The sequence below is a fragment of the Staurois parvus genome, unplaced genomic scaffold (genome assembly GCF_062004578.1).
Source record: "Staurois parvus isolate SC_StPar_1 unplaced genomic scaffold, SC_StPar_1.0 ptg000372l, whole genome shotgun sequence".
NCBI classification, from domain to species: domain Eukaryota; kingdom Metazoa; phylum Chordata; class Amphibia; order Anura; family Ranidae; genus Staurois; species Staurois parvus.
In genome coordinates this window covers 1,021,562-1,093,650 of record NW_028318168.1, presented here as the reverse complement: position 1 = coordinate 1,093,650, position 72,089 = coordinate 1,021,562, and positions in this window count along the sequence as shown.

The following is a 72,089-nucleotide window of genomic DNA, read 5'->3' as shown; positions in this document are numbered from 1 at the left end:
AGGCTTTCAAATGGCATTTTTCCTCATATAAGTTCTTCCCTTCCTATCACAGTTTCAGAGGCCCTAAAATGCCAGGATAGTACAAACAACCCCCCAAATGACACTTTTTTGGAAAGTAGACACCCCAAGGAATTTGATAAGAGGCATGATGAGCATTTAGCAGATATAATTTTTGTTTTCTTTCTTCATTTTCCAAAAAGTTGTGGCAACAAATGAGATCTGCAAAATACGTACCATGCATCTTATGACATCTTGGAAGGTCTACTATAGTGGCATTTCAGGGCCAACATAAGAAGTTTGTGCCACACATCACCCACTCTCCTAACTACTTGAAGACCAAGCCTTTTCTGACACTTATTGTTTATATGAAAAAAATTTTTTTTTGCTATAAAATGACTTTTAACCCCCAAACATTATATACATTGCTAAAAAAAATAAAGGAATTCTTTGAAAACACATCAGATCTCAATGGGGAAAAATATCATACTGGATATCTATACTGATATGGACTGGGTAATGTGGTAGGAATGAAAGGATGCCCCATCGTTTGATGGAAATGAAAATTTCAACTTACAGAGGACTGAATTCAAAGATACCCCGAAAATCAAAGTGAAAAAAATATGCAGCAGGCTAGTCCATTTTGCTGAAATTTTAGTATAGTTCTGTTCATGATCAATATATTACATATATCCGTACAAACACTATACCAGTAATGGTGGTAATCAGCGACCTATAGCGTGAGTGTTCAGACAATCTAATGCTAGTTGACCCTGGCTGGGAGGGGAGCTTACAGACCCTGATGCTATCTGATGTTGCTAGTGGCAATAATATAGTGATCAGTGAAAAATTCTACATTCTGACACTGTATTAATGTCACTGGCTTGGTGACGTGGTATTCAAAAGGTTAATAGGGGCAATCAAAGGGTTAAATGTGCTAATATAACTTGTGCTTGTAAAATGTAGTACTTTTACTCAGTGTGTTCTCTTTTCTCTTCCTGGACTGGCATAGGAGGCAATGGGGGGCACACGCATGCGTACGCACAACGGAAAATAGATAGCAATGTAAGGGCATTGCATTAAGGTAAAAATATATTTTTCTCCTCTGTCCTCTCCCACCCTGTGTAAAGGGGAAGAGAAGGGAGAAGAGATCAGTGCTGTGCACAGCTGCATCTCTTGCCCTCTCGCTTCCTCTTCACACAGGAACTTGGAACAGCAGCAGGAGTCATTGACTCTTGCCGCTGTCAATCAAATGTAGTGAAGAAGAAGTAGGGGGCGAGGCTAAGTCCTGATGCATGTGTCTATAGAGCATGGTTCCATAGACACACAGGCTGGGAGCGAGCATCCAGCGTGTGCCCCCATAGCAAACGGTTTGCTATGGAGACACACAAAGAAGAGGAGGAGCCAGCATCGCCAGTGGGGGACCCGAGAAGAGGAGGATCAGCCGCTCTGTGCAATACCACTGCACAGAGCAGGTGAGTATACCATGTTTGTTATTTTAATTAAAACAAAAATTCTGCCTTTAGTAACACTCTAACATCCAATCCTTAGTCATCCTGTTAGGAAGCCTCCTCCAATGAAATCCGTTTTCTCCTTCTACCCAGTTTTCTCTTCATATGCCCTATGATGTTCATCTAGAATGGATCACAAGATGAAAAGAGAAAAGGACAGAGTTGAAGCTGTTCGTGGGAGGCTGAGAGTCCATCTTCCTGTGTCAGTCAGTGCTCAGAGTAGGGCAGACAAGGAATTAGCATCTGAAGGCTCGGTAGTCAGAACTTTCTACAGGCAGACAAAATGGGGTTTAGTTACTAAAGCTGGAGAGTCCAAAATCAGACTCCCTTCTTCATAGAAACCAATCAGCTTCTAACCTCAGCTTGTTCAATGAAGCTTTGGCAATGAAACCTGGAAGCTGATTGGTTTCTATGCAGAAGGGAGTCTGATTTTGGACTCTCCAGCTTTAGTAAATAAACCCCAATGTGTTAATGTAGCTGAAAGGGTTAATAGTTAACTAACTTTTGCTTTGTGCCTACTAACTGGTTTATTTTATTCAAGATGTTCCATTGACATTTAAATGCTGTTGTTTATGCACCCATTTTTCCTTGAGAAATTGCAGAAGTTTTTATTCTGTTGCATTTTGTTACATATTTCCTTACAGCAGCTAATGTTCACCAGACAGCAATATTAACTTTCACATTATGGATGCTACAGTCTTGCCTGCAAATTGCCCTGGGAATTGTTAGGACACTGACTGCTGGTATTATCTGAACAAGTGTATTGGAATTGTCGCTCAGTGTGCAGTAAGCCAAATTTTTATTTATTTTTTTACATACAGACAAAAAACAGAAACCACAAGGGCTGGTTCACATCATGCCCACAAAGGATTCACACAGGATGTGCTGTGGATTCCTGTGCAATTCATACCGCATGCAAAAACATACTCCATTTGCCATCTGACGCCCCAAACACAAGTCACAGTGTGTTTGCCCACACCAGATCTCATGGTACAAAAGTAACATGTGATCTGATTGCAGTGCATTTTAAAAAGTAGCACATAAACTACTTGTGGGGTGGTGCAATTTCAGTCCATTCAAAATGAATGGGCCAAGATCGCGCTGCATGGAACTGCATGTGAATTGCACAGGAGCTGCAGTGTTCCTGTGCATATTGCATGCAGTTTCTGGTGTGAACTGATACTGAACTAATGGAGTGAGATTAAATGATGATGAAAAGAGAAAATGAAAGAGAGAGAGAAGGGTAGAGAGAGAAATTGAAAGAAAAAAAAGAGAGATGAGGGAGAGAGTGAAGGAAAGAGAGAATGAGATAGAAGTAAAGTTTGATAATTTAAGAGAAAGAGAAAGCAAGAGAGAAGAAGTAGAGAGTAAGAAGGAAAGAGAGAGAAAAAATACAAAAGAGAGAAAGGAGGAAAGAGAGAGGAGGAGAGAGGGAGAAAAGGAAAGATAATGAGAGAGAAAAGGAAAGAGAAAAAAAGAGAAGAGAAAAGAGAGTTTAACGATTTCACTGGGGGAGATGTCATTAACCAAAGGTTGTAATACAGTTGCAAGAAAAAGTATGTGAACCCCTTGGGATTACGTGGAGTTTTGCATGAATTGGGTATAAAACGTGCTCTGAACGTCATCTAAGTCACAACAATAGAAGAACACAGTCTGCTGAACATAATACTACACAAACATTAGATGTTGCCATGGTTTAATTGCACATAACATGTAAAGATTCACAGTGCATGGAGGAAAAAGTATGTGAGGCCCTAGCTTAATGACTTCTCCCAGAGCTAATTGGAGCCAGGAGTGAGCCAACCTTGACTCCAATCAGTGTGATGATATTGGATGTGTTGCTGACAGCTGTCCTGCCCTTAAAAAACACACACCTGTTTTGGGTTTACTGGTTTCAAGAAGCACTGTCTGATGTGAACCATCCCTCGCAGAAAAGAGCTCTCAGAAGACCTACGATCAAGAATTGCTGACTTGCATGAACCTGGAAAGGGTTACAAAAGTATCTCCAAAAGCCTTGATGTTCATGTGTCCACGGTAAGACAGACTGTCTACAAATGGAGAAAGTTTAGCACTCTTGCTACTCTCCCTAGGCGTGGTCGTCCTGTTAAAATGACTGCAAGAGCACAGCGCAGAATGCTTCATGAGGTAAAGAAGAATCCCAGAGTGTCAGCTAAAGACCTACAGAAATCTCTGGCACAAGCTAACATTTTTGTTGAAACATCTACAATAAGGAAAACATTAAACAAGAATGGAGTACATGGGAGGACACTACAGAGGAAGCCATTGCTGTCCAAAAAGAATATTGCAGCACGTTTGAAGTTTGCAAAAGAGCACCTGGATGTTCCACAGCACTACTGGCAAAATATACTGGGGACAGATGAAACCAAGATTGAGTTGTTTGGGAAGAACACACAACACTATGTGTGGAGAAAAAAAAGGCACAGCACATTAACATCAAAACCTCATCCCCACTGTAAAACATGGCGGAGGGAGCATCATGGTTTGGGGCTGCTTTGCTGCCTCAGGGCCTGGACGGATTGTTGTCATTGATGGGAAAATGAATTCCAGAGTTTATCAAGACATTTTGCAGGAAAACGTACGACCATCTGTCCGCCAACTGAAGCTCCGCAGAGGATGGGTGATGCAACAGGACAATGACCCAAAGCATACAAGTAATTCAACAAAACAATGGCTGCAACAGCACAGAATACGCCTTCTGGAGTGGCCCAGTCAGAGTCCTGACCTCAACCCGATTGAAATGCTGTGGCATGACCTTAAGAGAGCGATTCACACCAGACATCCCAAGAATATTGCTACACTGAAACAGTTTTGTGAAGAGGAGTGGTCCAAAATTACTCCAGATTGTTTTGCAGGTCTGATCTGCAACTACAGGGAACGTTTGGTTGAGGTTATTGCTGCCAAAGGAGGGTCAACCAGTTATTCAGCCCAAAGGTTCACATACTTTTTCCTCCCTGCACTGTGAATGTTTACATGTTATGTGCAATTAAACCATGGCAACATCTAATGTTTGTGTAGTATTATGTTCAGCAGACTGTGTTCTTCTATTGCTGTGACTTAGATGACGTTCAGAGCACATTTTATGCCCAATTCATGCAAAACTCCACGTAATCCCAAGGGGTTCACATACTTTTTCTTGCAACTGTATATTCATGCAAGTGTTTTTAGATTATACACTGGGATACATTGAGATTTTGCATACTTTAAAAGGGTGCCGCGACTGAAAAACAGTTGAAAGCCACTGAGATAAAGGCTGTGTTCACACTAGATCGGACAGCTCTCTGAACACCCCACCTGCCTTGCAACTGTCCACACCTGGCTGTGGTAGGGGCAGTGTGGTGTGCAATTCAATGCATCATACAGCTCCTCCTTTTTTTTTTGTTTTGGACAAACTTTATTTAAGGTGTACAAATACACACTTCTTTCATGGGGCTATACAGCAGTGTGACACACTGCTGTACAGTGCCATGCAATTCTGTTCAGTGTGCTTTGATAAAATGCAACATGTCTGCATTTTATTGCAGCACTCTGTAGTACAGCTCCAGGCTGTGTTGCAGTGTGAATAGGACACACAGGAAATAATTGTTTTCTGTGGTACTTGAGATCACAGTCATTGAAACTGTGATCTCAACATGCAGTAAAACGTCTGAGACTACACAATGCGTGAATTATCCTTTACACTGTTTCACTGGGGAAAAGCACTTGCATATGGGATTCAGTAAACTCAAGAGGGCCCGGGCTGGGGTGTGCTTACAAGTATTCAAAATAATTGGAGAGGTATGCCAAAATGTGGACAGTGTATCCAAAATCTTTTGAATTACATTCTCAATATGTAAATAAAGATCTGAAATAACTTGGAGTATCTTGACATGTGGTGGGAGTATCTTGACGTGCGGTGGAAGCTGCGCGTGGTAGTGGGGGGCCTCAGGTCAACTTTCCATGAAAGAAAACCTTTCTTGAGAGAAACATGAAAGCTGCCATAGTTAGTCTCTCTTTACAAAAATGCTTACTACCTAACATCATATATGAATCTTTCTGCTGCCTGACTACAAGTTTTACTTGGTGTAGGACACACTACTGTACATATCCCATAATTGGTGGTGTTTATGTTACATCAAGGTAGTTTCTTGATGCTAATGTGTGCTTTGCCTTCTACTTCATAAATAAACACCTTCTAATTATGCATGAAAACCTCACAAACTCATTATGTAAATGGATTATATAGCAATCAAGTTGACCTTCTTCTTTTAATCATTTGCATCACTGACGTTGTTTTTTATTGTTGTTTGAGGTCAGTGACTTTAAAATGCTGACATGAAAGGGTCATCATAACAGCCTGGTAACTAGCAATTTCAGAAGGAAATTAGCAATGTCAGCCCCCTATTTCTCTCATAACAGGTTTACTTTAATGGCTGTGAATGTTTAAAACCTAATTCTGGATTCAAGTTGTCCTCCTTTCTTCACTGGAGACCCCTTCCATGTGTATGTATTGTTTTTATTTTTGTATTTACCATTTCCCAAAGTATTCCGACTTATTATGTAATGTTCAAAGTCTGGCCATTCCTAGATGATGAAGAAAGCAGTGTTGTGTAATGACCAGGGGCGGACTGACCATTTGGAAACTCAGGCACTGCCCGAGGGCCCGGGGTCAGTAGGGGGCCCCATGAGATGCCCCTGGTACTGTTTTCATAGGCTTTTTTGCGTTTGGGCAAGGACACAGGGGCCCCATGATCCCCTATTGCCCAGGGGCCCCATGAGTTGTCAGTCCGCCCCTGGTAATGACACTGTGATTTTACCTGCTGTCTTTATCTTTGTAATTGACTTAAGGATGCCATTGGGATGCCCGTTCAGGGGAAGAGTCCATGAAATCCTGCACTCAGAGGATGTATTCAGCCTTCCGATTTAAATGACCTGGATAGAAGTCAGAGAACCACTTGATGCAAAAAGAACAGTGTGTGTGTGTGTGTGTGTGTGTGTGTGTGTGTGTGTGTGTGTGTGTGTGTGTTTGGAGGGAGGTTCTAGATGTGAGTATTTTTTTTACACATCCAGATAGACCTTTTTTTAAAAAAAAAAAATAGCCCAGCCTTGGGCTTTATTTGTGGGATTAATATGTATCTTGTAGGATTTCTGCTTTCCTAATAATGATAGTTCTCGTCTATACTAAGTTTTTTTTATTTATTAAAATACAACTATTACATTTAAATTTGTAGTTTGATGTATTTTACTTTTGAAGGTTCTAGATTAACTGTATTATTAAAAAATATATTCAACTTCATCAAATTCACTACTTTTCAAATAGTTTGTTTTCTCTAGATGATCAAATTTTTTTTTAATACTTTTTCAAAGAAATCCAATAGTGAAAGCAGTTAAACAAAATCATAGAGTCTGTACACAGCTAAAGGCTAAACGAAAAGATTTACAGGCATTTTTTTGTGAGACATAAGAGGTCAGAAAGTGACATTGATAAATCAGATGTAGGAGTGTAAGGATAAAATGGAGAGCTGGAAATAGAGTAGATCATTTTGCACAAGACAGAAATAAGCGATGAAATAAAGTGGAAGAAAATTCTGCTTTGAGTTGCTTTGTGGATTAGCTGAATAAATTCACTATTATGTTTGTGATAACTATTAATTAATATTTTTTAAGCAGGAATACTATTTAGGAGTTCTAGTTATCCTTAATATTTAAAGCAGTATTTAATTGTCAACAACTGTGCAATTTTTAAATCTCTACTTTTCAATCTTTAACTCATTGCTTAGTTATTTTTCACAAACATCTGTACATTTTTTCAACTAAAGGAGAAGAGTTTTTTATGAAGAGCAAACTGTTTACTATAAAAGACTACTTGAATTTACAGTCAGATCTTTTTTAGAATAGCCATAAACATACAGAACTGGCAAAATGTGGCATAGTTATATTGAAATATGCATCCATTATATCATTGGTATTTCTATCCAGGTACACTTCACGTCACAGATGTTCCTGTTTTTGCTGCACACTTCAGTAAGCTATCAATTGATCTACTTCAAGAGAAATTTTAGCCATCACACAATTTTACACAGTTTAAAGCTGATACTGTAGCCAACCCAATAAAGTTAATTCTATTCTTATGATGTCCAAATATGCTGTAAAATTTATTTATTTTAGGCTACATACATTCCCCGGTGCAGGGAACCAGGAGAATGACTGTGGATGTTGTTTCCAAAAGCCCCTGTGAGATAGAACAGTATAGCTACTAGCACACCACCATCTCCCATCCACAGCTTGGAAGTAGCCAGTTCCTAAATTGAAACTGAAACCAACAAAAAGGTAAAAAATTAAGACACAAATTACAGTTTCAGATGAAAGTGCTAGTCCAGCTACATTACATTGCAACAACTTCAAGACTTAAAGAAAAATACCACTTTATTAAAAAATTGATCTATTATATATAATTGCTAAAAAAGGTTGTGTATGTATAATTTGGTGGTAATAAAATTAAATTTCTAGGTCAGTGATACTCAGTTAGTTTGGCATTCTCTGAGTCATTGAGCAGTCCTCAGGTATTCAATAAGAACAAGTACGATCATTCCTCTGCCACTCTGGCCTTTGTCACCATCATTTCTCTTTCCCCAATGTCATAATTCTTCTCAGATGAGTACCACTTCTGTCAGAAAAAGACAGCTGAGTGCTTTCCTTGGTAACTTATTGGTAGGAAAGATTAGCGCCTTCCACTATTTATTGTATACACACAGAACAAAAGGCACAATTGGATCCAATTGCTGCAGAATACCAATTGCTGCAGAATAGGTGCAGAAATTAACAAGGATTTTCAGCCTTTCAAAAATGGACTGAGCTTTTGGCAGCCATAAGAATAAGATATATGAGCTCTTAAGTTATGTTAAGGGAGCTACTATGGCGGAGAAGTTCCATATGGATTTGCAGTAGAAGTTGGCAAACTCCAAGAATTGTTGAATGTCCCTCTTGTTGGTGAGAGCCAGCCACTCTAGGATTGGGCAGACGTTCTTGGGATGCATAGCAATATCCTTGGTGAAAAAAAATTAGATTGAGGAATTTAATGGTGCTCTTTTTGGGCTTGGCATAAAATGTGTGTGTACGGAAGCACCTCAAGACCTTTTTAATGCGAATATTGTTCTCTTTTAGGGAGGGGGAGAAAATCAAGATAGTGTCCATGTATATGACCATATAAACATCGAGAAAATCTCTGGAAATTAATTTATGAAATGTTGAAATGGTGCTAGAGCATCACCAGGTACTCAAAGTGACTGAACTTGGTGCAAAAGGCTGTCTTCCACTCATTCCCATCCTGGTTTCTTTAAAATAATCTTAGTGAACCTGAGCTTTAGGAAAAAGTAAAGAACCAGTTGGTCGAATAGATATTATTTAACCACTTGCTAGCTGTACATTGTATATAAAATGGCCAAATGGATGACATCTTTTTTTTACATAGTGTCACCAGAACAGCCAGATATTGTACCTATCACTAGCCATCCAGTACAGTGTCACTGTCAGGAGCCGCCACGATCCACAGCTCTGCGCAGGCGCACTGTGCCTGTGCACGCTAGTGTACGGGCACTAGGTCCTGGCTGGCAGCGGCGGAGACAGAACCCGCGCATGCGCACTCGGGGACGTGGGTGCGTGCCTGGCACCAATGACAGCGCAGGGCGCGATATTTAAATCGCTGACAGGTATTGCCATTTGGTCTCCCTGTGTTCCTGATCCTGTTACCGTGATTCTTGCTGATTTGGATTGTTCTTGACCTTGCTGTTCTCTCCTGCTCTGACCCCTGACGCACTGCTCCCACGGCTACCGACTCGGCTTGTCTGACCACGCTCTTGCTCATCCATCCATCCACCTTGCCCTGGCATATCCGCCTCTTCACATCAGGCTCTCACCCTGCAGGAACCTCTGGCGGATTCCTCTACCACGGGTAGGTGTACTCAGGAGCCGCGACCTGGTCTCGGTTCACTCCAAGTCCATCCCCACCATCAGGGGCCCTGGTGAACAAGCGGACCGGGACTTAGACTCCACGCTCTGGGGAAACCTGACCAGTGGGCTGCTATAGGTACCGCCAGGCGGTTCCTTGCAGTACCAAACGGCCATGACAGAGTTTGGAAGAGGACCCTCCCCATTGGAAGACATATGCCAGTACCTGGCGGCCCCTGACCCAAGCCGTCAAGACGCTGCAAGATGGATATACCCATCTGAAAAGCAGCATCCAGACGCTGACTGCACCTGTCACCACCTCCCAGGGCCCGGCCTCCCCTGCCCCATCCGCGGAATCTCCAGGACCATCCACGGGAGGTTAAGGCTGCACTGCCTACTTCTGAACCCCGCGTTCCACTACCAGAACGCTTCCGCGGGGACTGAGCACGTTTCAGGGCCTTCCGGAACGCATGCCTCCTCTATTTCAACCTGCAGCCACGCACATTTTCCACGGAGTCAGTCAAGGTGGGATTCATAATATCCCTGCTCCAGGATGAACCCAAGATTGGGCCCACCAATTGATGGAGAATCGCGATCCCCACCTAGAAACAGTAACAGACTTTTTTGAGGCAATGGCCATACTTTATGATGACCCGCAGCGGGCAGCCTCTGCAGAGTCAGCCCTATACTCCCTTAGACAGGGCCGCCGGGCAGCGGAGGAATATGCGTCAGAATTCAGACCGTGGAACGACGACGCCCTATGCCACCAATTCCGCGTAGGGCTCTCCGAAGCTCTTAAGGACGAGCTAGCCCGAGTAGGTCTACCCGAGTCCTTGGAGGATCTTATTTCATTGGCCATTCAGATAGCCCGCAGGCTGCGGGAACGCAGGTTTGAAAGAACCAGCCAGGGTCAGAGAACAACATGGGCACCCTTCCGGGGAGCAGTCCAACCTATGCTAGAGGGGAACCGGACTCCAGAACCTGTGGATACCCACGAGCCCATGCAGCTGGGACTGGCTCAGCCGTCTCTATCGTCTGAGGAACGCCAGAGGAGACAGTCCAAAAACCTCTGCCTGTACTGTGGAGAAGCCGGTCACATGGTGCGTTCCTGTCCGCTGAAAGCGAGTAAGTCTGCCTCTATTTTTTCTTCTATATCTGCTGAAAATATTAAACAGTCCAGTTACTTAGCCATACCTATTTCCTTCCAGCTCCCAGGAAGAACCGTGGAGGTGACGGCTATAATTGATTCTGGAGCATGCAGTTGCTTCGTGGACTTTGCCCATCAGCAGCAAATTCCCCTCCAGACTAGAGAACAGGGCCTTAACATATTTTTGACCGACGGATCACGAATTAAGTCGGGGTTGGTAGATCAGGAGACTCCCCCTATTTCGACTATGGTAGCGGGTCATGATCGGGAGTTCCTCCAACTAGACGCTATAGCGTCTCCTCTTTTCCCAGTCATCCTGGGGCTTCCTTGGTTGCGGGCCCATAACCCCCAGATTGATTGGGTAACCGGTTCCATTCAGTTCCTCTCCCCATATTGTCAGGAACTCTGCCACGCATCGGGCCCTGCAGCTCCCCAATTCCTCCTATGCTTGGATGGAGACTCCAATCTAAGACAGGTTGTCCCTTCGGCCTACCACAGTTTCCTGGATGTCTTCAGCAAACGGGGGGCAGATGTCCTGCCTCCACACCGAACATATGACTGCCCCATTGACCTTCTACCTGGCTCAGAGATTCCGTTCGGTCAAATTTTTCCCCTGTTCGAGTTAGAATTAGGGGTTCTCAAGGAGTACATCGACGAGAACCTCCAAAAGGGGTTCATCCGCCCCTCCACTTCTCAGCAGGGGCCAGAATCTTCTTTGTAGAAAAGAAGGATAAGTCCCTGAGACCCTGCATTGATTATCGTTAGCTAAACAAGGTCACGATAAAAAAAAATCGCTATCCACTGCCCCTGGTCCCAGAACTCTTCCAGAGACTGAAATACGCAGCCATTTTTACAAAACTAGATTTAGGGGTGCATATAATCTGGTCTGTATAAGGGAGGGGGACGAGTGGAAAACAGAATTTCGTACTCGATTTGGCCATTTCAAGTAATTGGTCATGCCATTCGGACTCTGCAATGCCCCGGCCACGTTCCAACATTTCATTAATGATGTATTCAGAGACTATCTTGATATTTTCGTGGTTGTCTATTTGGACGACATATTAATATTCTCTCCCTCACTTGAAGCTCATAGGGGTCATATGACAAGTGTGTTGGAACGATTACGCCAACACAGTCTGTATGCCAAAGCTGACAAGTGCAGCTTCGAGCAGCACAGTATTGCATTCCTGGGGCTGATCATCTCCACCACGGGGGTCGCGATGGATCCTCAGAAGGTCTCGGCGATCTTGAACTGGCCAGTACCCACGGATAAGAAAGTCATTCAACGCTTTATTGGGTTTGCTAACTTTTATAGAAAGTTTATCAGGAACTTCTCTGGTCTGGTCTCCCCCATTACCCAGTTGGCCAAACAAGGGGTCCGCTTCAAATGGACGCCCAAGGCTCAGGCAGCATTCGAGTCTCTAAAAAACGTATTTACTACCGCTCCCATCCTCAGTCATCCTGATTCCTCTCTGCCTACCTATGCCAACCCTACCTGGGGTGTCCCTCCAGAGCAAGGGAGGACTCGTATGGAAGGAAGGACTAATCGTGGTACCAGAAGAGGTCTGAACATTGGTCCTCGGACACTGCCACGATCATCCGATGGCAGGTCATTCCGGGCTGGCGAAGACGCTCGAATTGCTCCAGCGCACGTTCTGGTGGCCAAGCATGATCAAGGATTGTGAACTCTACATTAAGTCCTGCGCCATTTGTCAAAGGAACAAACCGTCCAGGTGCAAGGCCTGGGGTCTGCTACGTCCACTACCTATACCCGATTGACTGTGGCAAATGATTGCGATCGACTTTATAGTCGAGCTTCCTCCGTCCCAGGGCCACACCGTGATCTTTGTGATCGTGGACCGTTTGTCAAAAATGGCCCACTTTCTACCCTTGAAGAACACGCCATCAGCTCTTGAAACTGCGCAAATCTTCATACGAGAAGTAGTGAGGCTGCACGGAGTCCCTGAAGACATCGTCTCGGATCGAGGAGTCCAGTTTACTTCTAAGTTCTGGAGGGCATTATATGAGGCATTGGGTATCAGATTGTCTCTCTCCTCCGCTTACCACCCACAGACTAATGGGCAGACAGAGAGGACAAACCAAACACTGGAACAGTACTTGAGATGCTACACGTCCTTCCTGCAGGATGATTGGCTGGCACTCCTACCACTGGCAGAATTTGCCTACAATAATGCAAACCATTCAGCCACGGGCCAATCTCCGTTCCTTGCGAACTATGGGTTCCATCCCACATTCCTGCCCGATCTGGTTGCCGAACGTTCAGTACCTGCCACTCAAAGCACGCTCAATTTTTTTTCTACCAATAACAAGGTGCTTCAGGAAGCTATTTCAAGAGCCCAAGAAGACAACAAAAAAACCTTCGATAGGAAGCGAAGGGGAGAACTAGTGTTGCAACCTGGGGATCAGGTCTGGTTGGCAACAACAAACTTGAAAATGTCTTGTCCATCGAAGAAACTGGGACCAAAGTTTGTGGGTCCATTCCGAGTGAAGCGAATGATTAACAAAGTGGAGTATGAACTGGTTCTTCCAGAGACTTTCAAAATCCACCCAGTTTTTCATGTATCACTTCTGAAGCCAGCTGTGCCAGACCCCTTCCCGGATCGGGAGTCCAGACCTCCAGAGGCTATAACCATTGAGGAGCAGGAGGAATTTGAGGTGGAAGCAATCCTGAACTGCCGGAAAAGGGGGGGGCAGACTCCGTTCTTGATCAAATGGAAGGGTTATGGTCCAAAGGAAAACTCATGGGAACTGGTCCAAAATGCTCATGCCCCCAGGCTTATCCGGGAGTTCTATCGTAGTCACCCACGGTGGAGAGTTCAGTTGGGCACCCGGAGGTTGCCCGTAGGGAGGGGGCAATGTCAGGAGCAGCCACGATCCGCAGCTCGGCGCAGGCGCACTGTGCCCGTTCACGCTAGTGTACGGGCACTAGGTCCTGGCTGGCCACGGCGGAGACAGAACCCGCGCATGCACACTCGGAGACGCGGGTGCACGCTTGGCACCAATGACAGCGCAGGGCGCGATATTTAAATCGCCCTGCGCTGACAGGTATTGCAGTTTGGTCTCCCTGTGTTCCTGATCCTGTTACCGTGATTCTTGCTGACTCGGATTGTTCTTGACCTTGCTGTTCTCTCCTGTTCTGACCCCTGGCTTGCCTGACCTCCCTCCTGGATGCCCCCTTGTGGATCTGATCTTCTGTTGCTTACCTGGCATGTGACCCGACCATTCTCTGCCCTCAGCTTTGTACCTCACTACTCCCATGGCTACCGACTCGGCTTGTCTGACCACGCTCTTGCTCATTCATCCACCTTGCTCTGGCATATCCGCCTCTTCACATCAGGCTCTCACCCTGCAGGAACCTCTGGCAGATTCCTCTACCATGGGTAGGTGTACTCAGGAGCCGCGACCTGGTCTCGGTTCGCTCCAAGTTCATCCCCACCATCAGGGGCCCTGGTGAACAAGCGTACCGGGACTTAGACTCCGCGCTCTGGGGAAACCTGACCAGTGGGCTGCTAGAGGTACTGCCAGGCGGTTCCTTACAGTCACTATGGTGATGCTGAACAAGGGTGGCTAGTGATTAGGAATATTGGCTGGCTGCTCTGATTACACTGTATGCCAGTTCAGTCAGCCAGTGTCCCTGTTTACTAGCCACACCGGTACAGTGTAATCATACCACTGCAGCTAGCCAGTGTCCTTGGTTGCTAGACACCTCTGTACAGTATCACCATACTAGTACAGCCATACAGTGTCCCTGATCACTGTAACACCAGTACTGAGTTGCCAGATTAGTGCAGAATGTCCCTGATTGCCACTAAACCAGTACAGGGTCACCAGACTAGTATAGCCAGAAATAGTGTCAGTGATCACTGCAACATGAGTACAATGTCACTAGACCAGTGAAGCCACCCCATTACAGTGTCACCAAAAGCAGTGCAGCCAGCAATAGTGTTTCTGATCACTGCTACACTAGTTCCAGTGTCACCATACTATTGTAAGCAAACACCAATGCCAGTGATCTAGACAAATACATCCAGCAACTACATTTCTGATCGCTAACACACCAGCCCCAGTGTCACCAGATCAGTGTAAGTCATAAACAGTGTTCCAGATCACTAACCACACCTCTCCCAGTGTTGTCAGACCAGTTCAAGCCAGCAACAATGTTCCTGATCACTAGCCACACCAGTGCCAGTGTCAGAGCAAGTGCAGCCATCAACAGTGTCCCTGATTGCCGCCACATCAGTATAATATCATCAGAGCTGGTGTAGCCAGAAACAATGTTTATCACTGTCACATCAGTGCAGTCTCATCTCTGCCTGCTGTCTAAGAACTGGTAACCTGCAATACACTACATTTTAGTTCTTGGGGATACATTTTATTCAAGCAGCACCCTGAAAAATCTACATTTTGTTTTAAATTAGTCCTGAAAATTACAATGCTTTCCTTGTACTCAGGCGTTTCCGTACAGTAAGCCTGACAGCAGTTTATCTGCACTGAACTGTGAAATCATCTAAGGAGCTGCTGCCTCCAACTGCTTCTTGAATATTCTTCCACCAGCCATCATGGGGGCAGCTTTGCCATTGGGAAAATAAGCATTGCTCCTTTACCAAGATGGCCACCACACAAAGTAGCAGTGCAAAAAATCTTAGTGGCATGCAGATCATGTGTGCACAGCTTTCATTTAGAATGATTTAATCATGTATACAGTAGAATATCTTTAATAATATTTAAAAAATCATTACACTAGAAAGGCTTCTCTGCATTTGCCCTTTCTCCCAATGTGCATGCAAAGGAAAATTTACCTGCAGGAGTGATGAGAATATTGCACAATCCTAAGAATCAGGAGATTGGTGCAAAAATAGGGGTCTGGGTCTTAGGAAAGCCAAGCATGAACTGATTTAAAGGAGAAGTTTTTGGTGTTGGAAAAACAAACATACTGTACATACTCATGTCTAGTGTTAAGTGTGATGCTGCAGATGAGCCCCGCCAGCTCTACGATCAAGAACAGAGTGATCACACGACCGCTAATCGCTCAGTTCTCAGTCCTCTCAGAATGGAGAGTGGTGACTGTCATCAGGCTAGAGAGGGTTGGGTGCAGCTTTCTTCAACTCTCAGCTGCGTGCTGAGAGCTGGAGCCAGCTGTCAATCAGGCAACTGGGTGGGTCCTGACAATATGGTCAGGATCCTTCCAAAGCCAGGAGCTGTTCTGTGAAGTCAGCTAATAGCAGAATGTATCCCTCTAAAAGCTGACTTTGGGCCACAGGAGCATAAAAGTTAGTGCACTCCTGTGACCCACATTTGCATAGCACAAACGGTGAAGAATGTAGGAAGAAACCTAAGCTGTGCTAGTATATAAAACAGTTAATTTCTATAGTTTTCTTATCTTGCACTTTGAATACTATGATGAATCGACATAAATAAAATATTAAGAATTAATTTTAACTAACTAAACCAATATAATTTGAACATGACCAAAGAAATCAGGTGGGATTGTAGTTCCTTAGAACTCTTCAGAAGTCTGAGTCAGAGGACCTTAAAGGCACAATGTTTAATCATTAATAAATATAAGATTCAATTCAAAGCAGTTGAGAATGCTAGATTAGAAATACTAAGACAGAAAAACAGCTCAAGGCATTTCCAAAAGCTTAGTGGCACTTGTTTTTATGTTCATATTGCAAATAAGATCAATTTAAAAAAAAAGTAAAATACTGTTAACTTATTTTCAGACCCAAAAACTAAAGTTTATATTTTGAGATCTTTCTTGTAAGTGTCTGTGTTTAAATACATGGAATTATGAGTAGAGATGAGCGAATCGAACATGACGAAGTGGAATTTGTTCCGAAGATTTGGAAAAATTCTATTCGCGACGAATCCGAAGATTAGCAAACTTCAGATGCACGAATCGAATTTTCCCAAAAATGGCGGCGACATGTGTGGCGACAGGAGAAAATGGACAGAGAAGATGGGGCGGGGATCTCTGGGAAGGCGCGCAGACAAGGCGCGCTGACCCATAATGCATTCATGAGTCATGAATCATGACATGTGATCGCATTAGCCAATCAGCAGCCAGCCAGCACTGTGTAATGGTGGAGCTATAAATCGCGGCCATCTTAGAATTCTCCATTAGCCTCCGGTCATTCAAGAGAGACAGACCTGTCTGTATTAAGGGACAGAGTTAGGGCCACAGAGACTTTAGGGCCACAGAATCGTTACTCAGGGACACAGAATCGTTACTCAGGGACACAGAATCGTTACTCAGGGACACAGAATCGTTACTCAGGGACACAGCTATCAAAGAATCGAAAATTTAAAGTGACATACACCCTTTTTTTTTTTGGTGGCTGTCGTGCACAGTTGGTGCTGCAGTTTGCCGATTGTGCAAAATAAACTGACTTTCTGCTTCACAACCACTATTGTACGTTCAAAGAGTTAGATCCATTTACACGCCGGGTGGCGGTAATATTTTTTGGGTGATTAGTGCATTCCAGTGACAGAAACGTACAGTTTCCAGCCAACAGCAAGCTGCAATTGACCGATTGTGTACAATAAACTGACTTTCTGCTTCACAACCACTATTGTACGTTCAAAGAGTTAAATCCATTTACACGCCGGCTGGTGGTAATATTTTTTGAGTGATTAGTGCATTCCAGTGACCTAAACGTACAGTTTCCAGCCAACGGCAAGCTGCAATTGACCGATTGTGCTAAATAAACTGACTTTCTGCTTCACAACCACTATTGTACGTTCAAAGAGTTAAATCCGGTTTTATTTTTGGGGTGCTTATTGAATTAAAGAGTATGTCAGACAACACGCAGAGGAGTGGCAGAGGAGGCAATGTTTCAGGAGCGAGCAGACGTGGCAGCAGAGGAAGGGGTCGAGGCAGCACTAGTCGCAGCCAGAGGCCAGTGCTCCCGGTGTCATCCAGCGGTCGTGTCTCCACCGACAACCCTGCCGTCATCGATTGGTTGACTCGGTCGTCCTCCTCTTCCCAGGTCACCTCTGACACCTACAGCCAACGGTCGGTGGGTACGTCAGACACAACCGTTAGATGGCATGGCCCGGGAGCAAGCCCACTGAAATCACGTGTCCTCGACCTGCCCCTGTCCTTTGGTGTTCCCTCACCAAGCGAAGTATCGCATGCTGTGGGCTCAGCCCCACTGTACAGTGAGGAAGAGCTAACAGAGGGCGGTCAGGAACGGGGGGAGACATCCGCCTCTTCAGCAGCCAGGCGAAGAAGTACTGGCGAGGAGAGTGGCTCGGTAGCCGGTCTAGAGACAGGTCTGTCTCCTGACCCACACGCAGCCGAGGGGGCTATTAGTGACGCGGAGACCCTAATTGATGATGATGAGGCTGATCGCACTTGGCAGCCTCGTCGTCATCAGGCTATTGCTTCCGCATCATCAGGAGAAGAGGGTGCCAGCTTGCCAGCGAGCAAAACAGTCGGTGGGTTGCCCAGGAGGCAGCAGGGTCGCAGCAGTGTCAGTGGAGGCAAACGGCCACGGAGTAGAGCACCAGCTCCACTGTAGCCTACCACCACGGCCAGTAGTGGTGCCGGTGTGCACGGAGGAAGTAGCAGTCAGCCAGTGAGGAGTAGCGGGGGCAAAGTTTCCTACTCGGCGGTGTGGCAATTTTTCGTCAAGCCGCCCAAGGAAGTAAACGTAGCCGTATGTCGACTATGTGGCCAGAAAGTCAAGCGTGGCCAGGGGGCCAATGTTGGGACTACAGCGTTGCGTCAGCATATGCAGCGTCGCCATTTGGTGGCCTGGGAAAACCATGATAAAGATACGGCGGTTCTGCCTGCCCCAGCCCCCGCTCCATCACCCGCTCCGTTACTTGCTCCGTCACCCAACGTCAATCGCCCTCTATCAGCCAGTCAAGGCTCCAACACCTCTGCTGAGGGGAGTTGTCGCTCGTTGGCATCTTCCGCTCGTTCAGATGCTCCTTCTCCTGCTACTCCTCTTCACGGATTCCGTCAGCAGTCTTTCTTGGAATCCGTTTCCAAGAGACAACAGTTTGCGAGCACGCACCCGACGGTGCAGAAGCTGAACGTCCTCCTGTCCAAGTTGCTGGTGCTGCAGTCCCTCCCTTTCCAAGTGGTGGACTCAGCACCTTTCCGAGAAATGATGGCTTGTGCCGAGCCGCGGTGGAGAGTGCCAAGCCGGCATTTCTTCGCCAAAAAGGCAGTGCCAGCCCTGCATTCACATGTAGAAGAGATGGTGGGCCAGTCTTTGAGCATGTCGGTCTCTGCCAAAGTGCACGGCAGCGCCGACGTGTGGAGCTGTAACTACGGTCAGGGACAGTACATGTCATTTACGGCCCACTGGGTGAACGTGGTGCCGTCACAGCCGCACCAGCAACTTGGACAGGTCACGCCGCTTTTGCCTCCATGTTTGCACGTCCTTGGTCCAGCAAAGATGTCCGCCTCTACCACCTCTTCTTCCGCCGTGTCCTCAGCCGCCACCCCCGTGCCAAGTCCCATTACCCGACCGGCATATCACATGTGCAGGGCGCAACGGTGTCACGCTGTGCTGCACCTGGTATGCCTTGGCGAACGTAGTCACACAGGGGAGGAACTTCTGAGTGTAATGAACAGAGAAATCGACAGATGGCTGTCTCCGCGCAAACTGAAAATCGGAACCATGTTGACCGACAACGGAAAGAACATGGTGTCTGCTCTGCGTCAAGGAAGGTTGTGCCATGCGCCATGCATGGCTCACGTGTTCAATCTGGTTGTCAAGCGGTTCCTAAAATCCACCATCCCACTGCAAGACATCCTTAAAATGTCACGTAAACTTTGCATGCATTTCAGCCATTCCTACACCGCAAAGCACACCCTCCTTGAGCTGCAGCGGCAGAACGGAATTCCACAGCATCGCCTGATCTGCGACGTTGCAACAAGGTGGAATTCAACCCTACATATGTTAGACCGCCTTTACGAACAGCGAAAGGCCATCACCGATTTCCTGATGTTACAAGCGGATAAAGGTACTCCCCTGTGTAACTTCGATGTCAGCCATTGGCAGCTCATGCGTGACACCTGCCGCTTGCTCAGGCCCTTTGAGGAGGCCACGCTATTCGTGAGTCGGCAGGACTATGGGATGAACGATGTCATTCCTCTGTTGCACGTCCTGGAACAAATGCTGTTAACAATGGCTGGTCAGGGTGCGGTAGACGTGGCGCACAGATCTCAACGCCACATGACCCCTGTGGGGGCAGGACAGGAAGAAGAGGAGGAGGTAGAGGAGGACATTGGTGCTCAGGAATTATTGAGTGAAATGGGTGGTTTTTCCACTCAGCGGACAGGAGTGGAGGAGCAGGAGCATCTGGTAGAGGAGGAGGAGGAGACAGAGGACCCAGACGCACCGTGGCAGTATGCTGGGGAGATGGAGGCAGGAAGTCCCTCGCATACCTTGGCACAAATGGCCCATAGCATGCTCGGTTGCTTGCGTAGCGACAGCCGAATAATAACCATCAGACAGAGGGATGACTTTTGGCTGTCCACCTTGTTGGACCCTCGCTACCGTTCAAAAATGGTGGCCTTTTTCACACCAGCAGGGGAGGGGTGGGGTGGTAGGAGCAGTGGCAGCTCCACCAGCAGCGGCTGCCTCAGTCTGCAGTCGATGATGAGTAGCTTTCTTCACCAGCGCAGTGAGGAAACTACTAACCAGCCGCAGCAGCAGCAGCATCAGGTGGACCTGGAGCAGGACCTCAAACAACAGGCTTGGGCCTACTTGGACAGCACCCTGCCAACCGAGGTAGACAATCCCCTTGACTACTGGGCAACGAAACTTGACCTTTGGCCCCAACTAGCTGAATTTGCCCTTGAAAGGCTGTCATGCCCGGCCAGTAGCATGGCATCGGAGCGCGTGTTTAGTGCGGCAGGAGGTATTGTAACTCCGGAGGACACGACTGTCCACCCAAAGTGTGGAGAGACTCACGTTTGTGAAAATGAATCAGGCATGGATTAGTCTGGATTTCAAACCACCAGTTCCTGACACAACTGACCTAATAACCTAGCCGTTCAGGCCGCTCCCTGAACACCTCGGGAATTGCTTTGTATATCTGTCGCCTTAGAGGCTGCTGTCTGAACAGCTCATGAATTGCTTTCTATATGTGTCGTCTTTGAGGCCGCTGGCTGGACAGCTGATGAATTGATTTGTATATATGTACTTATTGTCCACTGTCCGGACAGCCCATGAATTACTTTTTGTATATAGCCTTCCAAACCACTCTCAGAATAAGTCATGATATTCATGCTGTGTATAGCCTTATAGGCCAATGGTCAATCAAGTCATGATTGTTATAGTGTGTATAGCCTTATAGGCCGCTGTCTTTACAACTTTATAATTCCATGCAGTATATAGCCCTATCGGCCACTTTCTGGCATCCAGTTGCTGTAGCCCCCATCACCACACTGTGCCACGGGCCCCTGTACCTCCTTCTCATACTGCTGCCAGATCCATCCTCTGCCATGTGCGTCTTTGTCGTCTGCTCACGCTGCTGGGTTCCAGTTTTAAACCTAGGCCTGTGTATGGCTTCCGAATACTGCTGCCTCCACCGCCACCCTGCGCCATGTGCCTCTGTCGTCTGCTCACGCTGCGGACGGCTTCCGCTTTTTAACCGAGGCCTGTGTTTGGCTTCCGAATACTGCTGCATCCACCGCCACCCTGTGCCATGTGTCTCTGTCGTCTGCTCACGCTGCTGACGGCTTCCGCTTTTTAACCTAGGCCTGTGTATGGCTTCCGAATACTGCTGCCTCCACCGCCACCCTGCGCCATGTGCCTCTGTCGTCTGCTCACGCTGCTGACGGCTTCCGCTTTTTAAACTAGTCCTGTGTATGTCTTCCGAATACTGCTGCCTCCACCGCCACCCTGCGCCATGTGCCACTTTCAGGTCTTCTTACACTGTTGGTGGGTTCCATTTTGTGATAGGGTGCTGTATGGCCTTCCATTGCTGCTGCCTCCACCGCCACCCTGCGCCATGTGCCTCTGTCGTCTGCTCACGCTGCTGACGGCTTCCGCTTTTTAACCGAGGCCTGTGTTTGGTTTCCGAATACTGCTGCATCCACCGCCACCCTGCGCCATGTGTCTCTGTCGTCTGCTCACGCTGCTGACGGCTTCCGCTTTTTAACCTAGGCCTGTGTATGGCCTTCAATTGAAGCTGCTTCTGCTCCGCCACTCCGCCATTGGACTCTTGATAGTCGTCTCCCCACACTGCTGCTGGGGGGACTTTTTAACATAGGCCTCTGTATGGCCTTCAATTTTAGCTGCTTACGCTCCGCCACTCTGCCATGGGCCCCTGTACCGCCTCCTCATGCTGCTGCCAGGCCCGTAATCTGCCATGGGCCCCCGTACCGACTCCTCATGCTGCTGCCAGGCCCGTAATCTGTCATGGGCCCCTGTACCGCTTCCTCATGCTGCTGCCAGGTCCAGAGTGTGTCATGGGTCCCTGTACGGCCTCCCATTGCTGCTGTCTCCATCGCCACACTCTGCCATGTGCCACTTTCAGGTCTCCTCACACTGCTGGTGGGTTCCATTTTGTCATAGGGTGCTGTATGGCCTCCCATTGCTGCTGCCTCCACCGCCACACTGTGGCTCCACACTCTGGTTTTGGCCCCGTGACTGCCCAAATGAGTGAAGTGTGCGGTGATTCTAAGATCGACGGCACTCATCTGCATGTCATACTGACTGACAGTATTATTTCTCTTCCCCAGCAGACTCCAAGGGCATTTAAATTAAAGGTACAGTGTTCTGCACTAATATAAAGGCTCTCCGAAGCCTAGAAACACCCTTTTTATAAGTTAAATTCGCAGCGAATATATTCGGCACGAAGCGAATTTAATCGGCGAATTCGGCGAATCAGCCGAACCAAATTTTTGAATAATTCGCTCATCTCTAATTATGAGCTTTGCAAACATTTTACATGATAGGTATTGAAAAATTGTATGAATACAAAACTCTTAGAAACTGCAAAATTTAGTGAGGCAGATTCCTATAGGTATTGGTATAATGATGTTTTTCTCATTATGCTATTGGCAAACAGTAGGTTGAAAACAAAGCTTCAACAATAACCATTTTTAAAAATAATATTGTGCAAGGCTTTCTAAAACAAAGTTTAAATAGTTTTAAGATTAATCATAAAAATATAATATATAACCTCTAATATACAGTATACCTAGCCTCCAGACAATAGACCCAAGTCTATGAACTTTTCTTAACTTTTAGTAATCCAGCTTAGTAATGCAATAAATATAATGCTTAAGTGTGTGTGTTTGAGATATCTATACTCCAAATTAATTAGTGTATAAGTTCATCCATGCTGTATGCCGTAAAAATAGTTCAGGAGCATTACAGGAAAGATTCAGAGCTATTGTCGTCCAAAATTGTTTTTGGAGTTTAAACCTTCCCTTACTCTATCCAAAACAAGAAAATAGCTTTACATACACATTAACCTTTAAAATCTCCAGAAACACATTCTAATTTCAGCTTCTATATTGACTTCAATGCATTTTGCATACAGTATATGCAGAATTTTACTGAGATGATGAAAAAGAAAGCTCAGTTTTATTCATTCTTAGTTGCCACTTTTCATATATTTTCAATTAAGTTATCCCTATGCTGTAAGCCCATGTCTCAAAACATGTGTTAATATCTCTCGACTTCTTATCATTCAGAAAGCTGCATGCCACTATAGACACATCTTTCATTAAATCATTTTTTTCTGATCAATAGTTTTTTATTGTATAGAAAAACCAGAGTATACAAAGTAAAAAAAAAAATGTTACAACTTGTTCACATGTAGTAACACAGGTGAAGGCAAAGATATTACAGTAGAGTTCTAAGCTGGGAGGCATTCACAAATAGCTTACATAACAGCCATGCAGCTTGGCTGGCTAGGAAGGCTAGAGGTAATGAATGTCCACCTCCTTCCTGAACCATAACACGCCACATGCTCCCAACATTAGGAATGCATCTGGTCCTCATGTTGATGTGGACAAGGTCCTCAACCTGACAACCCTGGCCTGGTTAATGTAGAGGTCTGCAAGGGGCAACTTACTGGAATCTGGAAGTGTCCTTTAACCCCCCTGGCAGTATTCCTGAGTGTAGCTTGAGGATGACTTTCAGTACCAGAAGCGGTAACCCGAGCTACACTCGGGATTACACTACAACATTGCTCTGGGATCCCTCGAGCACTTACCTTGTCCTGCGGTCCCACGATGTCCCCCCTGCAGCATCCCCAGCCATGTCCTCTGGTCAATGCCTTTTCTGGGTTCCATTCCCTGTGAGCGTCGGGACGTACGGGGGGCAGAACCGGCGGGGATTTCAAAAAACTTTACATTCACTCAATACACTAAAATCTGATAGTAAAACATTACTGTATCAAACCATTTCAAATACATTTTGTCCCTAGTGCGTTGTCCAGTGCCCTGCCTGCATTTTTACCATTCTTTCTGCCTGGAAACAGAAATGTCCATGGCGTCCCTTTAGGTCAAAAGCAGTTTTAGACCAGCTAGAGAACAGAGATAGTAAATCAGAACCACTTGGAGAATTGAGCGATAATGATTCATGGAGAAATTTGTCATCAGCCACTGAAAACGATTTTGCGACTGAGCTCAGTGATGTGCAAACTTGGCGCTCCATTTCAAATTTCAGTGTTTTTGGTTTGATTACATTATTAAAATTAAATTTATTATTATTATAATATTATTTTTTATAATTATTTATTATATTATAATTTATGATTTCATGTTTTAAGTTTTATCATACCCGGGATGTTTACTAGACTCTTGTTCGGACAGATTTCAGTGAGTTATTCCTAAGAATTACAGGCCTACAATAAGAAAACAACATATTTCCATTGAAAACAATGTACTGCTTTGAGTACAGAAATACTGACATAATTAAACTGCCAGGGAGGTTAATATAAGAGGCCCTAGATATGTGAATGAGTGAAGTTACATAATAAACCTTGTTAAACATTCACTAAAAAATGTAATTAGTAAATAACACTCACATTATTTTATTAAAAAAAGAAATCCCTTACAAAAAACAAATCCCATAATGTAAATCCAAAGTCAATCACGTTGACCAATGTTATAGATTCATCATCAGTCAAGATGAGTGACCTCCACCATGGAAAACTTCTTCCATCGCTACTTACTTTGCCTCCAAATATATGACATCCAGTTACAGCAGCTGAAGGTTTGGATGGGCAGACAAACTGGTTAAATCATGCCAATTAGTTTGACTGTACAGCAAACTGCGAACAGCTTTGGTTTGGATCAAACTCAAGGTTCAAAGGAAGCTGATGTTTAGTGTTCAACACTTTTTCATTTTGTTTTAATATGTTAGTGGCTAACTGGAGAATACACATGAACTACAATAAATTTTGGTCCTTAGTGCGAGTTTGATCAGCCCACTGCAATTAATTCCAGCCCCTTTGACAAAACTGATATATAATAAGTAAAACGTATTAAATAAATAATTAATACTATTAATTAATATATAGCTAATACTAAGATAATAAGTTGATTTCATTTAGCATAGTGGATAAATGGTTAGCACTTCCGCCTGGCAGCACTAGGGTCGTTGGTTTGGATCTCAACCACGGCACCACCTTCCTGGAGTTTACATGTTCACCCTGTAACTGCGTGGGCACTCTGGTTTCCTCCCACACTCCAAAGACATGCTGGCAGGTTAATTGGATCCTGTCTAAATTGGCCCTAGTATGTGTATGTATGAATGTGAGTTAGGGACCTTAGATTGTACACCCCTTGAGGGTTAGGGACTGATGTGAATGTATAATATATATGTAAATTGACAGCGCTATATAAGTACTTCAAATAAAAAAATAAGTATACTAAAATTGTATTTCTCTTGCTCTTGTTGATGTTATTTAGTTAAAGAATGCGCATTTTAAAGTCTAGTGACACAGCAGCTCACTAAGTTTATGTGACATTTAGTGAGTGTATTCTTTGAAAATACATGATTACCTTTGGGAATCTTGTTGATATTTACAAATTAATTAGTGTTTTGACATGGTAAATGCTCCAAAAGAATTTCTTTCTGATATCCACTTAGCATGAAATACATACATCAGTCTAAAAAAATAACAGTGGATGAAATTGCAAGTTAAAGTGGTTCTAAAGGCTGAAAGGTTTTTATAAATTTATGCATTCTATGTATAAAGGTAAAAAGCCTTCAGTGTGCAGCTCCCCCCTCAGCCGTTCCTGAGCCCAGTCCTGAACCAGGGATGTGCACAAAAGAGAGCAGTGGTGGCGCAGAACAGTAAAGCAGTTTGCTCTGGGGGCAAACAGGGAGGAGGAGCTAGGAAGCTAGGAGCATGAGCGGGAGACCTGGGAAGAAGAGGATTGCAGCTGCTCTGTGCAAAACCGTTGCGCAGAGCAGGTAAGTGTGACTTTTTTTTTTTGAATGTCTTAACTTTTAATATCACTTTGAGTAACTGTCAATGATAGGAATAAAAATCCTACATTTGCATGCTTTAGATTTTAGAACATTTCTTTAATAGTGTAACAGTGTTTTTGGTAGCAATAACCTGATTTGCTAAAGGCTTAGTAACTCTGTCAGTTAAATTTCAGTGATGTTATAAATAAATCTACTCAGATACATGTTCCCAGCCAGCCTGCTAATATGCGGCCAAAAATATACTCAATTTTAAATGTTGCTTTTGAGGCACACAGAAGTAAGGCTTCTAAAATAAATAACACCTTTTACAATGGCTTGAAGAAATATTTATGTTGAATATATTGTACATTTCTAATTTATAAAAATGTAGGCTTATAAATATGTCATTAGATTAATTAGTAAAAGAAATATATAATATCAGCTCACACTTTCTGATTTACTCATGCTAACTTTTTTCTTATAAAACAACTACCTGCAGTATGATATTAATATATTTTTTAATAATAAGCCGTTAATGATTCTCATATATATGTAAAAAAAAAGGATAATATTGTATGACATTTTGATTTGTCGGCATATGGATTCCTTGAAATTACTAGTAATAGATACTAGTAGTGCTACAGTAAATAATAAACAATAGCATAACAAAATCTAGAAGATATACAGGGCATCTGTTTATTAAGACTAACAAATTGGCTCATATAACAAAAAAATGGAGTAAATCAACTAATGTGTGTCGAGGTGGCAGCCCCGCCAACAAACTACAGTTGCAAGAAAAAGTATGTGAACCCCTTGGGATTACGTGGAGTTTTGCATGAATTGGGCATAAAATGTGCTCTGAACGTCATCTAAGTCACAACAATAGAAGAACACAGTCTGCTGAACATAATACTACACAAACATTAGATGTTGCCATGGTTTAATTGCACATAACATGTAAACATTCACAGTGCAGGGAGGAAAAAGTATGTGAACCTTTGAACTTAATAACTGGTTGACCCTCCTTTGGCAGCAATAACCTCAACCAAACGTTTCCTGTAGTTGCAGATCAGACCTGCACAACGATCTGGAGTAATTTTGGACCACTCCTCTTCACAAAACTGTTTCAGTGTAGCAATATTCTTGGGATGTCTGGTGTGAATCGCTCTCTTAAGGTCATGCCACAGCATTTCAATCGGGTTGCGGTCAGGACTCTGACTGGGCCACTCCAGAAGGGGTATTCTGTGCTGCTGCAGCCATTGTTTTGTTGAATTACTTGTATGCTTTGGGTCATTGTCCTGTTGCATCACCCATCCTCTGCAGAGCTTCAGTTGGCGGACAGATGGTCGTACGTTTTCCTGCAAAATGTCTTGATAAACTCTGGAATTCATTTTCCCATCAATGACAACAATCCGTCCAGGCCCTGAGGCAGCAAAGCAGCCCCAAACCATGATGCTCCCTCCGCCATGTTTCACAGTGGGGATGAGGTTTTGATGTTGGTGTGCTGTGCCTTTTTTTCTCCACACATAGTGTTGTGTGTTCTTCCCAAACAACTCAATCTTGGTTTCATCTGTCCACAGTATATTTTGCCAGTAGTGCTGTGGAACATCCAGGTGCTCTTTTGCAAACTTCAAACGTGCTGCAATATTCTTTTTGGACAGCAATGGCTTCCTCCGTGGTGTCCTTCCATGTACTCCATTCTTGTTTAGTGTTTTCCTTATTGTAGATGTGTCAACAAAAATGTTAGCATGTGCCAGAGATTTCTGTAGGTCTTTAGCTGACACTCTGGGATTCTTCTTTACCTCATGCAGCATTCTGCACTGTGCTCTTGCAGTCATTTTTACAGGACGACCACGCCTAGGGAGAGTAGCAACAGTGCTAAACTTTCTCCATTTGTAGACAGTCTGTCTTACCGTGGACACATGAACATCAAGGCTTTTGGAGATACTTTTGTAACCCTTTCCAGCTTCTTGCAAGTCAACAATTCTTGATCGTAGGTCTTCTGAGAGCTCTTTTCTGTGAGGCATGGTTCACATCAGACAGTGCTTCTTGAAACCAGTAAACCCAAAACAGGTGTGTGTTTTTTAAGGGCAGAACAGCTGTCAGCAACACATCCAATATCATCACACTATTTTTAGTCAAGGTTGGCTCACTCCTGGCTCCAATTAGCTCTGGGAGAAGTCATTAAGCTAGGGCCTCACATACTTTTTCCTCTCTGCACTGTGAATGTTTACATGTTATGTGCAATTAAACCATGGCAACATCTAATGTTTGTGTAGTATTATGTTCAGCAGACTGTGTTCTTCTATTGTTGTGACTTAGATGACGTTCAGAGCACATTTTATGCCCAATTCATGCAAAACTCCACGTAATCCCAAGGGGTTCACATACTTTTTCTTGCAACTGTATCTACCTATGCTTGAAAGAGTACCCGATTGAGATACCCAAGAAGTGTTGGCCAGCAGCCAGTTCACAGTAAAGTAGGAACCATAGAGTAGATGAGACCTAGGAGTAGGATTAGAAGTAAGTAAGTAGATGGACCCAGGTGAGAGCAGGTGAAGTTGGATTCCCCAGAGTGCAGAGTCTAAGAGTCAGCCAGTATTCACCTGTGCTCCTGATGGTGGAGATGGATTTTACTGTGTGCTGATGGCATCTTGTAACCCCCCAGGTTCATCCTACTCAAGATCAGGGACTCTGGGACAAGAAGTTATGAGAAAGTACTGTAGGTCTGCAAAAGAAAGGTACACTGCAGTGACAATCCAGAGGATGGAACTGGTTGCACAAACAGTAGGAAAGCTCCAGGCCAGAAGTCAGGTCCAGCAGTTGACACAAGGAACGTTAAGCAAAGACAAGGATCAGGGAAGGTCACCAACTTGGATAGCCATAAACAAAGCAAGCAAGTCAGTACACAGAAATAAATGGAGGAAAGTGGGCTTAATAGCAGGGCTTGGCAGTTAGCTTGGCTGTGTTGCTCAGTCAGTGGGGTGATAGCTGCACTGAATTTAAAAAGACAAGCAAAGAGGAAGAAGCCTTTCTGACTGGCTGCAACCTGACAGATAAGAAAGATGCTAACCTGACCACAACAGCTTAAATGTTAGAGCTGTGGAACTACAAGTAATATATATTGGTTTGCCTGCAGACCTGTGGAACCACAAGTAACAGCTTGCCTGCTGGTCTGTGGAACCACATCTAGTGCAGACCCCTGAGAGGTCCGGCTGATTTACTCCAGGTTGTCTTTCCATTTGTATTCACGAGCATCCAAGCACACAGTAGCACGAATAATCTCACAACTCATAACCAGGTAATGAGTGTCTTTTTAAGATTTATTACTTGCTGGACTTGGTTAGGGTGCAGGGAAGCTTTGGGAAACACAAGTACTTCTGAGATCCCCAACTGGGAAAATCCCACTCTAGCAACACTGATACAGGCAATAGGAGCTAAACAGCAGACAGTCACTAGCATTCCACTTCCAGGCCTCTATTCACTGTGCCTCCAGATGCTTGGATTCCTCCTGTCCAATATTGGATAGACACTTCTACTGTAAATCTCCAGACCAGATCCTCAGTGCACTCCCTGGGCTCAAACTGCTTCCATAATAAATAGGCCTCCAGCAGACACTGAGCTGGGACCACAGTGAAGTCTGCAACAGATCCCCCAGCTCTCACTAAGCTGAGACCTGCGAGAATTCTCTGAAACAGTCCCCCAGCTCCCACTGAGCTGGGACCTCAGCAAATTCTCTACAACAGGCTTCATCTCACCCGCTCAAAGGGCAGCAGCTTGTAAGACTGGGATCCTCTCCTCTAGGACAAGAATTGTGTTGCTCCAGGTCTCAGATTATTTATGGTCTTTATTTTCATCTTCTGGGCACACCTCCTCAGAGACTGGCTAGAGTTCCATTAATATTAAAGCTCAGGGTCTTCTTCCAGCCCATTACAATCTAGAACCTACTAGAAGGAGTTGAGTATGCAGCCTATGAAACCCAGAAAAGCCAAAAATAATTACATATTGCTCTAATGTTTACAAAGGAGCCAAAAAGACCACATTTACATCTTTCTAGCAATCTATTCCAGGAGGGTGCTACACAGATGTAAAAGATCAACAGCAAATTTTACTACTGATCTGTGACAGAATGGCTTGAACAGGAGCAACTTTGTATTGTTTAATGGTTAAATGCATGTTCCTCTCCGTTTTCATTCAACAAAAAATAATTATTAAGCAGAAATCCTATTCTTTCCTTTGGGGATATTTCACATCTATCTACTGCAGTTTAGTGTTTCTCAAAAAGAAAACTATAGATGTGAGTGTGTTACCAGACATGCTACGGTGCACATGGAAGTGTAAATCCAGTCTGAGTTCTGACCTCAGTACTACTGATATGTTCTACTGGTATGGTCAGAAGCAAGGAATTCTAACAATATCCAAAATGCTGCATATATGAAACTAACCAGTATACAGAAATGAGGCAAAAAAATCTTCAAATAGATGCTTAGGTCTAATCAGCAGTTACAGAATGATGTCGATTAGTGACGTTCAATAAGACTATATTAGATATTAAGAGAAAAGGGTCCACCGTATGACATGTTAGAAAAAACTGTTAAGATGATTGCAACATTTTTCATCACTAGTCAGGATTCAATAATCATTTGAAGGATAAGTTCACCTTTAAAAGAAACAATAAATGCACATCTTTTGCAGGCAAAAAAATGTGCATTTATTATTTTTTTTACTCTGAGCCTGCAAAGCATTGCACTCACTAGATCGCAGGTGCCATGCAGGACTCCTGCAGATTTGTTAGTGTATCTGCTTGTACCTCGTATGGGCAGGCAGATACATACTGACAGGAAGAGAGATTGAACTACCACATCGATCAACAGCGCCATGGTAGTTCATTGAGAACTACAAGCCGACAGCCGCAAAGGCTGTTGGTACTTGTAGTTTCCCATTCACAGAACTCTGTGAATGAATGATGCAGCCAGGCGGGCAAGGCCCAGTTGCATGTTTTTTAAAATAGTGACAGCTAGCGGGGGAGAAGATCCCGCTCTAACTTTCAATTGATGCAGAGAAGTGGCGACTGCAGGAGTGGGAACATGTTACATGTTCCACCCTAAAAACGGGTGGAACATTTAACATGTTCCCAAAGGTGAACTTAGCCTTTAATCTCTTCCTGTCCCCCATTGCATATAGATGGTGGACAGGAAGCTTTGCCAATACAGGCTAACAAAACTTTACATCAGCCTGCATTGTTGGCTCCTGTGTGGCTCACAGAACATGCACCCGGGAGCCCGGTGATTGGTGTGTCGCCAGGACACAGAGGATCACATTACAGCTGTGTCTGGGAGATCACATTGTGTTTTACCATGTAATTGCTGTGACTAATCACAGCACTCACATTGTAAACACTAGAAAGTGAAAGCTGCAGGTTGTGAGCATGCAGCATGTACACTCACAAACTGCTCTGCCCGCCACCCGAGTGTCCCTAATTACTGCCCATAGTAATCAATAATAAACAAAAGAGCCAGCCCTGTCACCTGTCCCCGTGCACACAATAACATAGCCATACAACATACCAATGTTCTAATCACCATACCAGCATCCTGATCACCACCATACCCCATTTCAACGCCCTGATCACCGCTGCATGCCATACCAGCATCCTGAACACAGCCATACCCCTCACCAAAATCCTGATCACCCCATACGCCATACCAGTATCCTGATCATAAAACTGGTAAGGAATATGGCAGTGATCACCACCATACCCCATACCAGCGTCCTGTTCACCACCATACCCCATACCAGCGTCCTGTTCACCACCATAGCCCATACCAGCTTCCTGTTTATCCCATACCAGCATCCTGATCATTGCCATACCTCATGCTAATGTCCTAAACACAGCCATACCTCATACCAGCGTCCTGATCACTGCCATACATCATATCAGTGTCCAGCATTTTAGGGTCTCAACTGATCAATTTTCAAATATATATCCGATAGTTTGTAGACGCTATAGATATAACACTAAATAATATGCACTGTTTTCGGTTATTTTTACCCCAAAAATGTAGCAGAATACAATTTGGCCTAAATCTATGAAGAAATATTATTTATTTGCAGGATGTTAGAACAAAAACTTTTATAAGAAAAACATGATTTGTTTTAAACATGTTCGGTATTTTTTCATTTATATAGCAAAAAATAAAAACCCCAGTAGTTATCAAATGCTACCAATAGAAAGCCCAATCTGTCTACAAAAATAATAATAGTGTTATAGGGGTACAATGTTGCATGACCGCACAATTGTCACTCAAAGCGTCTTGGTGCTGAAAGCTGAAAACTGGTCTGGGCTTGTGTCCAGACTTGAAGTGGTTAAGAGCTATTTAAACTAAATTCATGCATGTGATAAGCACATTAAACCAGAGAGAAAATGTAGACCAAATCAAAACAAAAGATAAAATTAAAGCAAATCCAACATCTTCAATTAACCGCTTAAGGACCACCCTATAGCAGATACACTGCTACAGGGCTGCCCCTGTGCGCAAAATCACGTATATAAACGTAATTTTGCATTTCTGGGTAGGGGGAACATGGGCCCTACCTGCGCTGCTGTTCGCAGCCCCGGGTGTCAATCACTGAGTCCCGACTGGTGATTACCTGCCGGCACCTGGTGAAAACAGGCGATCACTGACAGGGAGCAGGGTGCTTTGTTTACAGCCATCCAGAGCAGTGTTCTTACAGTGAAGAACACACACCCCGCCCCCTAGTAAAACACTCCCATCACACAGTTAACCCTTTGATTGCCCGGCATGTTAACCCATTCCTGCCCAGTGCCTTTAGTACAGTGTCAGTGCTTTTTTTAGCACTGATCACTGTATTGATGTCACTGGGAATGTCAGTGACATCAAGTCAGTTCTCCCCAGTGTCAGAATGCCTGCCCACAGTCCCGCTATAAGTCGCTGATCGCTGCCATAAGTCGCTAATCGCCGCCATTATTAGTATTAAAAAAATTCCAGTATCTATACCGCCATTTGTAAACGCTATAACTTTCACGTAAACCGGTTTACACGTATTGGGTTTTTTTTTTCAGCAAAGACATGTCGCAGAATACATTTTGGCTGAAATTTTGATGAAATTAGATTTTTTATTTTTTTTTACTGGACACATTTAACAGCAAAAAGTCCAAAATATAGTTTTTTTCCTCAAAATTGTTGGTCTTTTTTTTTATAGCACAAAAAATAAAAAACGCACAGGGGATCAAATACCACCAAAAGAAAGCTCAATTCATAGGAAAAAAGGACGTAAATTTAGTTGTATGACCACGCAATTGTCAGTTAAAGTAATGCAGCGCTGTAACACAAACCACTTCTTTAACTGCTTCCTGACCGCCCTATAGCAGAAATACTGTTACAGGGTGGCACGGGTGAGCAAAATCAAGTACATATATGTAGTTTGCACTTCCGTGGTTTTAACGCCCCTCCCAGATCGTGTCATATTGCCCTTCAGTACACCAGTAATCATATTTAACCCCTTGATTGCCAGGAACACGCTCATACACAATAAACCTCCATTGCTAGTATAGTGTCTGAATGGATCAATATCTTTGATCAGATCAGCACTATACCAGCGTTCACATGGTGTCCCCAAAAACACAGAGTTAATGGGATCAGCCCTGGCAACTGCCAGCACCTGCGTTTAGCCCCTACGCTTACCCCCCCCCCTACTCCCCCAGCAAGTAGGTCACTGTCACTTGATATATTGCACACAAAACCGCAGTGTTCGCAGAATCAGGCCTTATCTCTGCTAGCACCGGACGGTAAATTTTGATGACTCTCATATGCAGCAGAATGCCAGTACTAGTGCCGCTCTACCTTTTGGGAAACGGCCTAGTATTTTTTCTTTTCTTTTTTTATATTTCAAAACCTTGTGAGAAAAAAAATTAGATCTGCAAAATACTCACCATGCCTCTTTTTAAATTCCTTGGGGTATCTACATTCCAAAAAAAGAGTCATTTTTTTTTTTATTTAAATATCTATTAATTTTTCAAAGCAATAACAAAACACTTTCATCACATTCATAATAAATATACATAACTATTTCTTATTACTTTTTTTTCCCCCTTAAAACATTACCCCCTCCCCCCCCCCCCTGCATATAGTAGAGGTTCTCCATCCTACTAATCCAGTTCACTCTTTCTATCCAATCCTCCTCTTTCTGTACTTATGTTTTCCTCCAATACTTAGGGATCAGACTTTTTGCAGCATTCATATAATACCCTAAACCTAATTTCTTATATTTGCTAACTGATAGCTCTGAACTATGCAGCAAACACATCTCTGGGTCTAACCCAATATTTATCTCAGTTATGATCTCAATTAAATGTACTATTATTTTCCAGAATACTTGAATTTTTGGACATTCCCACCAAATGTGATACACTGTCCCTACTTCTCCACACCCTCGCCAACACCACAGTGATTTTTCCCCACTTATCTTATATTCTATGCTTGGTGTAGTGTGCCATCTTATCAAACATTTATAATGTATTTCTACATCCCTAAAACTTACATTTTCGTGGACTAATCTATTTATTTTTTTCTGTTTTTCCTCATCTAATACCACCCCAATATCTCTTTCCCATTTCACTATGTGCATTGGTTTGGTGTTTGTGTCTAATTCTGTGAGAATTCTATATATTTTAGCTGTTCTGTGTTTCCCATCCCCCCATGTATCCAACAACTAGAGATGAGCGAAGTATTCAAAAATTCGATTCGACTGATTCGGCGAATTCGTGGAAAAATTTCGATTCGAGTCGAATATATTCGCTGTGAATTTAACTTAAAAAAGGGTGTTTCACCGCACACTTCACTCATTTGGGCAGTCACGGGGCCAAAACCAGAGTGTGGAGCCACAGTGTGGCGGTGGAGGCAGCAGCAATGGGAGGCCATACAGCACCCTATGACAAAAATGGAAACCACCAGCAGTGTGAGGAGACCTGAAAGTGGCACATGGCAGAGTGTGGCGATAGAGACAGCAGCAATGGGAGGCCGTACAGGGACCCATGACACACTCTGGACCTGGCAGCAGCATGAGGAGGCGGTACAGGGGCCCATGACAGATTACGGGCCTGGCAGCAGCATGAGGAGTCGGTACGGGGGCCCATGGCAGATTACGGGCCTGGCAGCAGCAATGGGAGGCCGTACAGGGACCCATGACACACTCTGGACCTGGCAGCAGCATGGGGAGGCGGTACAGGGGCCCATGACAGATTACGGGCCTGGCAGCAGCATGAGGAGTCGGTACGGGGGCCCATGACACACTCTGGACCTGGCAGCAGCATGAGGAGGCGGTACAGGGGCGCATGACAGATTACGAGCCTGGCAGCAGCAACTTGGACAGGAGGACGTTCAGCTTCTGCACCGTCGGGTGCGTGCTCGCAAACTGTTGTCTCTTGGAAACGGATTCCAAGAAAGACTGCTGACGGAATCCGTGAAGAGGAGTAGCAGGAGAAGGAGCATCTGAACGAGCCAACAAGCGACAACAGGGGCCCATGACAGATTACGGGCCTGGCAGCAGCATGAGGAGTCGGTACGGGGGCACATGGCAGATTAGGGGCCTGGCAGCAGCTATGGGAGACCCGTAATCTGCCAGCACCCTATGACAAAAAATGGAACCCACCAGCAGTGTGAGGAGACCTGAAAGTGGCACATGGCAGAGTGTGGCGATGGAGACAGCAGCAATGGGAGGCCGTACAGGGACCCATGAGAGACTCTGGACCTGGCAGCAGCATGAGGAGGCGGTATAGGGGCCCATGGCAGATTAGGGGCCTGGCAGCAGCTATGGGAGGCCCGTAATCTGCCAGCACCCTATGACAAAAAATGGAACCCACCAGCAGTGTGAGGAGACCTGAAAGTGGCACATGGCAGAGTGTGGCGATGGAGACAGCAGCAATGGGAGGCCGTACAGGGACCCATGAGAGACTCTGGACCTGGCAGCAGCATGAGGAGGCGGTATAGGGGCCCATGACAGATTAGGGGCCTGGCAGCAGCTATGGGAGGCCCGTAATCTGCCAGCACCCTATGACAAAAAATGGAACACACCAGCAGTGTGAGGAGACCTGAAAGTGGCACATGGCAGAGTGTGGCGATGGAGACAGCAGCAATGGGAGGCCGTACAGGGACCCATGAGAGACTCTGGACCTGGCAGCAGCATGAGGAGGCGGTATAGGGGCCCATGGCAGATTAGGGGCCTGGCAGCAGCTATGGGAGGCCCGTAATCTGCCAGCACCCTATGACAAAAAATGGAACACACCAGCAGTGTGAGGAGACCTGAAAGTGGCACATGGCAGAGTGTGGCGATGGAGACAGCAGCAATGGGAGGCCGTACAGGGACCCATGAGAGACTCTGGACTTGGCAGCAGCATGAGGAGGCGGTATAGGGGCCCATGGCAGATTAGGGGCCTGGCAGCAGCTATGGGAGGCCCGTAATCTGCCAGCACCCTATGACAAAAAATGGAACACACCAGCAGTGTGAGGAGACCTGAAAGTGGCACATGTTTGGGGCATGATTCATGGCGGATTTAGTCAGTTGTGTCAGGAACTGGTGGTTTGAAATCCAGACTAATCCACGCCTGATTCATTTTCACAAACGTGAGTCTCTCCACACTTTGGGTGGACAGTCGTGTCCTCCGCGGAGTTGCAATACCTCCTGCCGCACTAAACACGCGCTCCGATGCCACGCTACTGGCCGGGCATGACAGCCTTTCAAGGGCAAATTCAGCTAGTTGGGGCCAAAGGTCAAGTTTCGTTGCCCAGTAGTCAAGGGGATTGTCTACCTCGGTTGGCAGGGTGCTGTCCAAGTAGACCTAAGCCTGTTTGAGGTCCTGCTCCAGGTCCACCTGATGCTGCTGCTGCTGCTGCTGCTGCTGCTGCGGCTGGTTAGTAGTTTCCTCACTGCGCTGGTGAAGAAAGCTACTCATCATCGACTGCAGACTGAGGCAGCCGCTGCTGGTGGAGCTGCCACTGCTCCTACCACCCCACCCCTCCCCTGCTGCCATGGCAGCGGAACGCGAGCGCACAGGGCCCACAGTGTCTGAGGATGGACGTTGGCGCAGACAGGCAGAGACCAGCTGACTACATAGGTGGTTTTTATAGTACGTTATTTTGGCCTCCCTCTCAGCAGGTGTGAAAAAGGCCACCATTTTTGAACGGTAGCGAGGGTCCAACAAGGTGGACAGCCAAAAGTCATCCCTCTGTCTGATGGTTATTATTCGGCTGTCGCTACGCAAGCAAGCGAGCATGCTATGGGCCATTTGTGCCAAGGAATGCGAGGGACTCCCTGCCTCCATCTCCACAGCATACTGCCACGGTGCGTCTGGGTCCTCTGTCTCCTCTTCCTCATCCTCTACCAGATGCTCCTGCTCCTCCACTCCTGTCCGCTGAGTGGAAAAACCACCCATTTCACTCAATGATTCCTGAGCACCAATGTCCTCCTCTACCTCCTCCTCTTCTTCCTGTCCTGCCCCCACAGGGGTCATGTGGCGTTGAGATCTGTGCGCCACGTCTACCGCACCCTGACCAGCCATTGTTAACAGCATTTGTTCCAGGACGTGCAACAGAGGAATGACGTCGTTCATCCCATAGTCCTGCCGACTCACGAATAGCGTGGCCTCCTCAAAGGGCCTGAGCAAGCGCAGGTGTCACGCATGAGCTGCCAATGGCTGACATCTAAGTTACACAGGGAGTACCTTTATCCGCTTTTAACATCAGGAAATCTGTGATGGCCTTTTGCTGTTCGTAAAGGCGGTCTAACATATGTAGGGTTGAATTCCACCTTGTTGCAACGTCACAGCATGAGGAGTCGGTATAGGGGCCCATGGCAGATTAGGGGCCTGGCAGCAGCTATGGGAGGCCCGTAATCTGCCAGCACCCTATGTCAAAAAATTCAACACACCAGCAGTGTGAGGAGACCTGAAAGTGGCACATGGCAGAGTGTGGCGATGGAGACAGCAGCAATGGGAGGCCGTACAGGGACCCATGAGAGACTCTGGACCTGGCAGCAGCATGAGGAGGCGGTATATAGGGGCCTATGGCAGATTAGGGGCCTGGCAGCAGCTATAGGAGGCCCGTAATCTGCCAGCACCCTATGTCAAAAAATTCAACACACCAGCAGTGTGAGGAGACCTGAAAGTGGCACATGGCAGAGTGTGGCGATAGAGACAGCAGCAATGGGAGGCCGTACAGGGACCTATGACAGACTCTGGACTTGGCAGCAGCATGAGGAGGCGGTATATAGGGGCCCATGGCAGATTAGGGGCCTGGCAGCAGCTATGGGAGGCCCGTAATCTGCCAGCACCCTATGTCAAAAAATTCAACACACCAGCAGTGTGTGAGGAGATCTGAAAGTGGCACATGGCAGAGTGTGGCGATGGAGACAGCAGCAATGGGAGGCCGTACAGGGACCCATGAGAGACTCTGGACCTGGCAGCAGCATGAGGAGGCTGGATATAGGGGCCTATGGCAGATTAGGGGCCTGGCAGCAGCTATGGGAGGCCCGTAATCTGCCAGCACCCTATGTCAAAAAATTCAACACACCAGCAGTGTGAAGAGACCTGAAAGTGGCACATGGCAGAGTGTGGCGATGGAGACAGCAGCAATGGGAGGCCGTACAGGGACCCATGAGAGACTCTGGACCTGGCAGCAGCATGAGGAAGCGGTATAGGGGCCCATGGCAGATTAGGGGCCTGGCAGCAGCTATGGGAGGCCCGTAATCTGCCAGCACCCTATGACAAAAAATGGAACACACCAGCAGTGTGAGGAGACCTGAAAGTGGCACATGGCAGAGTGTGGCGATGGAGACAGCAGCAATGGGAGGCCGTACAGGGACCCATGAGAGACTCTGGACCTGGCAGCAGCATGAGGAGGCGGTATATAGGGGCCTATGGCAGATTAGGGGCCTGGCAGCAGCTATAGGAGGCCCGTAATCTGCCAGCACCCTATGTCAAAAAATTCAACACACCAGCAGTGTGAGGAGACCTGAAAGTGGCACATGGCAGAGTGTGGCGATGGAGACAGCAGCAATGGGAGGCCGTACAGGGACCCATGACAGACTCTGGACTTGGCAGCAGCATGAGGAGGCGGTATATAGGGGCCCATGGCAGATTAGGGGCCTGGCAGCAGCTATGGGAGGCCCGTAATCTGCCAGCACCCTATGTCAAAAAATTCAACACACCAGCAGTGTGTGAGGAGACCTGAAAGTGGCACATGGCAGAGTGTGGCGATGGAGACAGCAGCAATGGGAGGCCGTACAGGGACCCATGAGAGACTCTGGACCTGGCAGCAGCATGAGGAGGCGGTATATAGGGGCCTATGGCATATTAGGGGCCTGGCAGCAGCTATAGGAGGCCCGTAATCTGCCAGCACCCTATGTCAAAAAATTCAACACACCAGCAGTGTGAGGAGACCTGAAAGTGGCACATGGCAGAGTGTGGCGATGGAGACAGCAGCAATGGGAGGCCGTACAGGGACCCATGAGAGACTCTGGACCTGGCAGCAGCATGAGGAGGCGGTATATAGGGGCCTATGGCATATTAGGGGCCTGGCAGCAGCTATAGGAGGCCCGTAATCTGCCAGCACCCTATGTCAAAAAATTCAACACACCAGCAGTGTGAGGAGACCTGAAAGTGGCACATGGCAGAGTGTGGCGATGGAGACAGCAGCAATGGGAGGCCGTACAGGGACCCATGACAGACTCTGGACTTGGCAGCAGCATGAGGAGGCGGTATATAGGGGCCCATGGCAGATTAGGGGCCTGGCAGCAGCTATGGGAGGCCCGTAATCTGCCAGCACCCTATGTCAAAAAATTCAACACACCAGCAGTGTGTGAGGAGACCTGAAAGTGGCACATGGCAGAGTGTGGCGATGGAGACAGCAGCAATGGGAGGCCGTACAGGGACCCATGAGAGACTCTGGACCTGGCAGCAGCATGAGGAGGCGGTATATAGGGGCCTATGGCAGATTAGGGGCCTGGCAGCAGCTATAGGAGGCCCGTAATCTGCCAGCACCCTATGTCAAAAAATTCAACACACCAGCAGTGTGAGGAGACCTGAAAGTGGCACATGGCAGAGTGTGGCGATGGAGACAGCAGCAATGGGAGGCCGTACAGGGACCCATGAGAGACTCTGGACCTGGCAGCAGCATGAGGAGGCGGTATATAGGGGCCTATGGCAGATTAGGGTCCTGGCAGCAGCTATAGGAGGCCCGTAATCTGCCAGCACCCTATGTCAAAAAATTGAACACACCAGCAGTGTGTGAGGAGACCTGAAAGTGGCACATGGCAGAGTGTGGCGATGGAGACAGCAGCAATGGGAGGCCGTACAGGGACCCATGAGAGACTCTGGACCTGGCAGCAGCATGAGGAGGCGGTATATAGGGGCCTATGGCAGATTAGGGGCCTGGCAGCAGCTATAGGAGGCCCGTAATCTGCCAGCACCCTATGTCAAAAAATTCAACACACCAGCAGTGTGAGGAGACCTGAAAGTGGCACATGGCAGAGTGTGGCGATGGAGACAGCAGCAATGGGAGGCCGTACAGGGACCCATGAGAGACTCTGGACCTGGCAGCAGCATGAGGAGGCGGTATATAGGGGCCTATGGCATATTAGGGGCCTGGCAGCAGCTATAGGAGGCCCGTAATCTGCCAGCACCCTATGTCAAAAAATTCAACACACCAGCAGTGTGAGGAGACCTGAAAGTGGCACATGGCAGAGTGTGGCGATGGAGACAGCAGCAATGGGAGGCCGTACAGGGACCCATGAGAGACTCTGGACCTGGCAGCAGCATGAGGAGGCGGTATATAGGGGCCTATGGCATATTAGGGGCCTGGCAGCAGCTATAGGAGGCCTGTAATCTGCCAGCACCCTATGTCAAAAAATTCAACACACCAGCAGTGTGAGGAGACCTGAAAGTGGCACATGGCAGAGTGTGGCGATGGAGACAGCAGCAATGGGAGGCCGTACAGGGACCCATGACAGACTCTGGACTTGGCAGCAGCATAAGGAGGCGGTATATAGGGGCCCATGGCAGATTAGGGGCCTGGCAGCAGCTATGGGAGGCCCGTAATCTGCCAGCACCCTATGTCAAAAAATTCAACACACCAGCAGTGTGTGAGGAGACCTGAAAGTGGCACATGGCAGAGTGTGGCGATGGAGACAGCAGCAATGGGAGGCCGTACAGGGACCCATGAGAGACTCTGGACCTGGCAGCAGCATGAGGAGGCGATATATAGGGGCCTATGGCAGATTAGGGTCCTGGCAGCAGCTATAGGAGGCCCGTAATCTGCCAGCACCCTATGTCAAAAAATTGAACACACCAGCAGTGTGTGAGGAGACCTGAAAGTGGCACATGGCAGAGTGTGGCGATGGAGACAGCAGCAATGGGAGGCCGTACAGGGACCCATGAGAGACTCTGGACCTGGCAGCAGCATGAGGAGGCGGTATATAGGGGCCTATGGCAGATTAGGGGCCTGGCAGCAGCTATAGGAGGCCCGTAATCTGCCAGCACCCTATGTCAAAAAATTCAACACACCAGCAGTGTGAGGAGACCTGAAAGTGGCACATGGCAGAGTGTGGCGATGGAGACAGCAGCAATGGGAGGCCGTACAGGGACCCATGAGAGACTCTGGACCTGGCAGCAGCATGAGGAGGCGGTATATAGGGGCCTATGGCAGATTAGGGGCCTGGCAGCAGCTATAGGAGGCCCGTAATCTGCCAGCACCCTATGTCAAAAAATTCAACACACCAGCAGTGTGAGGAGACCTGAAAAGTGGCACATGGCAGAGTGTGGCGATGGAGACAGCAGCAATGGGAGGCCGTACAGGGACCCATGAGAGACTCTGGACCTGGCAGCAGCATGAGGAGGCGGTATATAGGGGCCTATGGCAGATTAGGGGCCTGGCAGCAGCTATAGGAGGCCCGTAATCTGCCAGCACCCTATGTCAAAAAATTCAACACACCAGCAGTGTGAGGAGACCTGAAAGTGGCACATGGCAGAGTGTGGCGATGGAGACAGCAGCAATGGGAGGCCGTACAGGGACCCATGACAGACTCTGGACTTGGCAGCAGCATGAGGAGGCGGTATATAGGGGCCCATGGCAAATTAGGGGCCTGGCAGCAGCTATGGGAGGCCCGTAATCTGCCAGCACCCTATGTCAAAAAATTCAACACACCAGCAGTGTGTGAGGAGACCTGAAAGTGGCACATGGCAGAGTGTGGCGATGGAGACAGCAGCAATGGGAGGCCGTACAGGGACCCACGAGAGACTCTTGACCTGGCAGCAGCATGAGGAGGCAGTATATAGGGGCCCATGGCAGATTAGGGGCCTGGCAGCAGCTATGGGAGGCCCGTAATCTGCCAGCACCCTATGACAAAAAATGGAACACACCAGCAGTGTGTGAGGAGACCTGAAAGTGGCACATGTTTGAGGCATGATTCATGGCGGATTTAGTCAGTTGTGTCAGGAACTGGTGGTTTGAAATCCAGACTAATCCACGCCTGATTCATTTTCACAAACGTGAGTCTCTCCACACTTTGGGTGGACAGTCGTGTCCTCCGCGGAGTTACAATACCTCCTGCCGCACTAAACACGCGCTCCGATGCCACGCTACTGGCCGGGCATGACAGCCTTTCAAGGGCAAATTCAGCTAGTTGGGGCCAAAGGTCAAGTTTCGTTGCCCAGTAGTCAAGGGGATTGTCTACCTCGGTTGGCAGGGTGCTGTCCAAGTAGGCCCAAGCCTGTTGTTTGAGGTCCTGCTCCAGGTCCACCTGATGCTGCTGCTGCTGCGGCTGGTTAGTAGTTTCCTCACTGCGCTTGTGAAGAAAGCTACTCATCATCGACTGCAGACTGAGGCAGCCGCTGCTGGTGGAGCTGCCACTGCTCCTACCACCCCACCCCTCCCCTGCTGCCATGGCAGCGGAACGCGAGTGCACAGGGCGCACAGTGTCTGAGGATGGACGTTGGCGCACAAAGGCAGAGACCAACTGACTACATAGGTGGTTTTTATAGTACGTTATTTTGGCCTCCCTCTCAGCAGGTGTGAAAAAGGCCACCATTTTTGAACGGTAGCAAGGGTCCAACAAGGTGGATAGCCAAAAGTCATCCCTCTGTCTGATGGTTATTATTCGGCTGTCGCTACGCAAGCAACCGAGCATGCTATGGGCCATTTGTGCCAAGGAATGCGAGGGACTCCCTGCCTCCATCTCCACAGCATACTGCAACGGTGCGTCTGGGTCCTCTGTCTCCTCCTCCTCCTCCTCTACCAGATGCTCCTGCTCCTCCACTCCTGTCCGCTGAGTGGAAAAACCACCCATTTCACTCAATAATTCCTGAGCACAAATGTCCTCCTCTACCTCCTCCTCTTCTTCCTGTCCTGCCCCCACAGGGGTCATGTGGCGTTGAGATCTGTGCGCCACGTCTACCGCACCCTGACCAGCCATTGTTAACAGCATTTGTTCCAGGACGTGCAACAGAGGAATGACGTCGTTCATCCCATAGTCCTGCCGACTCACGAATAGCGTGGCCTCCTCAAAGGGCCTGAGCAAGCGCAGGTGTCACGCATGAGCTGCCAATGGCTGACATCAAAGTTACACAGGGGAGTACCTTTATCCGCTTGTAACATCAGGAAATCGGTGATGGCCTTTCGCTGTTCGTAAAGGCGGTCTAACATGTGTAGGGTTGAATTCCACCTTGTTGCAACGTCGCAGATCAGGCGATGCTGTGCAATTCCGTTCTGCCGCTGCAGCTCAAGGAGGGTGTGCTTTGCGGTGTAGGAATGGCTGAAATGCATGCAAAGTTTACGTGACATTTTAAGGATGTCTTGCAGTGGGATGGTGGATTTTAGGAACCGCTTGACAACCAGATTGAACACGTGAGCCATGCATGGCGCATGGCACAACCTTCCTTGACGCAGAGCAGACAACATGTTCTTTCCGTTGTCGGTCAACATGGTTCCGATTTTGAGTTTGCGCGGAGACAGCCATCTGTCGATTTCTCTGTTCATTACACTGAGAAGTTCCTCCCCTGTGTGACTACGTTCGCCAAGGCATACCAGGTGCAGCACAGCGTGACACCGTTGCGCCCTGCACATGTGATATGCCGGTCGGGTAATGGGACTTGGCACGGGGGTGGCGGCTGAGGACACGGCGGAAGAAGAGGTGGTAGAGGCGGACATCTTTGCCGGACCAAGGACGTGCAAACGTGGAGGCAAAAGCGGCGTGACCTGTCCAAGTTGCTGGTGCGGCTGTGACGGCACCACGTTCACCCAGTGGGCCGTAAATGACATGTACTGTCCCTGACCGTAGTTACAGCTCCACACGTCGGCGCTGCCGTGCACTTTGGCAGAGACCGACATGCTCAAAGACTGGCCCACCATCTCTTCTACATGTGAATGCAGGGCTGGCACTGCCTTTTTGGCGAAGAAATGACGGCTTTGCACTCTCCACCGCGGCGCGGCACAAGCCATCATTTCTCGGAAAGGTGCTGAGTCCACCACTTGGAAAGGGAGGGACTGCAGCACCAGCAACTTGGACAGGAGGACGTTCAGCTTTTGCACCGTCGGGTGCGTGCTCGCAAACTGTTGTCTCTTGGAAACGGATTCCAAGAAAGACTGCTGACGGAATCCGTGAAGAGGAGTAGCAGGAGAAGGAGCATCTGAACGAGCGGAAGATGCCAACGAGCGACAACTCCCCTCAGCAGAGGTGTTGGAGCCTTGACTGGCTGATGGAGGGCGATTGACGTCAGGTGACGGAGCAAGTAACGGAGCGGGTGATGGAGCGGGGGCTGGGGCGGGCAGAACCGCCGTATCTTTATCACGGTTTTCCCAGGCCACCAAATGGCGACGCTGCATATGCTGCCGCAACGCTGTAGTCCCAACATGGGCCCCCTGGCCACGCTTGACTTTCTGGCCACATAGTCGACATACGGCTATGTTTACTTCCTCGGGCGGCTTGACAAAAAATTGCCACACCGCCGAGTAGGAAACTTTGCCCCCGATACTCCTCACTGGCTGACTGCTGCTTCCTCCGTGCACACCGGCACCACTACTGGCCGTGGTGGTAGGCTGCAGTGGAGCTGGTGCTCTACTCCGTGGCCGTTTGGCTCCACTGACACTGCTGCGACCCTGCTGCTGTCTCCTGGGCAACCCACCAACTGTTTTGCTCGCTGCCAAGCTGCCACCCTCTTCTCCTGATGATGCGGAAGAAATTGCCTGATGACGACGAGGCTGCCAAGTGCGATCAACCTCCTCATCATCAAGTAGGGTCTCCGCCTCACTACTAGCCCCCTCGGCTGCATGTGGGTCAGGAGACAGACCTGTCTCTAGACCGGCTACCGAGCCACTCTCCTCGCCACTACTTCTTCGCCTGGCTGCTGAAAAGGCGGATGTCTCCCCCCGTTCCTGACCGCCCTCTGTTAGCTCTTCCTCACTGTACAGTGGGGCTGAGCCCACAGCATGCGATACTTCGCTTGGTGAGGGAACACCAAAGGACAGGGGCAGGTAGAGGACACGTGATTTCAGTGGGCTTGGTCCCGGGCCATGCCAACTAACGGTTGTGTCTGACGTACCCACCGACCGTTGGCTGTAGGTGTCAGAGGTGACCTGGGAAGAGGAAGACGACCGAGCCAACCAATCGACGACGGCAGGGTTGTCGGTGGAGACACGACCGCTGGATGACACCGGGAGCACTGGCCTCTGGCTGCGAATAGTGCTGCCTCGACCCCTTCCTCTGCTGCCACGTCTGCTCGCTCCTAAAACATTGCCTCCTCTGCCACTCCTCTGCATGTTGTCTGACATACTCTTTAATTCAACGATTCTGTGTCCCTGAGTAACAATTCTGTGTCCCTGAGTAACAATTCTGTGTCTGTCCCTGAGTAACAATTCTGTGGCCCTAAGTAACGGTTCTGTGGCCCTCAGTAACAATTCTGTGTCCCTGAGTAACAATTCTGTGTCTGTCCCTGAGTAACAATTATGTGGCCCTAAGTAACGGTTCTGTGGCACTCAGTAACAATTCTGTGTCCCTGATTAATGTTTATGTGGCCCTAAGTAACGGTTCTGTGGCCCTCAGCAACAATTCTGTGTCCCTGAGTAACAATTCTGTGTCTGTCCGAGTAACAATTCTGTGGCCCTAAGTAACAGTTCTGTGGCCCTCAGTAACAATTCTGTGTCCCTGAGTAACCTTTCTGTGGCCCTCAGTAACAGTTCTGTGGCCCTCAGTAACAATTCTGTGTCCCTGAGTAACAATTCTGTGGCCCTAAGTAACAGTTCTGTGGCCCTCAGTAACAATTCTGTGGCCCTGAGTAACAATTCTGTGGCCCTAAGTAACGGTTCTGTGGCCCTCAGTAACAATTCTGTATCCCTGAGTAACAATTCTGTGTCTGTCCGAGTAACAATTCTGTGGCCCTAAGTAACAGTTCTGTGGCCCTCAGTAACAATTCTGTGTCCCTAAGTAACAAATCTGTGGCCCTAAGTAACGGTTCTGTGGCCCTCAGTAACAATTCTGTGTCCCTAAGTAACAATTCTGTGGCCCTAAGTAACGGTTCTGTGGCCCTCAGTAACAATTCTGTTTCCCTAAGTAACAATTCTGTGGCCCTAAATAACGGTTCTGTGGCCCTCAGTAACAATTCTGTGTCCCTCAGTAACAATTCTGTGTCCCTCAGTAACAATTCTGTGTCTGTCCCTGATTAACGTTTACGTGGCCCTCAGTAACAATTCTGTGTCCCTGATTAACGTTGATGTGGCCCTAAGTAACGGTTCTGTGGCCCTCAGTAACAATTCTGTGTCCCTCAAGAAACAATTCTGTGTCTGTCCGTGAGTAACAATTCTGTGGCCCTAAGTAACGGTTCTGTGGCCCTCAGTAACAATTCTGTGTCCCTGATTAACGTTTATGTGGCCCTAAGTAACGGTTCTGTGGCCCTCAGTAACAATTCTGTGTCCCTGATTAACGTTTCTGTGGCCCTAAGTAATGGTTCTGTGGCCCTCAGTAACAATTCTGTGTCCCTCAGTAACAATTCTGTGTCCCTCAGTAACAATTCTGTGTCCCTCAGTAACAATTCTGTGTCCCTCAGTAACAATTCTGTGTCCCTCAGTAACAATTCTGTGTCTGTCCCTGAGTAACAATTCTGTGGCCCTAACTAACGGTTCTGTGGCCCTCAGTAACAATTCTGTGTCCCTGATTAACTTTTATGTGGCCCTAAGTAACGGTTCTGTGGCCCTCAGTAACAATTCTGTGTCCCTGATTAACGTTTCTGTGGCCCTCAGTAACAATTCTGTGTCCCTCAGTAACAATTCTGTGTCTGTCCCTGAGTAACAATTCTGTGGCCCTAAGTAACGGTTCTGTGGCCCTCAGTAACAATTCTGTGTCCCTGAGTAAGAATTCTGTGGCCCTAAGTAACGGTTCTGTGGCCCTCAGTAACAATTCTGTGTCCCTGATTAACGTTTCTGTGGCCCTCAGTAACAATTCTGTGTCCCTCAGTAACAATTCTGTGTCTGTCCCTGAGTAACAATTCTGTGGCCCTAAGTAACGGTTCTGTGGCCCTCAGTAACAATTCTGTGTCCCTGAGTAACAATTCTGTGGCCCTAAGTAACAGTTGTGGCCCTCAGTAACAATTCTGTGTCCCTCAGTAACAATTCTGTGTCTGTCCCTGAGTAACAATTATGTGGCCCTAAGTAACGGTTATGTGGCCCTCAGTAACAATTCTGTGTCCCTGAGTAACGTTTCTGTGGCCCTAAGTAACGGTTCTGTGGCCCTCAGTAACAATTCTGTGTCCCTGAGTAACAATTCTGTGTCTGTCCCTGAGTAACAATTCTGTGGCCCTAAGTAACGGTTCTGTGGCCCTCAGTAACAATTCTGTGTCCCTGAGTAACGTTTCTGTGGCCCTAAGTAACAATTCTGTGGCCCTCAGTAACAATTCTGTGTCTGTCCCTGAGTAACAATTCTGTGGCCCTAACTAACGTTTCTGTGGCCCTAAGTAACAGTTCTGTGGCCCTCAGTAACAATTCTGTGTCCCTAAGTAACGTTTCTGTGGCCCTAAGTAACAATTCTCTGGCACTCAGTAACAATTCTGTCTGTCCCTGAGTAACAATTCTGTGGCCCTAAGTAACAATTCTGTGGCCCTCAGTAACAATTCTGTGTCTGTCCCTGAGTAACAATTCTGTGGCCCTAACTAACGTTTCTGTGGCCCTAAGTAACAGTTCTGTGGCCCTCAGTAACAATTCTGTGTCTGTCCCTGAGTAACAATTCTGTGGCCCTAACTAACGTTTCTGTGGCCCTCAGTAACAGTTCTGTGGCCCTCAGTAACAATTCTGTGTCTGTCCCTGAGTAACAATTCTGTGGCCCTAACTAACGTTTCTGTGGCCCTAAGTAACAATTCTCTGGCACTCAGTAACAATTCTGTCTGTCCCTGAGTAACAATTCTGTGGCCCTAATAACGTTTCTGTGGCCCTAAGTAACAGTTCTGTGGCCCTCAGTAACAATTCTGTGTCTGTCCCTGAGTAACAATTCTGTGGCCCTAACTAACGTTTCTGTGGCCCTAAGTAACAATTCTCTGGCACTCAGTAACAATTCTGTCTGTCCCTGAGTAACAATTCTGTGGCCCTAACTAGCGTTTCTTTGGCCCTAAGTAACGATTCTGTGGCCCTCATTAACAATTCTGTGTCCCTGAGTAATGCTTCTCTGTCCCTAAGTAACGTTTCTCTGTCCCCAAGTAACGTTTCTGTGGCCCTAACTCTGTCCCTAATACAGAGCGGTCTGCCTCTCTTGAATGACTGGAGGCAAATGAAGAATTCTAAAATGGCCGCTATTTATAGCTCGACCATTACACAGTGCTGGCTGGCTGGCTGCTGATTGGCTAATGCGATCACATGTCATTAAGGAATGCATTATGGGTCAGCGCGCCTTGTCTGCGCGCCTTCCCAGACATCCCCGCTCCGTCGCCGCACATGTCCGCCGCCATTTTAGGAAAAATTTTCCAATATTCGACTCGAATTCCACTTCGCCTACTTCGATTCGCTCATCTCTACCAACAACCTTTCCAACAAATTCCAATCCTTTTTCATTCTCAGAGGCTTTGGGAGATTTCCCCAAAACATTTTAATTGGTGATAACGCCACTCATCTAACCTAGTAAAAATCTTTCCCTTTTCCTTTGTCAAATATTTAAAAAACTTCAATTTCCCCTCTCCCATTATATCTCTCAGTTGGACATCTTCCTTTTTAAACCATCTACCTGTTATCTCCTCTCTACCTGGGGGAAAAAATTCTGTATTTCTTAGTGACATTAATATAGAATTAAATTCCCACTTCATATATTTGTGTACTTTATCCCATTCCCTTAATACATTTACAGTGTATAAACTTAAATCCTCCTTCAATCCTCTATATTTTGTCGGTAACCATATAATTCTATTTAAATTAGTTCCACAAAGTGTATTTTCAATTTTTACCCAACTTTTCTCCTCTAAATTAAATGTCCAATCAAAAATTCTCCCTAATATTACTGCTTTGTAATATCTCTTAATATCTGGAACTCCCAGACCACCCTTCCCTTTGTCTCTACTTAATATTTCATAGGACACCCTTGGTTTTTTATTCCTCCAGATGTATCTTGTTATCATTCTTTTTATTACCTTGAAAAAAAGCTTCTGGGAGTTTAATTGGGATCATTTGAAATCTATATTTATACGTCCTATCCATGATGGGATTCCTCTTTCTAAAGTTTTTAATTCCTCCTTCACTTCATTTAATAATGAAATATAGTTTAGTTTATACAGATTCTTATACGCCGTAGTGAGCCTTACTCCTAAAAATTTTACATCTCTTTCTTTCCAGATGAAGGGGAATTCCTTTTGTATTTTCTCTTTTTGGAATATTTATATTTAGGATCTCAGTTTTTGTTGGATTAATTTTTAGGTTTGATAATTCCCCATATTCCTTCAGCAACTTCATGAAGTTTGGGAGTGTTATCCTGGGATTCCCCACATAAAATAGCAGATCTTCCGCAAAGGCCGCCACTTTATGCTCTATGTCTCCTATCTGAATTCCCTTTATATCTCTATTCTTCCTTATTGTGGACAACAAGGGCTCCAATGACATAACATACAACAAGGGGGACAAAGGGCAGCCCTGTCTTGTTCCATTTGACATCCCAATGGGCTCTGTTTTTTCCCCATTTACTATAACAACTGCGGAGGGCTCCCTATACAACTTTCTAATCCATTCCCTCATTCTAGCTCCAATTCCCAGGGCTTCTAAGGTATCCATCATGAAGCCCCAGTCTACTCTATCAAAGGCCTTTTCAGCGTCGATCGAAAGAACCACTGCCGGTACCTCCCCTTTTCTACTTTTCTGAATAAGCATCAGGGATCTCAACCCATTGTCCCTGCCCTCCCTCCCTGGGACAAAACCCACCTGGTCCCCATGTATCCATTCAGGCATAAACTCTTTCAACCTATTCGCTAAGACCTTTGCATATAGCTTGGTGTCTGAGTTCAACAATGAAATTGTCCTATAGCTAGAACACTGTGAAGCATCTTTTCCTTCCTTATGTAACAATACCACATGAGCCTGCATAGATTCTCTCCTCATGTCCATCTCTCCTCCCAGAACATTCATATATTTCTCCAGTTTGGGAATTAGTAATTCACTAAATTTTTTATAATACCTCTGTAGCCATCCGGTCCTCGGCTTTTCCCCATCTCTGTGCTTTTTAGTGCTACTTTTATTTCCTCTTGTGTAATTTCTGCTTCTAGGGAGTTTAATTTAGCTTCTTTTAGTTTCGGTAGACCCGCATTTTTTAAATATATCCTTTTTTTCCTATTTTCAGTTTCGTATTATTTACTGCGTCATGGGGATTGATGTTATACAACTTTCTGTAATAATCCATAAACACCTTTGCAATCTCCTTATTTGAATGAACCAGTTCTCTCTTTTATCAATATAATTCCTATTTTTCTTTTTCCTTATGGCTCTCATCAGGTGTTTTCCTGGCCTATCTCCCCATTTATACCTCTCACTTAGCACTTTATTATAGACTCTCCTTCACTCCTCCTCCATCAAAGTCTCTAGCTCCTCTATCTTTTTTATTATCTTCTGCTTGATTTCTTTTGCTATACTATTTTTATGTGTCTGTTCCAGGTCAAATATATCTTTTAAGAGCCCACTAATTTTCTCTCTTTTTTCTCTTTTTGTAATCAGGATACCTCTTATATATGCCTTATGAGACTCCCACACTGTAGCTATCGACACATCCTCTGTCTCATTCTCTCTAAAAAAATCTCTCAATTTCTTTCCCAATCTTCTGGGCAGTATCCTTATCCAGGAGAAGTGCTTCATTCAACCTCCATCCTACCCCATCTGTTTTCCCCCTTCCCCATCCCATCCTCAATACAACAGGGGCGTGATCTGAAAGAGTCATTGCTCCTATGTCTACTTTAACAATTGACTCAATAAATCGATGTTCTATCAATATGTAATCCAACCTTGAATACATCTCATGTGCATTTGAGAAGAATGTATAGTCTTTATCCTTCATATGCATAATTCTCCATGTGTCTACCAATTGAAACTCATGGATCACCTTCTTTAGTAATCTCAGAGATCTACTCCCCTCACGCTGCACAGAAGAGGTTGTATCTTTTTGTGGTCCATACAAAAATTAAAATCCCCGGCCAATATCAAACGACCCTTTTTAAAATCCATCAGTTTTTTAGCACACCTTTCAAATATATCTCCAGCTTCTTATTTGGACAATAAATGTTAGCTACTGTACACTCTACCCTTCAAAAATAATATCTCCCCTCTGGGTCCACTTATCTATCCTCCAACTCAAATCTTATATTTTTTTTTTTAACCCTATTGCCACCCCTTTTGCTCTCCTAATCGGGGAATCCGCATAATACCATGTTGGATAATATCTAGATTTTAACTTAACCTTGGATTCTATCTCAAGATGTGTCTCTTGCAAAAAAAACACTGAAGCTTCTCTATGATGAAGTTCTTTAAATAACCTAAATCTCTTCGCAGGACAATTCAACCCCTTTACATTATAAGTGATAACTTGTAGTTCTTCCATCTTTCTTATATCCCTCCTTTTCCCCTCCAACCCTCCTCCTCTTTTTCCCTTGCTTTAGTACCCCCCTCAATCCTGCAGAGTGTTAACCCTAATATTAATACCCCTCCCCCCCTCCACTCCCCCCAGCCCCCCCCTTCCCATTTTTAGGCAACTATTATACCTATTAATCATTTGTGGGTCAAACTCCCCACCTTTTAGTTAATACTAGCGGTCAAACTCCGCCCATGGACGGCTCCCCCTCCCTCCCACCTCCCCAGTACCCTCCATCTTTTTATTAACTCCCTAAAATTCCAGGTGCCCCTTGAAACAGAACTAGATATCGTACTATAAGAAAGACTAAAGGGCAAAGAAGAAGAAAGAGAGAGAGGCATGAGAAAAAAAAAAAAAAAGGGAAGCAGCACAATCCTCTCTCCCACCCCCTCCCTCTCCATCCTAATTCCTCCCTCTGACAGACTGCCAGTCCTCTTGTCTCATTATTCCTATCTCTCTCTCCTCTTCCTCCAATCCGGCAATCTCCATTCTTTGCAACTCAAGTTTTTCACAGAAATCTCTCAGGTCTGCCGGAAATCTCAAATAAGCTGTAACTCCATCTTTCCATCCAATTAGGCACGCTGTGGTCCCCCATCTATAAAACACATTCTTTTTCCTCATCTACTCAGGGATCTCCTTCTCCACAAAGTCTCCGGTGTAAGATCTGCATATATCTGGATATCAATTTCTCCATATCTAATTGATGCTTTTCCTTTGATCTTTCTCCAGATTGCTTCTTTATCTCCATATTTGTTAAATTTAACAATTTGTCACGATATAAGGTCAGGTTCAGAGACCAGTTGCTACAGCAGTTGTAAGGCTTACCTGAAACCAGCAGGATTGGTACACCAGCGGCCCACCCTGGGAATGACGCAGGCTCACCTGAGGTGCGGGGTCTAAGCATCCACCGGTCTTCCCCAGAGGTCCTAATGGTGGAGATGGATTTGGCTGCGTGTGAATGCCAGGTCGCAGATCTCAGGATCACCCCACCAGGGAATGAGTAGGCTGGAAACCAAAAGCGGATCAAACAGTTCAGGGATCAAACAGAAGCGGAGTCAGTCACAAGCCAAAGGTCGGTCACCAATTGTCAGGAATGGACTCAGCATTGGTGGTGGGACGCACCTGCCGTGTGGGCTGCAGTACCAGAGCTGACCAGCGGGTGCTCTTAGCAGCCAGAAGCTCACAATCAGCCAAACCTGGGGCTGATTACAGAAAGGTGTATATAAGGCATGACCAGGCCTGTGCTCTGGGCCTTGGTGTATGTTTTCCCATGAGCCTCTGTACCTGTATCCCTGCTTCGTTGCTGACCCGGCTTGATCCTGATCTCTGTTGACCGTCTCCTGTTCTGACTACTGGCTCATCCCTGACTATTCTTCTGCCTACTCCTATGCTGTTTGACCTCCTGTTGCTGTACCTTGGCTTGTGACCCGTTTACTCTTTGCCTGCTGCTCTGTACTGATCTGCCTCCACCGTTACCGACCCGGCTTGTCTGACCACGCTAACTACTCTGCCATCCATCCATCCTGCACGGATCCATCCGTACCTGCACATACCTCTGGCGGATCCCTCTACCACTAGCAGGTGTACTCAGGGGCCGCGACCTGGTCTCAGTCCTGCGCCAAGTCCATCCCCACCATCAGGGGCTCTGGTGAAAAGGCAGACTGGGGCTTAGACTCCGCGCCCTGGGGAATCCTGCCCTGAGGACCACTAGAGGTACCACCAGGCAGTCGTTACAGAACCCTACGGCCGGCCTGACCGTTCCACCTCTCCAGCCCTGACTACGCCTGTGTTCCTGCACCTCCTAAGATTAGTGGAAGGTTAGTTTGTTCACTGTGCATATATATATATATATATATATATATATATATATATATATCTGGGTGGCTAATAATAAACTGTATTATATTGTACCTGAGACCTGCGTTTCCCTGTGTCAGTCCACACCTTTCTGGTCATTCCTTGATTCCTGACACCAATGGTAGTAGATAGGATGAGGCAGAATCGTAGTCAGTAGCAAGCCAAAGGTTGGTAACGTAGATGAAGACAGCAGCAGGAACAGTAAGCGGTATATTGGCTGGTAAGGCAGAATAATCTGGGAACCAGGAAGTGCAGAGACATGGCTTTTATAGGAAGTTCATGGGAGGAGCAAGGAGTTCAAGGTTCAAGACAAAACAGGGCAAAGGCAGGATCATCCAAAGAATTGTCAAGGGAGCTGTCCAGCATTCCAGGTGGCTCAGTGAGAAGAAACACTGTCTCTCACTGCAGAAGGCCCAGGTTCGATTCCAGGCTCTGACACAATTATATCCCTTGGTTTTTGCTTTGTTGGTGCTTTCCTATTCTCACAAAATCTTCCAAGTCAATCGCCTCTAGGGCAGGTCTGTCCATTATGGAGTTTAAGATTTTAAGATTTTACCTACTAATTCTTGCAATGATTCCCCTTTTGCATTCTCTGGGACTCCTCTTATCCTAAGGTTACTCCTCCTGTCCCAATTTTCTTGTACTTCCATCTTATATATCAATTTTTTCTTCATTTTCCCCATATTCTTTATTTTCTTTTCTAATTCCGCGATGTTTTGGGCACGATTTTTAATTTTCTCCTCCGTTTCTTCCACTCTCACCAACACCTGCCCCAGATCATTTCGGATAGTTGCCATTTCTTCCTTTATTGTCTTCTCTAAATCTTTAAACATCTCTGCCATTTCTTTTTTATTTGGTACTTGTAGTTCACTTTCACTCTCTCTCATCTCCATGGCTCCTATTGTTTGTTGACTACTAACATTTAGACCCAGCGACTATCGCTGGGTCAAAAAAGAGTAATTTGGGGGGGGTTTGGTGCTAGCCTGACATGTTAGGTCCTCTGAAACTGTGATAGGTAGTCTGTGATAGATAGGTCTGCAAGAGCAATCTTATTTCTTCTAAACTATGACTGCTTTTACCCTCCCGTCTACTGTTTTTTAAACTTTTGGTGGATACTGCTTCTGTCTTGTCTTTAGTGCTGTCACTGCTCTCTTCCTCCAATGGTTGGTACATCTTGTCTTCAATATCATCATCATCTATTTCTGTGCTGCTGCCAAGTTCCTGTGCAGCATACACTGCAGTCTTCCCTTTGCACTGAGGTCTTTCCTTTTCCATCTCCTCTTCACTACTACTGTTGATAGTTATTTTTACATAACCCTATAAAATAAAGCTTGATTAATTTAAATATATCACATTATTTGATTATAGTGATTTAGGTGATGTTCAAAAACCTTTTGGTTTTCTTTTCCAGATGCTCCTGTTTGGACCTCACTCCCCATGTTCATTCTGACAGATGTTTGGTGCCTCATATATATACCCACTGCTAAAATAAGTAGAAAATTGTAGGGCTTTGATATTATCATCATTGCCATTACACATACATTTCTTTTGTTAGGTTTGATTATCTGTGATGTTTTCTCAAGACCTGTGGGATTTTCAAATGTCCTTTGAATGTGTGTGAAAATGATTTTTACATAAAAAATATCTGTTGATATTTCATTATCATTCAAATATATCCAACTACCCTTGTTGACTGTTTCTCTGGATTTTCCATCAATTTTTTACCAAACAATCCTGATGTTGTCTAATGCAGAGATGTGACATTTCAGTATTTACTGCATTAAATGGAGATAGAAGGGAAAAAGGACAGAGGGAGAAAAGAGAAGATATGGTGTGTGAGAGGGAGATAGTATAGGGCTAAAATAGGGAGAGAAATAGGAGAGAAGGAGGGCTAGGAACTGGAATATAGAGGAAATTAGGTTAGGGGAGAGGAATGGGGGAGAGAGAGAATGGGGGGGAGCTAATGGGGGGGGGGGTAGAGCGAGAGAAGAAAGATGAGAAAGGACAAGGGGGGAAGATTGAGGAGGGAGGGAAGGCGAGCGGGAATAGAGGGAGAACATGTGAAAGTTATGGAAGCAAGTACAGCATACGTTTCCTTGCCCATTGGAACACTCTTCTCTTGGACACTTTTTTTGTGCAAGACCCTGAATATAGGTAGTCAATTGGTTGGTGGCATAGAACAACAATTAAAAAAAATATAATGTGTTTGAACATAAAAGTTGAGTACCTTGACTGTACTGCATGGAGTCTCACAATCTAACGTGGAGGACATCTGCAATATAATGAGGTAATTATAATGAATCAATTGTAATAAATGAATGACTTTTGTAAACCAGGAAACACGACGCACAGTAAGTTACATTTATAGTTCTCAATTTTTGGGGGGCTGGCTAACAATATTGCGAAAGTAAAGTAAAGTAAAACTGCATCCCACTACTGGTGTGCGTGGTGTGGACAATGTCAGTATAGCTGCTTTGCATTGGAATTGTGCATAGGTAGAACATTAACACAAGGAACAAGCAACCTTAGACAAGCTTACTGCCTAAAGTTTTGCCAGTTCTGACATGCAGAGTTAGGCAGCTGTGGTTGCTTTAGTGTTACCCTAGGTTCACACTTAAGAGTTTTCTGCTTCGTTTTGCAGAAACACAGCACAGTCCATTTAACATGATTTTCTATGGGACGGGTTCACATCTCCGCATTTTCATCCAGTGCGTTTTTTGGAAAGGGTCAAGGACTTTTTTTGAATGCAAAAAGTTGAGTTTTTGGTTCTATAGACTTCAATGGAAAAGCTGCAGAAAAGCATGTATTGTGTTTTTGATGCATTTTTGATGCATTTTGCATTTTAAATCTGCCTAGCAACAAGAAAAATAAAAATAAATGAAAAAAAACTCCGGAAAAAACCCGCAAGAGCAAAAACCCAAAAATGCAACACAAAACGCAATGTAGAAACATTTCAAACGCAACATGCATAGGTGTATACCTAGACTTAGCTAGTGGTGGCTTGCTTGTTTGCTGCAATTAGCTTAGTGGTGACTTGCATGTTTGCTGTAGTTAGCTGGTGGTGGCTTGCATGCTTGCAGAGATGTTTTCAAAGTTTGTATACCGTAAACGTGCTTGTTTGCACTTACCATCATTTGTTCAACCAAGTCCAGCACATTGGGCTTCTGTTCCTGGTCTGCCTGTCTCTCCATCAGGGCTGACGATCCATCCCCCCCGGACCAGGCCATTTTTTGCGATAAGGTACAGCACTACTTTAACTGACAATTGCATGGTCATACAATGCTGTACATAAATGACATCTATGTCCTTTTTTCCCCACAAATAGAGCTTTCTTTCTGTGGTATTTGATCACCTCTGCGTTTAACTTTTTTTGCGTTATAAACAAAAAAAGACTGACAATTTTGGACTTTTTGCTATAAAACATGTCCAGTAAAAATTTTTTAAAAAATCTAATTTTTTCACAAATTTAGGCCAAAATGTATTCTGCTACATTTCTTTGCTAAAAATAAACCCAAATACATGTAAATTAATTGGTTTACATGAAAGCTATAGTGTCTACAAATGGCGGTATATGTACTGGAATTTTTTTCCTATGCTAGTAATGGCGGCGATCAGCGACTCATAGCAGGACTGCGGCGGGCATTCTGACACTGGGGGGGAAACTGACTAACTCCCACTGACATCCCAATGACACTAATACAGTGATCAGTGCTAATAAAAAGCACTGACACTGTACTAATGACACTGGGCAGAAAGGGGTTAACATCGGGGGCCAGCAAAGGGTTAACTGTTTGCTGTTCTATTGTGTGTTCTGTGTGTTTTACTAGGGGAACATACTGCTATGTAATCCTCTGCTGTGCAGAGAAATACACAACAGCATGTTACTGCTGGTATGAGAGAGACCTGTGCTGTCAGTGATACTCGCTGATCGCCGGGTGCAGGCAGGGAATCTCCAGACGGGACCTGGTGATCGACATCTGTAGCCACCAATGGTGGCACAGGTAGGGTGGTGCACGCACCCCCCTTCCACCTGAAAATGCAAAATCACATATATATACATGATTTTGCATAGCCCTGCCACCCTGTAGCAGCAGTTATGCTATATGGCGGTTGGGAAGCGGTTAAAAAGATAGCATTTTTGCTTGCACATGATCAGATCCTATTTTTGCATTTGTATTTATTTTTCCATATTTATAGTTTAATAGGAGTGTCTTAAATGTATTAAAGTGGTTGTCAACCTCTAACATGAAATATGAACAAAGCACAACCCTCTATAGTGTGTACTTGTCTCAACCCAGAGCACTAAGTGTAATTTCTGTCTTTCTGCTGGATCATTCCTCTGCTGTCACTTCTGACAAGTTTTCCTGACACCAAGAGAAAAAAGATGACGGGGAGGGAGGCCCTGCACACAGCCTGTAATAGACAGCCTCAGCTCTGCTCCTGTGTGAAAGGAGGTATGTCCCTTCTCTTCAATTATTTCTCAGCTCTCTTCACTGAGCTCTGCAGAGTTTAACCACTTGCCCTCCAGAAGATTTACCCCCCTTCCTGACCAGGCCATTTTTTGCAATACGGCACTGCATTATTTTAACTGACAATTGCTCAGTCATGCAACACTGTACCCAAATGAAATTTATGTCCTTTTTCCCACAAATAGAGCTTTCTTTTGGTGGTATTTGATCACCTTTGCAGTTTAAAAAAAAAATTAAAAATCATTATTTTTTACAAATTTAGGCCAATATATATTCTGCTACATATGTTTGGTAAAAAAATCCCAATAATTGTATATTGATTCGTTTGTGCAAAAGTTTTAATGTCTACAAACTATGGTACATATACTGGAACTTAAAACAAAAAAATGAGTAATGGCTGCGATCAGCGACTTATAGAGGGACAGCGATATTGCGGCAGACATTTTGCACTAACTGACACTTTCCATTAACTGACACAAAATCTACATTTTCTGTTCCAATCATATCCCGTCTGAAGTGATTACATTGTCTTAATAAAATCACTGTTCTGGAACTAGATCATACTGATGGGAAATCCTTTGAGAGATCATAAGTCTCAGGGGTAAAGATCATTAAAAGTCTTGCAAGACGAAGCATTATTTACAAGTCAACTTTTCATATATTTGTTTATCTGCTAAATTTATTAGTTATACACTTCTCACTTTAATTTAGAGTTACATGAATTGTTTTCACAGTCATAAGCTTGAGTCTTGATCTCTTGGCAGATTATTCATGATTATTAGGTTGTTGACAGAAACAAATGGGGACAAATGGAAAAAAAAAACATGTTTTTCATTTTATGTTTTTTGTTTGAATTTCTGTAATTATATTGCAATAGGTGTACTGTATATTTACAATAAAACATATACTATTTTAGGCGCATTTAGTGATGTTTCTGTGTACTCTTTTGATTTCTACATACTTTATAGTTGTAACACTTGTTTAACCACTTGCCTACTGGGCATTTATACCCCCTTTCTGCCCAGGCCAATTTTCAGCTTTCAGTGCTCTCACACTTTGAATGACAATTTCTCATGCAACACTGTACCCATACAACATTTCCGTCCTGTTTTTCACACAAATAGAGCTTTCTTTTGGTGGTATTTAATCACCACTGGGTTTTTTATTTTTTTGCACTATAAATGAAAAAAGACCTAAAATTTTGAAAAAAATGCTTTTTTCTTAGTTTCTGTTATAAGATTTTGCAAATAAGTAATTTTTTCTTCATAAATTGTGACCAAAATTTATACTGCTACGTTTCTTTTGTAAAAATAACACAAATCTGTGTATATTGTTTGGTCTGTGTGAAAGCTATAAAGTCTACAAGCTATGGTACCAATCATTGAAAATTGATTACACCTGATCACACTTGGCCTATCTAATTTTTTGAGGCCCTAACAAGCCAGGACATTACAAATACCCCCAAAATTACCCTTTTTTGGAAAGCAGACATTCCAAAGTAAGAGGCAAGGTGAGTTTTTTGAACTTGTCATTTTTTTCCACAATTATTTGGAAATTAAGATTTTTGTTTTCCCCACAAAATTGTCATATTAACAAGTTATTTCTCACACACAGCACACGCATGCTTGCAAATACACCCCAAAACACATTCTGCTACTCCTCCTGAATATAATATTACCAAATGTGTGAGACTTTCTCACAGCCTGACCACATAGAGCAGTGGTTCTCAACCTTTCTAGCGCCGCGACCCCTTAATACAGTTCCTCATGTTGTGGTGACCCCCATAAAATTATTTTCGTTGCTACTTCATAACTGTAATTTTGCAGTAGGAGGAATAGTGCCCCATCATTGGTGTCATTGGGAGGAATAGTGCCCCATCATTGGTATCAGTGGGAGGAATAGTGCCCCGTCATTGGTGTCAGTGGGAGGAATAGTGCCCCGTCATTGGTGTCAGTGGGAGGAATAGTGCCCCATCATTGGTGTCAATGGGAGGAATAGTGCCCCGTCATTGGTATCAGTGGGAGGAATAGTGCCCCATCATTGGTGTCAGTGGGAGGAATAGTGCCCCATCATTGGTATCAGTGGGAGGAATAGTGCCCCGTCATTGGTATCAGTGGGAGGAATAGTGCCCCGTCATTGGTGTCAGTGGGAGGAATAGTGCCTCGTCATCGGTGTCAGTGGGAGTAATAGTGCCTCGTCATCGGTATCAGTGTGAGGAATAGTGCCCCGTCATCGGTATCAGTGGGAGGAATAGTGCCCCATCATCGGTGTCAGTGGGGGGAATAGTGCCCCATCATCGGTGTCAGTGGGAGGAATAGTGCCCCATCATCGGTGTCAGTGGGAGGAATAGTGCCCCATCATCGGTATCAGTGGGAGGAATAGTGCCCCATCATCGTTATCAGTGGGAGGAATAGTGCCCCATCATCGGTGTCAGTGGGAGGAATAGTGCCCCATCATCGGTGCCAGTGGGAGGAATAGTGCCTCATCATTGGTATCAGTGGGAGGAATAGTGCCCCATCATTGGTATCAGTGGGAGGAATAGTGCCCCATCATCGTTATCAGTGGGAGGAATAGTGCCCCATCATCGGTGTCAGTGGGAGGAATAGTGCCCCATCATCGGTGTCAGTGGGAGGAATAGTGCCTCATCATTGGTATCAGTGGGAGGAATAGTGCCCCATCATTGGTATCAGTGGGAGGAATAGTGCCCCATCATTGCTGTCAGTGGGAGGAGGAATAGTGCCCCATCATTGGTGTCAGTGGGGGGAGGAATAGTGCCCCATCATAGGTGTCAGTGGGGGGAATAGTGCCCCATCATTGGTGTCAGTGGGGGGAATAGTGCCCCATCATAGGTGTCAGTGGGGGGAGGAATAGTGCCCCATCATAGGTGTCAGTGGGGGGAGGAATAGTGCCCCATCCTTGGTGTCAGTGGGGGGAGGAATAGTGCCCCATCCTTGGTGTCAGTGGGGGGAGGAATAGTGCCCCATCCTTGGTGTCAGTGGGGGGAGGAATAGTGCCCCATCCTTGGTGTCAGTGGGGGGAGGAATAGTGCCCCATCCTTGGTGTCAGTGGGGGGAGGAATAGTGCCCCATCCTTGGTGTCAGTGGGGGGAGGAATAGTGCCCCATCCTTGGTGTCAGTGGGGGGAGGAATAGTGCCCCATCCTTGGTGTCAGTGGGGGGAGGAATAGTGCCCCATCCTTGGTGTCAGTAGGGGGAGGAATTGTGCCCCATCGTTGGTGTCAGTGGGGGGAGGAATCGTGCCCCATCCTTGGTGTCAGTGGGGGAGGAATAGTGCCCCATCGTTGGTGTTATTTGGGGGAGGAATAGTGCCCCATCGTTGGTGTCAGTGGGAGGAATAGTGTCCCATCGTTGGTGTCAGTGGGAGGAATAGTGCCCCATCATTGGTATTAGTGACACCAATGATGGGGCACTATTCCCACTGACACCAATGATACTTACCTTGCAGACCCCTGCTCCAGCCTGGGCTCGCTCGCTCCCTCCCTCTCCCATGGTACCGACACTTACCTGTCAGATGTCTTCCTTCTCCGGCCGCTCTCCTCCTCTTCACTCGCTCGATCTTCGCGGTGCCGCTCGGCTCCTCCTCTCCAAGCTCCACCTCCTTGCCGGTGATTGGCCGCCTGTGTGCCTCTCCTGAGCTACAGTGCCGGCGGCCAATCACAGGCGAGGATTGATCTCGAGGTGTGTCCTGATGACAGGGGCGGCATGTCATCCCGCCCACACCTGGAGACGGCGGTGGCGGCGGCGGCGGCGAGGAGCGGTGTCTCGGTTCCTAAGACCATCGGAAATATGTGTTTTCCGATGGTCTTAGGCGACCCCTGTGGAAGCGTCGTTCGACCCCCAAAGGGGTCGCGACCCCCAGGTTGAGAACCGCTGACATAGAGAGTCCCAACATGCAAGGTCCCAGCCATCAGGTTTTCTAGGGACATACATTACACATCTAACAACTTCAATATCTATTATACTTTTGAAGGCCCTAAAGCACCAGGACAATGGAATTACCCACAAAATGACCCCATTTTGAGAAGAAAACACCCCAACATATATTATGTGAGGCATTTTTGGAATATGCGGGAAGAAAATGAAAACATTTTTTTTTTACACAAAGTTGTCAATTTATAAGACATTTTTAACACACAGCATGTAAATACCACAAAATACACCCCAAAATACATTTTGCTACTCCTCCTGAATATAACGATACCAAATGTATGAGACTTTTCCACAGCCTGACCACATAGAGAGTCCCAACATGCAAGGAGCACCATCAGGTGTTCTAGGGACATAAATTACACGTTTAATATCTTGACTACCTATTACACTTTTGAAGGCCCTGCAGCACCAGGACAATAGAATTACCCACAAAATGACCCCATTTTGGGAATCAAACACCCCAACGTATATTCTGTAAGGCATATTGAGTCTTTTGAACATGTCATTTATTACCCAAAGTTTTTGGAATATGTGGGAAGAAAATGAAAATGTATTTTTGTTTACACAAAGTTGTCCATTTATTAGATATTTCTAACACATAGCATATAAATACCAAAAAATACACTCCAAAATACATTCTGCTACCTCTCCCGAGTATGGAACTACCAAATGTGTGAGACTTTTCCACAGCCTGACCATACACAGAGGCCCAACATCCAAGTAGCACCTTTAGGTGTTCTAGGGGCAAAAATTACACTTCTAATTTCCTGACAACCTATCACATTTCTGAAGGCCCTGGAGCACCAGGACAGTTGAAACACCCACAAAATGACTCAGTTTTGGAAAGCAAACACTCCAACATATTTTTTAGGAGGCATAATGAGTCTTTTGAACATTTCATTTGTTTCCACAAGATTTTGGAAAACGAGGAAAAAAAATGAAAACTTATTTTTTTTATATAAAGTTGTCCATTTATAAGATATTTCTAGCACATAACATGTAAATACCACAAAATACACCCCAAAATACATTATGCTACTCCTCCTGTGTATGTTGATATCACATGTGAGATTTTTCCACAGCCTGACCACAAAGAGAGGCCTAACATGCAAGAAGCACTATCAGGTGTTCTAGGGACATAAATTACACATCTAATATCTTGACTACCTATTACAATTTTGAAGGCCCTGCAGCACCAGGACAATGGAATTACCCAAAAAATGACCCCATTTTGAGAAGCAAACACCCAAACGTATAGTCTATGAGGCATAATGAGTCTTTTGAACATGTCATTTTTTTTCCACAAGTTTTCAGAATACGTGGAAGGAAAATGAAAACGTATTTTTTTACACAAAGTTGTTCATTCATAAGATATTTCTAACACATAACATGTAAATAACAAAACATACACCCAAAAATACATTCTGCTACTCATCTTGAGTATGGCAATACCACATGTATGAGACTTTTTAGCCTGGCCACATACAGAGGCCCGACATCCAAGTAGCACCGTTAGGTGTTCTAGGGACATAAATTAAACATCTGATTTCCAGACAACCTATCATTTTTGAAGGCCCTTCATATTTCTAACACATAGCATGTACATACCAAGAATTACACCCCATAATACATTCTGCTGAGAAAATGGTAAGAAAAAAGATTACCTGTGGTTTTAGTAGAAGTTGTCTATAGAGGAGATCATTGGTCCAGGCAGCAGACAGGGATGTAGTCAACAACATCAAAAGCAATTGTCCAGGCAGCAGACAGGATTATTGTCCATAGTCAGTACAGGAAGCAGAGATATCATCAGGACAACCAAACCATTGGTCCAGGCATCAGTCAGAGATCTGGTCAACAGCAGCCAAAGGAATTGTCCAGGCAGAGACATGGTCAGCACAGCCAAAATATCAGTCCTGGTAGGGCAGGAACATGGTCCATGGTAGAGGTAGCAGACAGAGGTGTGATCATTTCATGTGGCAGGTGAAAGGGATTTGTGCTTCTAATGACCACTGGTAGGTTTTGGTTTCCCCGTTGAGCTCAAGAGACCATGTTCTGGAAGAAAGAAATTAGCATGCACACACAGGTTTCCAGAAGACAATCTGAATCTTTATTCGTAGATTCTTCTTCTTATATTGTAACAAAGAAAACCATACAATAGGATTTCGCTGGATACTTGTCAAGGCTGTGAACGTGAGATTTCTCAGACCTTGAAATCAGTTACAAGTAACCAACAGTTATTTTCCCATGGGACAGAAGTATTTGACTTTTAACTATATCATAGTAGAAACAGGTGCTGTTAGTACAAAGAAATAATTGGTTAGTTTTCATGCCTTGAGCAGAACTAGATTTAAAAGAATACATGAGTGCAGGCCTATAGCACATAACTGACACACAACTATACATTTAATTATCTAAACAAAATAAGATGATAAAATGGAGGGCAATGAATATACATTTCCCTTCAGCAGGCCTCGGTCATGTAAGACCTGGGCACAAGGGTAGAGGCTTTGTCCCACCCATCTCTTTGAAGCCTGCAGACTAACAGACCCTTTTCCAGGACTTATAAAACCCAGAGAAAACGAAAAACATGGTTTTCTCCACTCCAAAAGCTATTCTGAAGCCCCTCACATATGTGAGATCCCTGTGTTATCTTAAATCCTACTATTACAGTAGGGCAGAAGATCAGTCTAAGTGGCGGGCAAAAAATGTGGTCAATTAACAAGCTGAGGTCAGTTCAGATGGCAGGCAGAAATGTGGTTGACAGTTTAGATGGCAAGCAGAGGCATTTTCAATAAACAGGCCAGGGTCAGTTCCAGAACAGGAAGAGGTATGGTCAGTTTAGGCAGCAGGCAGTGGCATTGTCAAATAACAGGCTAGGGTCAATTCAGGAGCAGGCAGAGGCATGAGGAGTGAACGGCAGGAAATTCAGAATTACATTTACCATACTTCACTAATATTGTAGAGAAGTATGGTAACAGAGGAAACAGTGACCTATACATAGGCCTGGTTGGGAAGGACATTGAGGACAATAAAAACTGGTGTCTTGTCTAACTCCTCTTCTGAAGCATACTCGACATTTCTTTTTACGTATTTGACCTCTTTCTCCAGGAGGAACTTTTTTTGGAAAATGACTTTCGTTGAGTCTGCTCACTGCATCTGAGCGAACACGTTCTGGTGGGCCTCCAGGGTACAAAAGAGCAGTGACAATTTCCTCCTGATACATAGAAAGGAAGGACATGGGTGTCTCAGTGGATTTCAGGTAGATCACAAATGTATTATAAATGGCCAAATTGAAAAAATAAATGGAGACTTTTTTGTACCAATGGTGGGTTCTTCTTACAGCAAGGTAGGGCTGGATCATCTGATCACGGAAGTCGATTCCCCACATGAACAAATTATAATCATAGACACATTCTGTTTTTGTATTGTGTCATTACTTCTGGTGATTTGCACATGGGTGTCATGAATTGATGAGAGCATGTAGATGTCTCATTTGTCCCTCCACTTCATAGCCAATATCTCTTTGTTCCACAGACTTACCAACCCCCCTCGCTGTAGACTTGTGTTCACCAGCCTTTGCGGGAAGTCCTTCCTACTAGCTCTCACCGTGCCACATGCTAGTGTTCTCCTTCGGTGAAGATTGCAGAAAAGGGGCAAGCTGGTTTAAAAATGATCAACATATAGATGATAACCCTTTTCAAGGAGTGGAAATACAAGCTCCCAAACCACTTTTCCACTTGCTCCAATGTAATCTGGGCATTCATGAGGATACAGTAGGGTGTCCTTTCCTTCATACACAGGAAAGGCGTACACATACTCCCTGTCTCTGTCGCATAATTTATAGAGTTTAACCCCATGTTGGGCCCTTTTGCTGGGGATAAACTGCCTGAAGCTCAGCCTGCCAGTGAAGGGGACAAGCCCCTTCTGCATCCATGCAGATATTTTTGTCCAGGACAAATATTTGGATGAATTTCTGAGAGGAAAATTTGAAGAAGTGGCTGAATTTTATACAATTTATCATATGCTGGGTCATTTTGGAGAAGGCACTGGGTGTTATCGTCGTAATGGAAGAACCGCATGATCCTTAGATATCTTGTTCTGGGCATGACTGATGAGTAAATTGGCATATGATGAATTGGGTGGGTAGACCAGTAATTGATTTTTTTTGTGAGTTCCATATTAAATGTGAGGCCCAAAAAGGTTCTAAAGTCCTCCACTGTTAACTGCTTCCATTCGTAGGGACGGGCATAACTTGAATTTGGGTTGGTGGCTATGAATTGTGGGCATAAAGGTTGCACTGGTCCACAATTGAATTTAGAGAGTCATCGGTAAAAATTAAATGAAAAAAATCAATGGGAGCAACATTTTCTGTGTTCACCTGGACTCTTGTAAAAGAGGGGATGTTAGCTGTTCCATTGTTAGGGAAAGGCCATAAGGGGATTTGAAGGGCATATTAGGAGAGCGGCATGGGTCCTAACCCTTTGGGGCTGAGGTGACACCCCACTAGTACCTGGCCTTTTTTGAGGTTCTCCATTTCTGGTGGAAGCCACTGCTCTACTAGTGGATGTCACTGCACTACTTGTGGTAGCCAGCTCCTCACCAGAATGCCTTCATTTGGTGGGCACACTTTCCTCCTCCTCTGATTCTGTAGGAGACCCACTGCTTAAAATGGGCTCGTAATCCAAATCAGAATCAGACTCAGAGAGCTCCCTGCTGCTCTCCTTGGTCATGTTTAGGATTTGGTAGGCCTCCTCACGGGAAAATAATTTTTTAGACATACTGGGACAGATGTGGCTGCACTGATGTGTGCTGAAGAGGCTGCTCTAATGAGGCTGCACTGCTGAGTGCTGATGAGGCTGCACTGCTGGGTGCTAAAGATGCTGCATTGCTATGTGCTGATGAGGCTGCACTGCTGGGTGCTGATGGGGGTGCACTGCTGGGTGCTGATGAGGATGCGCTGATGGGGATGCACTGATGGGTGCTGATGTGAAGTGATGAGGCTGCACTAATGGGCACTGATGTGCAATAATGCACTGCACTGAAGCTGCACTGATAAACTGCCACTGATGTGTACTAATGGGTGCTAATGAGGATCCACTGATAGGGTGGCACTGATGTGTACAAATAAGTGGCACTGATGTACACTGATAAGCTGCAGTAATTAGGTTGTACTGGTGGTAACTGATGAGCACTGATGTGCATCGATAAGCTGCAGTGATGAAGCAGCACTGATAAGCTGCAGTGATAAGGCAGCACTGGTGGACACTGATAAGCTTCAGTGATGACACTGATGATCCCCCACTGATGGGCACTGATGAGCACTGTTGAGCCCTTGCTGATAGGCACTGATGTGCACAGATGGGCACTGATGAGCACAGATAGGCAATGATGAGCACAGGTACGGCACTGATGAGAACACTCACAGCTTAGAAACTGATTCTCTCTCCTTTCCTAATACTCGGTATTGGTGTGAGAAAAGAAGAGAGAAAACCGAGCCATGACCCTGCTGTGTTTACATTTGTGATTGTTCATCATTGGATAGAGTAATCACAAATGTATATAGCCTCTGCAATTGGCCCTTCAGACCCCTCTTCATGATGCGCTGTGTTCGAGGGACACAGCCATCACTTACACTTCCTGGGGGTGCGTGGGAAGCGCGATCACGGGAGGACGTCATATGACGCCCTCCCAAAACTGGCCAGCCGCGGTGAAGCCATCATATGGCTATCACCCATTGGCAAGTGGTTAATTTTTGTGCTGGCTATTGTTAGCTACTTGTAAAAGTACAGTATTGTAACAGTAAAATTGCATACTTGAAGTGTATAAAGTTCTGTTACACATTATGATATTACAATATGGCCAGACATAAATGTTTTACTAACAGAAACATTCAAAATGAATAATAATTCTTGTATGAAAAAATAATGAATTTCTATGTGACATTATGAGGCTAGTTAAATTGTGATTAGAATGGTTATAGTTACTTATGTGAACACAATAATGTATCATGTAGCATGATATGATGGACAGGAAATTCTTTCTGGAGCAGGCAACAGGCCAACATTGTATCAATATGTCTGAAAGACATTTTTGTTCTATTTTGCTGTGGGTGATCATGCTATCTAACATACATGAACTTAGCAAATACTTGTGCTCAATGACTGCATTTCACATTTGGCAAGATTCACCTTTTGTCAAACAGGAAACTGTAGCAAGCTGTGTAATGCACTTGAAATTCTAATAAATGTCTCAAACTGCAGTTGGTAAAGGTTCTTGCATAATTGTGTTTATTTCTCATGGCATGCCACTCCTAATAAAATCAGCAGTGTGATTACTAATTAGAAACATCTATTTTTAAATTTTTCTTCCCTAAGACCAGCCTGCTCTTCATTCTCCCATCAATCTGTTTTAAAGGAGATGAAAAAGCATAATTGTCAACCCCTTGTAAATTCCTGCTAGGTTTTTAAATTCAGAAGAATTTAAAGTAATAAGAAAAAAGTTCTGAGTTAGAGCAGGAGACCCATATACAGTCTTACCCAATATTTTATAAAGTGAGTAATTTTATAAATTGAATTTTTTAAAAAATAACTTTGGTAATAATTTAATGTAGTGTACCTTTCTAGACAAGGGTTCTCAACCAGGGGTATCCACACCACGTGGGAGTATGATATATGGGTTATAGAGCTGAATCTTTAAATTATAAAAAAAATATTAAGGCAAAATTCCCCTTTAAAGAAAATAGCCAGTAGTTAAGGGGGCAGACGATAAGACACAACATCATCTTTTAAAAATGTTTACAAATAATATTGTAGTACCTGTAGGCCATTTGAGTCACCATAGCAGCTTATCTGGAAAACTCTGATAGCTTTGCTTCATCCTGTCCTGTTGCTACTACATTCCAGCCATTGGACCAGGGGTAATTTCCTCTTTCAAATCCCTATGAGTGCATGGGGCACTCTCTCCCATTGCAGTACAGACTCTCCAATCACTTTATTTGTCCTCAAAGAAGGAGTTTCAGTCACCATTTTGTTGTAGCCCAGAGGAGAGATGGAAAGGGGCTACAGAAATGTGAGAACCATGGTGGGATTGTGTGACTGGACAGTTTTGCTGCAATGTGAGAGAGCATACATAAGTGCTGCTATTTGAACAAGGAAGCATAAACGTCCAATGACTAGACTGTTCAAACAATAAGACAGGGCAAAGTTATATATGAACATTTTTGGCTAGGCTTCTGTGGGGGTGAAAATGGCCTACAAATATGGCATTTATATTTTTAATTATCTTAACATCTCTCAACATTTTAAAAGCTGAAAAGTTTTATTTTATCTACAGGGGCCCCTTGACTAGTGTTGAGTAAATTTTCTTGAGTTTAATTTGCTTAGAGGGAAGCAATAAAAAGTTCCTTTAACCTCCTCCTGCCCACCATATAAGGATATAATGGGTGCAAGATGGTTCTCACATTCTGCGAGGATGTCATATGATGTCATACCACTCTAACTGCACATGCGCGGTTCTGGGGGCATGCAGCACAGTGATCGGTGGTACGTTGTGTCCCTCGGACACAGCAGATCACTGATCAATGGAAAGAGCTGAAGAAATCAGATTGGTCATGTGATCAGCTGTGTCCAATCACATATAAATAAGGAAATATCGGTTATCGGCATTTCTCTCCTGACAGCTCGAGAGGAGAGGAGAGCCGGTAATTGGCATTCCTCAGAGGGGACATGCACACTGATCATCAGAGCACTGATGATCAGTGTGCTCTGATGATCAGTGTAGCCCCAGCAGTGCCACCTGTCAGTGTCCATCAATACCAGCTGTCAGTGCTCATCAATACCACCTGCCAGTGCCCATCAGTGCCACATCATTGCCACATATCAGTGCCCACCAGTGCACATCAATGCCACATATCAGTGCCCATCTGAGCTGCCTTTCAGGGCCGCCTATCAGTGCCAGTCAGTGCCGCCTATCAGTGCCAGTCAGTGACACCTATCAGTGCTCGCCAGTGCCACCTATCAGTGCCTGTCAATATTGCCTATCAGTGCCACCTACCAGTGCCAGTCAGTGCCACCTAACAGTGCCAGTCAGTGCCACCTATCAGTGCCAGTCAGTGCCACCTATCATTGCCACCTATCAGTGCCATATATGAGTGCTGCCTTTCAGTGCCCATCAGTGATGCCTGTCAATGCCCATCAGTGCCACCTACCAGTGCCTCCTCATCAGTGCCCATCAGTGCCACCTATCAGTGCCCATCAGTGCAGCCTATCAGTGCCCATAACTGCAGCCTCATTAGCGCACATCAATGAAGGAGAAAGATCACTTATTTACAAAATTTTATAACAAAAACTAAGAAAAAAGTTTTTTTAAAAAATTTTCAGTTGTTTTTGGTTTGTTTAGCAAAAAATAAAAAACCCAGATGTGATTAAATACCACCAAAAGAAAGCGCTGGCTGTCTCAAAAATATGATATAAATTTCATATGAGTACAGTGCTGCATGACCGCGCAATTGTCATTCAAAGTGTGACAGCGCTGAAAGCTAAATTTGACCTAGGCAGGAAGGGGGTATAAGTGCCCTGTAGGCAAGTGGTTAAATAACATTTTTTGGGATTGCCATAATAAAGTTTGCAGCTAAATGACATTTCCCTGCAGACTTCTTTTACTTTATAAAAAAACATCATATGGACCCTCCAAAATAAAACAATTGGCATGGAAACCATGGCACTGCCATTAGGAACATGTACCAATGCAAGACAAAAAAATACCCTTTAGTGGGGAGCAGATTTTTAATTAAGGCTTTAAGGACAGCATTAAAAATACACACAATTCCATCAAATAACATGGCTATTACATTGCACTACAACGACCAATGATTGTGCAACTGGCATCCCACACAGCTTCTTCAGTTGCTAGGAGGCAGGCAGTCACTTGTGTCCCAGCAACCAAAGATGGCTGCAGCCCACACAGCACAAAGTTCTCATTTAGTGGTGGTAGTAATGCTGCCACTAATTAAATAACATGCAACTGCAGCCAGAGGTTCGAACTGTAAACTCAATTTTGAGGCAAACGTGAACCCCAACCATTATGCTTGACTGCATAAGCTATTTACTTTAAACAATCAACTTAGCCTTTAAACAGGTTTCACTGTTTTTCTGCGTCTGATATCCGACCTGACAAATTGATAGTTATGTGTCCCATGACGTGCAAGCAATAATTTCAGCAAATTCCATGTTTTGATTACACATAAACAGCAGCCAAAATCCCACTAACTGCAACTAGCTTGTATTATATGAATAAACATGGTAAAATCCATATAATATTCTTTCAATTGTATTGTTCCTAGCTATCCCTGTGTAAAATAAAACCAGGTTATTAATATATTTTGAAATGATACATTTACCTAATAAAACTGGTACTAATAATGATTTCAACAGTATGGTGAAGTAGGTATGAGTATTTTCTGGCAACAATATCCATACCTGCATTAATCTCCATGTTTACTTTCTTTTTATTGACTTATTTATTATTTTAAATTTAGTCTCCTCATATGATTAGGAAAAGTTATGCACCTGCACTTAACTGTGTCAAATCATGGCTCCTCTGCTTATCCCATTTTCACTTCTCTCATCTTCCTTTTGCTTTTGTTTCCATAGA